Raw genomic sequence first — 72,089 nt, 5'->3', positions numbered from 1 at the left:
CGTAAGAATACAAAATCAATTCAGTAGAGTAATTTAGAAAATGTAAGCAGACAATAGTGGATATTAAAATAATGCCTTTCTATCTACATTCTATCGTTAACCTAGGTTTAACCTAGGCTCTGATACCGCCTATTAACGTCCCGGGTAGTCTAAAATCGGTGATTGGGAGAGCTCAACACATCTGCTCTGACTCTGCAATGCAAAGCGGAGGAACGATCAAGTGAGTTGCCCTAACTCTACTTATCCTTTAGCGAGATCACCCCAAAAGGGATTGCTTATCCGTTTTGGAATCGCAAATAACTAGAACCCTTGGTTCATAGACTGACGTTTTTTTCCTCATCAAGAGTGAGACACAACCGTCAGTTGATCCCCTAAGGTTAGGACTTAGTTATACATTATCTATCATCATTTAAGTCCAATTCGTGAAAAGCACCCGACTTAACGGGTCCACACATCCGTCGATTGGTTCGAGACCAATCCCCTCTTTCCATCCCACACACACCTGTATATTTGTTTCCTAAAAACTACCACACTATGAAATATTTACAAGCAATTCCTTAATTAAGGTTCTAGAAATTGCTGATATTCCCAACTTTAATCATTAAAAGTTAGGAAAAATAGCAAAAATCGATTCTGGAAGCTGGGGGGGGGTTGTGTGGAACTTTCCCAGACTAGATTTAGCAGCAGGGGACGCTTGTGGAGCTACAGGGCTGCCTTGGGATGCAAGTTACTGCCATTTCATCCTGTGAGTGCCCAGAAACCTATAAATAAGACCCCTTGCTTCACATTTTGAGCAGACTCGGAGCCTTGGAAAAATTTCTCTCATCTAGAGGGACCTCTACGCAGAAATCACTAGAGAGAAAAGCTCTAGTTGATTAATCAACGATAATTAGCACTAACCTTTTTTAATTGGTAGAACTATGTTAACCTATTTACATTTTCTTAATTAATTGAAAATTAAACCTATTTATACTCTAAAATTCTCTCCTAATTCTAAATTTTTTGCTGATTATTAAGATTAAGCTTAGGAATACTAATCTAATTAATTATTATATTATATTAGGGTTGAAATTACTTATTTTAATCATAAATTAATGATAATTATATTAATTAAATTTAGATTAAGATGAGATAATTATTAGAGTTATTGTAAACAGTCATTAGGCTAGGAAAAATATCTTTTAATTTTTTGAGTAATTTTTGTAATTATTTAAGTAAAATTACATTGTTTTAAGGAAAAATGAAAGAGAGAAAGGATCAAATTAATCCAAAAAGCTTTGAGATAATTATCAGAGGTAAAATACATCTTAAAAAATCCGCGATAATTATCTTGATCTCAGATAATTAGTTTAACTAATTATCTCAGCAACAAAACACTGTTTTTAAAGGAAAATGAAAGAGAAAAAATAGCAAACTAATCCAAAAATCTTCAAGATAATTATCAGAAGTAAAAATCATCTTAAGAAACCTGTGATAATTATCTTAATCTTAGATAATTAGTTTAACTAATTATCTCAGTAGAAATATACTATTTTTAAGGAAAAATAAAAAGGGGGAAAATAGCAAACTAATCCAAAAAGCTTTGAGATAATTATCACATGTAAAAATCATCTTTAAAAGCCAGTGAAAATTATCTTAACTACAGATATTTAGTTTGACTAATTATCTCAGGAAAAAAACACTATTTTTAAGGAAAAATAAAAGGGAGAAAATATCAAATTAATCCAAAAAGCTTTGAGATAATTATCAGAGGTAAAAGACATCTTAATAAACCCATGATAATTACCTTAACCTCAGATAATTATTTTACCTAATTATTTCAATAGAAAAACACTATTTTTAAGAGAAAATTAAACTAAAAAGCTCTGAGATAATTATCGGAGGTAAAACACATCTTAGAGAACCCGTGATAATTATTTTGATTATAGATAATTATCTTAGTAGAAAAATACTGTTTTAAAAGAAAACTTAAAGGGGGAAATTAGTAAATCATGTTATATAATTATATGCTATTTATGAGTGTTAGAATACATGATAAAAAGGCCGTGATAATTATACCAAGGTTAAAAATTTAGTGTAGATATTTAATTGAGTCAAATTATACTAATTTTAGATAAAAAGTAAAGGGAAAAATTAGTAAATCATGTTATATGATTACATGTTATTTATCAGAGTTAGAATATATGATAGAAAGGCAGTGAAAATTATTTCAAGGTTAGAAATTTAGTATAGATATTTATCTAAGTCAAAATATACTAATTTTAGCTAAAAAGTAAAGGGGAAAATTAGTAAATAATGTTAGATGATTACATGCTATTTTTAAGAGGTATATTACATCCTAAAGGAGTGGTGATAATTATAACAAGGTTAGAAACTTAGTGTAGATATTTAGTTTAGTCAAATTGTATTGATTATAGTTGAAAATTAAAGATGGAAATTAGATAATTGAGTTGAAAAATTAAAATAATTACCAGAAATCACAAACATCCTTATCTCCTTGTGATAATTATACCATAGCTATTTAATGAGTTCAAAAAATTATAATTGACCAAAAGTCTTATTTTTAGCAAAAGATTAATTAAAATAAATAGACTTTACGGTCAAAAGTTTTTAGAAAAATTATAGTAAGTGTAAACTTGTGATATAAAGTTGAGAAAATCAAATCTTTAAGAGAAAATAAATAAAAATATTATTAAGCTAAAAATAAGCAGATTCCAAGCTTAAAAATTCGATGGGGAAATTAGGAAAAAGATAAAGAAAATTAGAAGAGCTTAGAAAATGCTTAGGCAAGCTGAAAAAATTTATAATGCTTATATAGGCAAAATAAGAAATTACTATGTTAAGAATTTACCAATTAAGACTATAAATTTAACCTAGATTTGTGTAAAATTGGATACAAGGGTTAAGTTTAGCTTTTAGATAATTTACCTAATGATTAGACGTCCTTTTCATAAGGATAAGAAGTTATAGCACCTAAAAGGACCCGAGCCAATCCTACATCTGATGATGAGGACAGAGCTCTAAAAAGAACTAGAGCGTCGCACGACGATGAAGCTGGGTCTAGTAGTAGGCCTACAGAGGAGAGTCTTCAGGTGCCAGCGCAGTAGCAGATGGTTGATAAGTCCCAAGTGGGTTTCCCATTATTCAATTAAGTCTTTAACACGTTTAAGTTATTTTATAAGTTAGCATTGTATACGCAAGGAGTGAGTAAGAATCAAAAAAGGAATAATTGATCAAAACCGGAAGGTAACTTCCAACATGCATTTGTTTATAATGTAGAAAAGAATTGTTTGGGTTAAAACTGGTTGAATTAGGAAAGATATGATTGATCATCCTTAACACTAGGTTGGTAATGGGACACTTTTATGTCCTGGGACACTTTTATGTCCTGTTAAATGACCATTTTCCTTGAATTATGTCAAGAGTTTCAAAATGGATTTTGAGGTGCTATCTATCTAGAAAGTTGTCTCATGAGCTGAAAAAAACTCGACAATTTTTTGGAATATCAATTCCATCTTTAACATTGTCCTTGCACAACATTTCACAACCTAAACTGTGTGAAAAAAACGAGTCCTGTTTTTGGCTTTTTTCAACTTTTTGCAACTATATCACTCTAGAATTCATGTTTGTGAGGTCTATAATGCTAGAGAACTATCTTTAGTAGTCCTGAACATGTCGTGATGCTTCTAGGGAGAAATAAATATTGATGTTGTAAGTTATGACCAAATTACAAAAATTGTCAAATCTTGTTTTTTAGCCAATTTTAGCTCTTCTATGATTTTTTTGGTGGATTTCATGATATCCAAATGCATTTTTCATTTTCTATGTTGCATATTGTAACATAAAGCTAACATTCATTGAGTTTTGGGGCACCTAATACCCTATTTTGCATAGTACACAACGATGGTTGATTTTTTCAATTATAGAAGAAAACGAAACATTCTATTATATCAAGTATAGCTTTTTCAATATTGTTAGTTTCTTGTGACAACTACATGCATTTTGTAGGTAGTAACCATATCTAGTCATAAGGATCAAATTGGGTTAGATATTGAATAGTTTCTATGGGATTCTACAACTCATAATATTGAACCCAATTTTTTCATGTTTGCTGTATTTAACACTTCATCTTTGTCCCCAAGATTCCCCTTGGTAAGAGATGTATTATTCTTTTGACATGCTCATGGATCCTTATGAACATAAAGGGCAATAGGGAACTAAGAAAACATGCATATATTATTTGTATTGAGCGTGGCTATAGAAACTTTGATGATAGGTTTGCAGAGTGGTAAACATTTAACTATTTATTTTGGCAAAACAAAAAATAGTGAGTGAGAAGCAATCATATGTTCTGATCACCAACCCATTGAAGTTAACTAGGGAATTTATCTCAAGTCCTACAAAAATCCCTAATCTTATTTTTATGCAACAAAACGTAAGAAATGACTGTTTTGATGAAAATTCACTGGTCCATCAACTTTGGAGGCTTGGTGTGACCAAAAGATGAGAAATTTTACAAGTTTCTTAATTTTTTCCATGTTTAGTAGGCATTGAACTATAACCTCATGAAAGGATTTTACAAAATGAGTGGATCTACTATGGTTTTGGAGGTTTTTTTCAAAAACCTGAAAGGACACTTTTATGTCCTGTTAGGTTACCAACCTAGTGTTAAGACAGCTTGTCTCAAGACACCTCCGACTCCTTGGTATAAATTGATGATAATGATGGCTTTCCAGCCACGGATAAGTCGGTTACCCCCATGAACGATGAGTTTCTACTCCGTGTCATGTCTTGATGTTTCTACATAAGCTAAGATACCGTTTTTATCCTAGGGGAGCCGCCTGGTTGTATGGGCAACTAGTTTGGTGTATGGGCACCCGAAACCTTGGGTGGGGGTTTATCCACTCCGGATTTAGAATAAGGAATGGGTGCCGTTTTTTTTCACCCTTAGATGGTCTTGAGACAAGAAGAGTACTGGTCATGGTTATTATGGACAATGTTTTGATTGACAGTACCCTATCTTAAGTTTAAAGATGTGTGTTTTCTAAAACAATGCTTTCAATGTTGTTTTTCATAATTGATTGAAGGAATTACTGTGACGGAAAGTTAAAAGAAATTATTATTTTAAGTGTTAAAACAATGTGATAGTAATTAGAAAACAAAAGAATCATGTGTAAGTGCGGGGTGGTAAGTGGGGTTTGACTAAGGTTGTCAATCATGGATGGGTGGACCTGATTAGTCAGGTAACTATCCATCCCCGTGTACTAAAAACGTTTGGAAAACATCTTCACTTGGAAAAGGATTCCACCAGCGGCTATGCCCTCAGATATGTTAGGGGGAAGAAAGCGTTTGTTGAGGATATCTTAGCCCAATTTGTGGAAGTTATAGGGCCGAAATAGTTTTTTGGACTTTTAATACGTTGTCCCGTTTTCGTTGCGAGACAGAACTAGGTCTTCTTCTAAGGGTATAGACCCAAGCCATTGTCAATGGTAAAGGTCTATTCTCTGGATTTTTCTTGTTTAGAGACTCTGATTTTTATCAGACCTAGAGACCTGTCAAGGATCCCATCCCAATCTTGGTATTGGCAGGTTGGGGATCTCACAAAGATAGTCTTTCATCAGACAACTCTATTTGAAATTAACCTACTTATTCAACTTAACCATTGATCACGACAAACCTGCAACAATAGGATTTTTCTATGCACCAACAGAGTCTTTGTACAAATGTTTTCTTATTCATAATCAAGTATTTAAATCATGAAAACAACCCTTTTTGGGCACCAATCCGGCATCGCACACCAACGCGTCATGGACACCAACCCGCATTGCCCACCAACGTGGCATCAAGCTACCATCCAATAGATTTAGTCTCTATTTCAGAAATGCAATCGAATTCTCTTTCACCCAAACTTGACGCAAACAGTACTTTTAAAAGAAGATCTAGTAATTCTTATTTAAGTTTCTATGAACAAAGCATGTGTTTCGGTTTATACAGCCAATGTCTTTTTTATGGTTTCCAAGGCTCATCTAAGTCATGCTTATCTACTATGCATAAACTTTAAAACAATTGATACTTGGTTTAGATTTACGACAATGTTCTGTTGCAGTGGCTAGTTTGCTTCGTCTATTGAAGCATGGCTTGGGTCAGCTTCATCATTGTTCTTCTTTGCGACTTTCGGGGCGCAACTCAAAGATTAAAATTAGTAGGACAATTCCTCGTGCTAAGCGCAAGTCCGAGGGCTTGTTCAATCAACATCCAAATAATTTAATAATCTTAAACTCTAGGGTCTAGTGGACCTAATTTCCCCAAAATTTACGTGAAAAGTGATTTCTGTATGTAATTTGATGGGAATTTATTTATATATAAAAATCATTCGTGCACATAAAAATCACAAAAAAAAATTACAAAGATGAAACAAGTCTCAAGAAGTTCTGTAAATTTTTTTCAATAATTCTTGAATATATTTACTAATTTTTCATAAATTTTCTAGGCTAAAATTACCTATTTTTAGTGTAAATCATATTTATTTTTGCCTAAAAATATTTTTTTAAGCTAGAAAATTTTTGTTAAAATTTTGAAAAAAAAACTGATTAATTTTTCTCATGCCAGAAGTAATTTTAAAAACTATAATCTCAGTGATACAAAAAATTTGATCGGAAACACACTTAACCCTTAATTAGCTAATAGTTAGCGATTGATCAATAAAATTTATGGTCTTAGCTGGTTTTATAGTGTGTAATTACTAATTAAGTGAATGTAATGACTCATGAATGATTATGTTCAATTCGCTTGATGATACATGCATTTCTAGGTCCATGCGTGCACCGATAGAGCAAGTATAAGTGCGTATTGAGCATGCATGCAAGATTTCTGTAATTTTTAGAGATTCTTATCATTCCTAGAGGCTTTATGCATGTGAGAATCATGCATGCAAGAGTTGCATGCTACATAGCATGAATGGTTACGTAAAATTCTAGAGAGAGAAAAATCACTAATTCTGATAAGAGAGAGAGAGAGAGAGTCTTTTGAGCATAAGAGAGTGCGTATGCGTACTGAAATTTAATTTTTTTTACCTTTGGATTCTCAATTCGCAAGCCTCAAGCCATTGATCGCAAATTGCTTCCTCGTCGCCTCGTTCGTCGTCTCACGTGAACCACCTCTACCTTCACGTGTGTGTGTGTGTGTGTGTGTGTGTGTGTGTGTGTGTGTGTGTGTGTGTGTGTGTGTGTGTGTGTGTGTGTGTGTGTGTGTGTGTGTGTGAAAATTCAGCAGAATTTCCTTCTCGTGAAGAGCTCTCAAAGCATGCAATGTGCTTTGTGAGGGACCTAGGGGTCATTATATAGGGTAGGGGAGCTCCCATGCAGACTGGAGTGAACTCCAGGTGGTGGGAGGCAGGTGTGCAACAAGAGGGGGCTCTCTCAGTTAACTAAATTCAAATTTAGTTAACCGGAGTCATTTATGTATGTCTTGACACTTGTCAGGTGAGTGCATGGCCCTTTAACCCTTCAATTTTACCATAATTAACAAAAAATTGACAACTTAAATGTGAGCTAAAGTGTACATTTGGGCTCTGTTTCGTCGTGAGGTGCATTAGAAAGCTCTCTTTAGTGACTTCAAGATGCGCACATTGATACACATGTTTTATTACATGCAACTAGACTCAAAAATTTACGAAAATAGATACGTAAAGTTTAGGGTGCTGCTCCTGAATTAATGAATGGGGGTAATAAACGTTGTTGAGGCAGGCACATTGTAGTCTTTATGTATCATGGTTTACCTCATCGCATAATTATGGATCGTGATGCAAAGTTCGCTTCAAATTTTTAGAAATCCTTATTCTTAGTCACACGAACATGATTGGTCTTTGGTACAGCTTATCATCCTCAAACCGATGGTCAAATGGAGAGAACCAATCAAATTATTGAAAATATGTTACAAGTTTATTGTATGCATGAATAAAACAAATGATCTAGGTATTTATATATTGTAGGATTTGCATATAATTCTTTATTTCGTACAATTGAGATGTCTCCTTTTCAAGTGTTATAATGACAAGAGTGCCTTACTCCATTGAAATGGACATACCCATTCATAAGAGTTTATCCAAAGATATGTTGGATGAGATGCAATTGCAGAGTGGCCTCATACGCCAAGACAAAAAGATTTCGCGAGATAGATATAAGAGTTGTGCTGACCTTATGCAATCTATTCGACTTTTTGAAGATGAAGATATGGTGATTTTTGAGAGTAAAGCCTAAACGGAACTCTTTATCAATGGGTCAGTGTAAGAATCATAGTGCAAGATATTGTGGATCTTTTGTCATCACATGAAGAATCAATGACGAAGCTTATCGATTATTGTTACAACGTCATATCAAGGTACTCTTCTTCTCTATTGACACTCCTCTTCTATGCATGCACTACAAGATGTTTTCCATGTCAACTTACTCAAGAAGTATGTACCCGGTCCAAATTGCATTCTTGATGATTTTCTCTTGTCTACTTGAACCGATTTTACTTTTAAAGTACATTGTGACACCATTCTTCAAAATAGAACCAAACCTCTTTGTAATCGGACCATTACTGAATACCTCGTCAAATGGTCAACTTATCATGAGGAAGATGCTACTTGGAAATGTCATGATGTTTTGAGACATAATTATCCAAACTTCATGTCGAAGTAAGGACGCCTTGAATTTTTCAAGTGTGGGAGAATGTAAGATCTCCGATTTTTTAGTCTCTTTTAAAAATAGTCAAAATACCTTTCTAGTGTATATTACTTTAATTTTCAGTGTAGAATGCTTGCTCTGCAATGTTGAGAGGTTTTTAAAAGAAAAGCAAGGTCCTTTTCATGTTTTGGTAGGTCAAACAAACGCTTGATTCAAGTTGGAAAAATATTTTTTTTCTTGGTTTTTGTGCTTTTCAATACCTTTTTTGTGAAAAGCAGAGTCAGATCCTTAATCTACAAGTTCCAAGGAAGCTAGGGTTTAATTTTGTAAAAATATGCTTTTGAGTGCTTTTCGTGCTCATACTTCTTGGTTCAGATAGGCTAGAAGCCATGGTTCAATTTTAGATTTTTTTTGCTTTTCATGTTTTTTTTTGCTTTTAGTGCTTTTCGACGTTCACGAAAAGCAATATGCTTTTTTAATATCGTCTTACCCCAAAAATATTATTTTGGATCATCGTAAGAGTGAAAATATTATTTTTTGGTCACCGTATGAGTGAAAACCGGACATACGAATGGAGAAATGGGATTAAGCTAAATTTTTACCAAAATTACTTTTAGAAAAAGCAACACCGTATAGATGCTGGGACAATACAATAATTGTCGTGATTATACAAGGGTACCACAATGCCATCTAGTTCATGTACGATCTCATCGATCTACGTGGCTCTCATCATAGCTCTCTCTTATAGAAAAGCAAGAAACCTTTCAATCACCATTAATCACTCTTTGTTCTTGGTAAGAAGCTCTAAACTCCATAGCCAGAATCTCTCTCTCTCTCTCTCTCTCTCTCTCTCTCTCTCTACTTTTGCCTATGGGAAACTACGCTCTTGATGGTTGCTTGACTATGCACATGGACATGTATGGGCTTACCAAAAGTGTACAAGGGTGCTCCATGCTTGTTCCATTCTGTTTAGCATGCTAACATAGGTATATGGTGTGTCATGGTTGTTAGCATGAGTCTCATATGGGTGAAGTGATGTGACAAAGTGTTAGTCTATGTTATAGGGTGGCTGAGCTTGATGCATTTGTATGAGTTCAGACACTCTCTTTTACGTTGGTATGAGGTCAAACACTTCCTTTTGCTTATTGTGATTATTTTGTAAGATGCATGAAATCTTAAGGATAGATGTGGATGTCTCATGTGCATGTGTGTATTGTTTTGCACCCCTTCTAGGTCGAGACTAGCTCTATGTGCAAGGGGGTGAGGTGCAATCATCGTACATCAATTACATATGATTGAATGCTTCCAAAAATGGTGATTTGAGATTATGTTTATAGTTGTTGGTACGACTTCTTTGTATGCATAAAAAATCCTTCTTTAATTAGCTCAGTTTAATTGCAGCATCGTGTATAATCAAAACTCCAAGTGTGGAAGTTGATTCAGTGAGGAATATGATTTATGATCAAGGACTGAGTGTCCCTTATGGTTTTTGGTTGTGGAAGCCAATGTGACTCTTGGACCTTTTTGGTTATAGTTGTGCTGTTAAAATTTGCAGCCATGTTATACACTAAAGTGATTTTGCACGATGGATGTGCATCACCTAGAGAGAGAAGAAAAAATACCAGTGGCCATGGAACCAATATGGCAAGGCTAGGAAAAATATTTCCAGCATGCAAGAGCCTAATGGCCATGGAACCAAGCCAAAAATCCAAGCTAAACACGGCTAAACACAACTCAACAAGAGAAAACAACCTCACACATGCTAGGCACAACCACAAAATAGCCCTCACTCTCTAACACCTAGCCCTAAGAGAAACTAGGATCAACTAGAAAAATGCAAAGAGATGCATGAACTCTAACACCCCCTCTCAGCTCTTGGAAAGAAAGAGGGACTAGGAAATTGGAGTGAGAAATCTGTAGCTGTAAAGACAGGGTTTTGTGGACAACAATATCTACTATAGAACTCTTAGGTTGAATAATACAAGGTGCCATAGTATCATCCAACCACTACCCCCGAAAGATATCTGGGAAGTAAAAGTTGTACATTCGAAGTAAATCCAGCTCTAGCAAGTATTTCCTCAACTCAATTGACTCACAACATGCACAACCAGCATTTGCAAAAGATATTGATGTTGACCGCTCCAAGAGAATGTATCAAAACTGAGGGTAAAGGGATAAACTACTAGTATCCGAATCATTCCCCAGCTCTCAAGTGTTCCACCCTCAAGGAAAGAGTTAAAAACCTACACCTCTAGTCATATACCACATGCCAGGATCTCCAAGATGCTACAGGACGTCCAAAGAATGGGACAACCAAAGCTACCAAGAAATCAACTATCTGATGACGAGGAACCAAAGAATTAAACCCACCATCATATAGAATGATGACCTACAAATATTATCTGAAGGAATTTAATTCGAGATGAGAATGAAAACTACTATTGATCTTCATCTATATGGAGCGCATCTTGAGAGAATATCACCACATTCTCAGTATGAATTGAGAACAAATATCCAATAAAAAGGAATACACGTCAATACTAAGATTGCAGCTAATACTGCAAGATCAAGAGACCCTACACACAAGCTCTATAAGAGAAGAACAATATTCTATGGAAAGCCTCCAAACAAATTTTCAATACTATATGTTGTACATGGAACCACTAGAACTGAAAGAAAGCAGTCCGTAGAAATTGACTCCCAAGCTGGATCTACGTCCCCCTCTAAAGGGAGAACACCCAGACCATAGACAATTTTCATAACTCTCCAAAAATCTCTTCTTGTACAACTATCACCTAATGCAGGTGAATCCAAAAGAAAATTTACCTGTGAAACCTCGAACCGTCTAGAAGAATCGAGAAGACCGTCTCCCCATTCTCCAGGTAATTGTAACTCGTTTCTAGTTTGAGAAGGATCACTATCGTTTGGGTTCAGCCCAACTAGAGCAGCCACATATCATATGAACAAGATCAAGGGCCTTTATAAGGCCAAAAAATCTAATGATCAACTCATTCTTTCATATTGTGCCTTAGCCCGTCTGCCTTATCTTATCCTCTTCTCTCTCCTTATCTTCTCTGCACTCCACTAGCCATTGCCATGTCTATCAGAGAAGCAGTTGCTCATCAATTGGTATCAGAGCTTCCGTTTCAAGCTTGGAAAGTTGTGCACCGGGAGGTCAAGAAGAGGTTGTGAGAAGCAGCTTGAGCTAGATTTTTTTGCAGAAATTTTCTCCAATCTATAGCCACCACATTGCTAGAGCAAGAAACATAGCCTATGCACTTCTTGTCCCCTCAAACTTGTAGGCGTGTTCGGCCCACCAACCATCAAACAGTTACCCTTGCAAGCTCGCAGCAATGCTCATCGCTTGCCTCGCACACCCATACTACCTAGGGCTCCACCTGAGCTATTGCTGCAGCACTCTCTTGTGTCGCTTAATCTGATTACTCTCAGCAACACACAGAGTTTTCTTTTCATTTGCATATAATGAATCTTCAAAGGTTCAAGGAGAAGTTACAAAGGCCCTTTCACATTGAGGCCAACCCAAATACTTTTGGCTTTAAAAGCCATTCCCACCGTCATGCCTCAACTATCCAAGCACTTCAAGAAAGACTTGTAGCTACTAAGGATTGAGCACAGTGGTATTCCTTTAAAAATGGAGGATGGCTATTGGCGAGTTCATCTCACAAGAGAGGCAACGACCAGGCTGCAACAATGGCATGCACAGAGCCCGAAGACGTAAGCACTAATTTAAGCACCTTTGATTGGCCAAACACATAGTGGCTATTGCCATGTTCGTCTGCAACTCAAACTTTTGTTTTCTTGAATTTTTCTATCATCAAAGTTTTTAAATGGCCTTAATTATTTTAAGAGTTTGTTCACACAAACTTTTATATCGGCGATTAATATATGTAACACCCCGAGAAAATGGTTGTATGAAATGATGTAATGATGAAAATGTATGACAATGATTGAAAGCCCCTCTTAAGTCACACATGTTTTTTTAATTACGACGATTTGTAATGGGACTAGACACTGCCCTGGGGAAGATGAATGGCGTCAGAGGTAAGACCTTCCCAAAGACCTAGTTTATATGACTGCCTTGTGAGTCTAGGACGAGTGTCCTTGTGAACCTTGGTGATGCATCATCCGCAATGAGACCCGCCATGATGTATTAGACACTACGCCTGGATGTATTAGTAGTCACTAGGAATAATTTGTGCGCCAAGTTTGGCGGAAGGGGATGATTGTTGGGGTCAGCCCAACTTGGGCGGCCACATGTCATATGAACAAGATATAAGGACCTTTATAAGGCCAAAAAATCTAATTTTGAAGTCCCTCTTTCATTTTGTACCTCAGCCCGCATGCCTTATCTTATCCTCTTCTCTCTCCCTCTCTTCTCTACACTCCGTTCGCCAATGCCATGTCTATCAGAGAAGCAATTCACTTCCTATGCGTTGCTCAACACTATCCACCTATATGAAGCAAAATACCAGTCTAAGGATAAGGGAAGTAGGTATGTCACGGATGGTATAGTCTCCAAAGATCAATCTAGAGGACAATGCATAGGATACACTGTTCGGATGCACTAAGAAGAGCAACCGTCACACCACAAACGCAAAATACAAAGCAACCACCACAATGGCTCAAGAAAGCATCCACCAAGATACTAACTCCATTGTTGGATAATGCACACCATCCAAAGCCGTAAGAAATGGCCAAGGACTAGAAGACATCATGCATGGTACTCCATTGAATGCACCATTGGCAGTTGATTGAAGATAATAACTTGGAAGTCCCCTCCGAAAGAGAAGTATCCTCAAAAGTACACTATGAAGTAACAACTAACTCAACCCCATGTTGTAACAAAGAAAACACTATCATTGAAAGCTCTAGAGCTACAACCGAGAACTTCCTCCAAGATAGGAAGCTCTCTTCCCACTCAATCCAAGGAAAAGAGAATAGGTACCACCAGCAAGAAACCTGAGACAACCCAGAGTAAAAGTGCTTCCTCTATAATTGAATAGCAAACTAGAATCTCATAGAACTCGATACTTAAAGAGAATAAGAGTAGGAAGACTTGAAAGGTCGTCACCTGAGGATCATGCTTTCGAAAGAATCCGTCAGAGTCCAATAGAACCTAGCTACTCAAGAAAAATATGTGAGATCAAACAAATGTGCACCAATCCTTTGCATCTGCCAAGATAAAACCAATAGGTGCAATCCAATACAACATGCCAATTTACATATAGACTAGGAAGAGCATTTATATTCCCACTGTTGTAACTTGATTCCTTAAAATCTCCACCAAAACTATCCTTTGTAGTTGTGTTGACAATAACCATAACTGAACTGTACAATCTATATCCAATACACAATATGACACCAATACTCAAGGGAAGAGTAAAGGAGCTAGCTCGGAGAACTACAACAAGCCCATGAAGAATGATGGGATTGATCTTTAGCATACTAGAAAGCTAGGTAGCAAATTGCAAGGAAAGACCCTGCTATGCTTGCCAGCTATGGCCACATCTGCAATGGAAGGATTGCCTTCAAGGTTGGATCTCTCTAAAGGAATGTATGGAAGAAGCATCCTAGTGTTGCTGACTGCATGAGTGCGAGCTAGATGTCTCTACTAATTGTTGACACTACATGCAAACCTATTCCAAAGGATCTTGAAAATCTTTTGTTGAACATCAAGAAAAACCGCCCATAAAAGGCTGAAAACCTATCCCATAAGTGGTGCTAACAAGCTCACAAGAGATCGTAAACATGTCCCACAACTCATATTGACAAGCTCACAAAAGGGCAAAGGAATGACCAAATCTGTAGGGCCACACTACCACTAGGGAAGGAGAGAACATGGAGATAGGAGAAGTCCACATCTTCAACAAAACCTCCTTCAACCGCTGACATGGTCTCCACCTAGGCTACCCTAGCCTCCTAAGAAAGTGAGGCTCTGGCGGTATCTCCTCCTAGCAAGCGAACTATTCTTGACAAAGAGGGAGACATGTCTTCTGTAGAGATCATGGAGCACCTTCTCTTCGATGTCTATGCCTTTGCTATGGTGCTCTGCATCTAGGTGATCACATCGTTTTCGTGTAGATGCTTTGAGAAAAAAAAACACAAGGGAGAATGTCCCTCTTGCCCATCAACTATCTCAATGTTGCCCTACTATTGGGAGGAAAAAAAAATTCGGCTGGAGAAAACGGTAGGATTGATCTATAGAAAAAACACAACCTGGATGCCCATCTCCCTACCCATCATGCCCCCTAGGGGCTCCATGCACCCAAGGGCTATGTGCACACTTCTCTCCCCTAATGCCTTGCCCTCTCCTATATACACCCAAGATTGTGGCTAAGGCAGTTGTCCACCAGCGATGACCTCGCAAAAGGGTGAGAGAGAGAGAGAGAGAGCGGGGGGGGGGGGGGACACAAGGTGGCCCAATAGGGCCATGTGAAAAAAATTGGCAAGATTGAGAAAAATATTCCCAGTCTGCAAGAGCCTAATGGCCATGGAACCAAACCCAAAAACCAAGCTAAACATGTCTAAACACAACCCAACATGAGAGAACAACCTCACACTAGCCAAGCACAACTGCAAAACAGCCCTCACTCACTACACCTCTCCCTGGGAGAAATTGGGAGTGACCGGACGAGTTGCGAGAGATGCGTGAACTCCCAATTCCAATGGGAAAACTAACTCAAAAAACAAATTCTTGAAAAATACCACGAAGAAGATTGTAGAGAATAACATAATGGATTAGAAGCAAAAGTTGCACTCGACATTATGGACTTTTAGAACCACCTATACAGCTAGCACTAGCTCTACCCCGTTCGCAATAGTGTGCGAAACAAAAACAAATGTGTCAATGGAATTTTTAGTGCCCAGTATATGCATTGTCGTGCAACAACTACAATGGAGCAACCTAACAGGTTGAGAAGCTCCTCCCTCATGCATGCATTTTTTGTATTAGTTAAACTCGAAAAGTGAACTCAAAAGGAAGGCTACATACCTTTTTTGATACATAGTAACTACTTTGATGAAAATAAAGTTTGCATGGTTTAAGAGATATTTCCTATGACCTAAGAGAGTTAAATTGACTTATGATCTTGCTTAAGAAGTAGATGTCGTCCAAAGTGAATGAGTCCTCATACTTTGCATCTACTTATCTATCAACATACATCAATCACGCATTAGATCATAAGTTCGTATTTTTATGACATTACCCCAAGTTTAAAAGAAACGTCAATTGCACTACCTCGATCAAAAATCTAAACAAGTTTCCTTTGTTGCATCAATCAACAACCCAATTTAAGTAATGATTATGATGTCGCAATTGAGGATTTAGACAAGCATGGGTGTTGCCTCAATCACTTCTATACACTATATACTAACAACATTGAGGAACTATAGCTTATGAACATTTTTTTGTCTCAATTGTTGATATATAGGGAACTATTGCCTCAGACATGGCACTTAACACAATTCTGCTACCTCTATAGGCAATCTACACAAGAATGAACCACACATCCTCATTCGGTAATACGCATGCTATCTAATGTGTATGATGGGTAAAGGCAAACATGAGCGATGGATATTGATGTGAAGCATGTGATGCTTGAACCATTGAGCCTCCCAAAGTGATTGGTTTTTATGCTTCACCAAATATCTATGTTATGGTTGTGTTGGATGGGCAAGAGTCACTTTTTGATCCAAAATTCTTTTAGGGATCCAGGATTCTACATCTTCTTCTATGAGAGGAGAATTATTAGCCGTTTATGCAATGGGAAGATTGCTTTTAAATGTGTGTAGCAGACTGAAGTAAAAAGAATTATTTATATGCTAGTCAAGAAGGATTTGGCTAGGCTATGATATTCTATTAGCCTCAAGGACTTTACAAATGATACTTACAATAGGTGTGGGTAGATTTTGGCCATAGAAATTTCAAAAACAAGCTTTTCCTATTGTCAAGTGAACACTATTTCTCTATGAAAACTACAATAAAGTGCTCATCCCAAAATTTTCACTAATAAATTGTGTAACACGTCTAAAATTATGTCATTAATTGCTTCAATTTGACATTACTTTCAAACGAGAATTAAAACTAAAATCCATTTTACATCCTCCATTGGAAACAAAGCTATCCGAAAGTTTTTACAAAAACGTAAATTCTTGCTAAAAATAACCATTTCATGAAAACCATGAAAATAAAAATGTTTCTAATCAAAAGCTTTACAACTTGTCATGCAGTCAATGTTTCTTGCTCAAAGCTACATAGGACACAAGCCTCAAAATATATCTTGTCACGTTGGCCTTTAATGCCTACATCATTGAAGGGCTTAATTCATTCATTAGATATGAGGACAGTGCTTAATTCATTCATTAGATATGAGGACAGTGCAAAGTGCAAAGTTTTGATGAGGTGGATGAAGAAGCTCTAGTTTGAAACAAAATTCTTAAAAGTGAAGCTTAAGCAAGGTCATTGGCCCAATTTCAGATTAATGGTGTTCATTTTAAGGCTAAGCCCCAGTAGTCATTAGGCTTGAGCTTAATTAAGCATTGGAGGCTACCATGATACTTCCTATTGAACAATAATCAAAACTTTAATTGAGCCATAAGCTTCAACGCCATAAGTTTGGTCATGAAAAGGCTCAATGCTAAGTAGATACTTATTGAATCATCATGAAGGATACAAAAAGGTTAAATTTTTACCATCATCTGGTTTTCATGCACCATACAATGAAGAATCAAGCTTAACTTTGGACTTCTTGAAAGTGAAGCTTAGACAAAGGCCCTTGTTGAACCTCAAGATTCATTCTCGTGATGATTAATGGACCTCAAAGCTCAAACTTGAGATTGACCCTTGTAAATAATAAAAATAAAGCTTACATGAGCCAAAAATCTTATTTAAACATTAGGAAAGGGGTCCCTTCAGGTGAGAGGTTCTTATGTGAACTAGAGCTTACCTTCCTAAGGTGCTCAACTTCAACAAGTACCTTACTCATTGTTCAATGTAAGCGTAACTGTAGCAGGCTACAGTGTCACTTTCACAGGACACACAGTTAGTACAGTTGGTCTAGGCTGGTTCACACTAGACGGACTCTCTGGGCTGGGCAGTGACACATGGCAGCAGAGATATGGACTGGTCTAGTGGACATCGTGGCCAGGTCACCACATGGCTGACATTACATGGCTGACATTTATGAGCCGTTGGTGGCTCTTTATGGTGGTATATGTGAGTAGTAGTTGTTGGGTCAGGATCATCTTCTTTTACATCTAGTCAAGCATCGTGGTCTAGGGCATAGAGTCTGTACACAGAGCACGTCTTCACCATCCCTGCACATCTCAGCCTCGACACCCCATTGTACCTGAGAATCCTGGGCTGGAGCTGAGTGTGTTGCCACGCGAGAGTCTATATCAGTTCTTTGAGATAGTCGAGTCATTTGTTGTGGTCTGCTGCTGTTGTGTCACTGTGAGCTAAGTTGTTGTCTGTTGTTTCTTGTTTCAGTCTATTTGAGTGAGATTGTCACGCACATTGCATTGAGGAGCACCCACTGTAGAGAGCACGACACACTATCTACGCTACAGGTGCTCTCATTTTGGCGATCACAGTGGGACCTCAACTGAAGTCTCACTCTCTGTGAGGTACAAATCCTGAAGCTAGTTGGGTTTATCTAGCTTCGCCTAATTTGCCTTGCACTGTGTAGCCTGTTGGTCTGGTTCTCTCTCACCCTGGTCCAATTGGTTTGGTCCTCTCTTGCCCTGGTCCAATTGGTATGGTCTCTCTAGCCTGGTCCAATCAATCCTCGTCCCTGGTCTAGTCTAGTCCCTCCTCGTCCCCGGTCCAGCCTGGGTCTAGTAGAGTCTAGACCTGTCTTCAACCAGTTATAAGTTTTCTTGCCCAAATCTTGGTTGGATTGGTGGTCACTGCATGACACATACAAGGCGGTCAGTCGAGCGTCAAAGCGCACTACTCAGCCCTCTGAAGGACTACAACAGAAGACGAACCTTGGTACCTAGTAGAAGTCCATCAAACTCATCACCCATACCTCCACATACGAGATCACCCATTCCTCCATCCGGTTCCACATCTTCCATATCACTTTCTCCAATAAAGCTCTCTCCTATTCTGCTACAGCAGGCTATTGAGCAACAGGCTCAGCAAGGGGCCATGGAGGCGTTGGCTAGTGTTTTGGCCAAGGTAAACATCAAGTTCCCTACCTTCAAAGGACTCTCTTCAGAAGATGTTGATGACCATGCAAGGAGGTTTGTATCTCTCTGTAGGGGTCGTGGTCTTAACAGGGAAGATACTTATTTGATACTCTTTCAATCCACCTTGGATGGCTTAGCAGACAAATGGTACAGCCAGTTTGTAGAGAACCATTTTGCAACTTGGGCAGCCTTAAGACAACAGTTCTGTGCAGCTTTCAGGCCAAGTGACTACTAGGAGAAGGTGTTGGATGAGTTGGCCAACATGGTGCTCCAGCCAGAGGAGACTTTTGCAGAGCTTATGACTAAAACCAAGTCTCTTGTTGCCAAGCTTCCCCAGCAACCCGGTGAATTCATGGTTAAGAAGTGGGTGGAGAAGGCGCTTCCCAAAACTTCTCAACAAAACTCCGAGAGAGTCTCCGACCCGACGCCACTCTGGAGGAATTCATCGCAGCTGCGACTAGGATAGAGGGGGCTAGGAAGCTGTTCAACAACTCCCCTCACATAGAGACCCCCTCTGTGTTTTCGGAAAGTCCTACTAATCCATTGACTTCTTTACGTAGAGAACTTGAAGCCCTAAAACTACAACGCCCTCTTCAAGAGGAGAAATCAATCTCCCTTCGCCAGGAGAAACCCCGCATCTTGAGGCTTTGGATCAAATCAAGAGAGAGCTAGAAGAGCTTCGGTCTCAACAGGAGACTAAGGCTATGGTATGGTGCAGCTCATGTCGCTCTCCAAGACATCCTCCACAGGATTGTCCTTTTCGGGCTTATTGCCACTTCTGCGAGAAGTCTGAGCATGAAGACAAGGATTGCTACTATATCAAGGGATTACGGCAAATACAACAAAGGCTTGGTCCTTCTCTTCAACAAGGGCCAGCGCCTGCATCCAACATGGTTTCTCCCTGTGGCCATCCACACCATATGCCACCTTTGCTGACAGCCCTTCCTATGCAAGGTATGCAGAGCACTTTTCCCTCTCAGAGCTTTTATCATAGACATGCTCCCTCATCACCTCAAAGCTTCTATGCCTCCACCTCCAACTCAATGCACCAGGAGCACGGACCACCTCGCCCTTCGACTTACCCTTTGAATCGGCCCATTTTGTGCTACAGATGCGGGGAATATGGGCATTACCAAAGCAAATGCCCCCTGCCAGAAGGGTCCCCTCCTTGCGGTCATTGCCCTGAAACAAAGGATCACTACAGTAAGGATCACTATAGTAAGGATTTCCCTAAACTTCGTGCATCCACGGCTTCGAACCCAAGTCAAAGCCAGAATGAGTTTACCTTTCCCAAGCTCAATCTGATAGCAGTTAGCACCGTCCCTCAGCCTCTCCCTTCTACCCACGTGGTTACCTCTCAAAATAATCTATAGTTGGTAGAGGAGCCATCGGGTGTCCTCACTCGGGCCCAAAGAGCTGCCCTCGGTCTTAGTATTCCAACACGTTCAACTCCCCCACACATTCTCTCAACAGTGGATACCCAACCTTCAGCCGCCGCCGCTGACAAGCCATCACCCAGTGGCAAGCAAGAATCCAAATCTTTGCTCTCCGATCTTGATGAAGCTTTCTTGGGAGCAGTTTCCAATCTACACAAGATCAAGGTACCAGAGGAACAACAGGTAGAAAAAGAGAAGCTTACAGCAGAAATAATCTTGAAGAACACCTTCCAACAAGTGTCCCTCTATGACATGCTACAACTAGAAGCGAGTTTTAGAAGTGACACCCTTGTTGTTATTCAGTCACTTTACCCTGGAGCGGGTCCTAGTGGCGGGCACCTTAGTAGACAATGTGCCTCTGCAGGTACAAGACTTTACTTTTGACTTGGATTTTGTTGTGGTTCGTTTCCCAGGTTGAGGGCGGATTTCCCTTGCTCATTGGAAGACCATGGCTTCGACACACTAAAGCACTTCATGATTGGGGAAATGATGCCATGTGGATACATACTTCTAGCTCCCTGATGCAACCTATTCTCTTAGAAGGAGGTATGGATCCCGTGGTGCAGCAAGTTTCTTGTCAATGGAAACCAACCCTGAACAAGAACAACCTACTACACCTAAAGGGTCAGACGAAGATCTGCTAGAGTGGTTGGAAGCTACAAAGTCTATGCCTTGTTATGGAGTCTCTATTCAACCTTTGCCATTGCCCGAGAATACAATTTCCTCCACATTTTCATTTTCAGATAAGGAAGAGCCCAACGAGCCGCCGAAGCCAGCAGCCAATGTAGAAGATCTACAGGCGCCCTCAAACATCAGCCCCATTAGTGTCTGCTTCTCCAAACATAACAAAGTTCTCCTCTGTGTCTAGCGATCTCCCTGCACAGAGCCCGTCCTGCTTGATGGATTCCTTGCTCATGATTGTTTTCTTGCTCATGGTACCTCCTAATGCTCTCCATCAACTGTTGCGCTCTGTAGCATCTCCTCTTTCGGCCAGTGGACCATGGAATTCATATACAATGCCACCCCCTCACACCCTCTCACCCCCATCTACCCTCTCTCCCAACTCGCCCCCTCTCCCCTTCCCGAACTCGCCCCTCTCTCCCCAACTTGCCCCCCCCCCCCCCCCCCCCCCCCCCCTCTTCCAATTCGTCCCCCTCCCTCCCCAACTCGCCCACCTACCCTCTTCCCAACTCGCCCCATACCCTCTCTCCCCAATTCTCCCCCTTTCCCCCTCCCAAATTCTCCCCTTCCCCTCTCTCCCAACTCGCCCCCTCTCCCCTTCCCAAACTCGCCCCTCTCTCCCCAACTCGGTTCCCCCCCCCCCCCCCCCCCCCCCCCCCCATCCCCCTCCCTCCCCAACTCGCCCACCTACCCTCTCTCCCAACTTGCCCCCCCTCTCCCAATTCGTCCCCCTCCCCCTCACCAATTCAGCCCACCCCACCATCCCAATTCGTCCCTTTTTTTTCAAAATTCATCCCCCCTCCCAATAACAACAACAACTCGCCCCTCTCTCCCAATCCCCCCCCCCCCAATTCGTCCCTACCCTTTTCCCCCTCGCCCCTAGTCCCCCTACTTTCCCCCTCGCCCCCCTACCCACCTGGACTCGCCCCCTCCCAGCCTCGGCTTAAGCCAGTTCTTTCCCCACCCCGCACTTCAGTAGCCTAGCACTTCAGGAGCCTTTTGGATTTGGTTGCTGATAAGCCTTTTGGTTGTTTCCTTGTGGTTTTCAAGCATTCATCTGGTTGCCATCCCATTGCTCTAAATGCTTTTTCGTTCTGCCATCACGATGGAACTTTACTCTATTTGCGGTATTACTCGAACTTCTGGTCATCCCTCTTTTCGAGCAACTTCATCTGCAAGCATGGACTAGGTCATTTTCCTCTCACTATGGTTATGGCGGATAAAGATGCGTTGCATCAAACCGAGCATATCTCTTTACTGTGGAGCCTCATTCTGTTTTGCCAATTGGGATTCTTGGACTATGCAATCATATTGGGTTCCTGCCTATTCAAAGGCTTAAGGCGTTTGCAAGCAGTGCAGTGTTTTTAAATCCACTTTTGAGGTATGTAAGTTCATGGTTGGGCCTAGCACCTGCTTCAAGAAAGACGTACAGATGTAGTACCTAGTGGTTTTCTTTCACGTTTTTTCAATATTTCCTCACTGAGACGGTGAGAGGTCTTGTGGCGGGCAACCTGTATAGCAGGCTACAGTGTCACTTTCACAGGACACACAGTTAGTACAGTTGGTCTAGGCTGGTTCACACTAGACGGACTCTCTGGCCTGGGCAGTGACACGTGGCTGCAGAGATACGGAATGGTCTAGTGGACATCGTGGCCAGGTCACCACATGGCTAACATTTATGAGTCGTTGGTGGCTCTTTATGGTGGCACATGTGAGTAGTAGCTGTTGGGTCAGGATCATCTTCTTTTACATCTGGTCCAGCGTCGTGGTCTAGGGCATAGAGTCTGTACACAAAGCACGTCTTCACCATCCCTGCACATCTGAGCCTCGACACCCCATTGTACCTAAGAAGCCTGGGCTGGAGCTGACTGTGTTGCCACGCGAGAGTCTGTATCAGTTCTTTGAGATATTCGAGTCATTTGTTGTGGTCTGTTGTTGTTGTGTCGATGTGAGCTCGGTTGTTGTCTGTTGTTTCTTGTTTAAGTCTGTTTGAGTGAGATTGTCACGCACATTGCACTGAGGAGCACCCACTGTAGAGAGCACGACACACTATCTGCGCTACACTAACGTTTAAAATTTGCATCATAGTTCTTATAGAGGTCAATCTAGAAGAAGAACCAATATTGTGGACCGTCTGACACAACCAAATTTTTGGCGCCATTTGTCTAGTCATATGGAACTCTCGTACTCTCCACATGTGGAGTATGCTCCTATTAAGTTAGTTCAAGTCTAAAAAAGTGGAATTGTGTATAGAGTGACATATTGTACTCGGCCTCAGTAGAAAGAGAAACTAATGGTTGCTTCTTTTTGACCCATGAGATAATTCCGAATGCACGTGAAAAGCTTAATCTATCATTGGTCTCCTGTTACCTATGTCTCCTACCTAATTTGAGTCACAACAACCAATTAATGTTACTTCAATGACTATCTTATAAGCGATCCCATAGTCAGAAGTACCATCTCAAACTCTGTACATAATGCTACTTTTTTATCATGATCTCCGGTGAGAGTAAGATCATTCGCATAAAAAACCCCACTTTGTCTACATATGTATTCTCATACCTCAAGAATAGGTGAGGTGGGCAACCCTGCTTTACCTCAGCAGTACTCTTGACTTCATTTTTACTCTTTACAAGGCACTTTTCATTGATCATAGAGCATATATATGCCCTAATGCATCTCCTCATGTACATTTACATCTTGCAACCTAGAGCATCTTGATGAATGATTGGATGTTCCTCTCATCTTGACATTGGAAGATGGTGATGGGAGTTGTTAAGAATACACATTATTCAAGGCCAAATTTGGAGGACGTAGCAGATACATAATTGTGCAAGATGAAAGTTATGGAGGTCAACTTCAACATTCTATGATCACGCTAGAATCCCACGGAAATCAATCTTTGGAGGGTACTAGACCAGATGAAGGTTTTGGTGTTAATATCCTTCTCATAATTCTCGTACATGGCTCAATGTCAAATGCTTGTAGAAATAAAACAATATATTCTCCTCCTTTGTCCATAGCTCTCTTCAGTCAAGACTCTCAAAGTGCTTATATGATCTAAGGTGATGTAGCCCTTCCTGAGAACACTTGCCATATCTCTTAGCCCACCCACTCACTCCGTGCCATGAATAGTTTGCAAGACTACTAAGCTACATACAATGAAAGAAACCCTAGACGTAAACAACTTGCCTTCTATCATGTCCACACCCATCAAATGTACCATCACAATGGGGGAATTGTTGAGAATTTAACCACATTTATGGAAACATTTGCAAGACAGTTTGGAGAAAATGGGAGTAAAAGGACTGACCAAGGAACATATTCAAAAATTAAAACAAGAGAACGAACCTGGAACTATAGTCAAACCTATATCTGTAAATAAAGTGGGGGATTATTGTGAAGGAGAAGAAGGTAATACCATGCTACCTGAATGAATATGCTAGAGTTAAATCTCTTGCTATCTTGGACAGTGGAAATGGATTGCTATGGGTCGGTCATGATGGGTTGATTGGTCTGAGAGGAAATGTGAATGCATCTCTCTCTCAAATTCACAAGGGTGGTGGATCCTCTAGCTTTTCCGTGTGGACGATAAATCAAAAGTGTACCCACTTAAGATCGATATCATCCCAAGAATGCAATGAGATGGACTTTCCCTTGTGGACATGTATAACAACCCATGGTGCCTTAAACAGATGGCACAAAGCATCCTAGAGAAGCTTCCTTCTTTTGAATATTGTATCCTAGGGTGATTTGAATGTAGGATATGGTTAGAAGGCTTATTGCCAATAGGCTCTAGATTGGTTTGAGCAAAAGTGTTGTGGACAAGCCAAGACTTTTGCCATGAGCAAAGTATCCTAGAGGCTCTCTCTTACCATTCTGGCATTGTCAAGTGTGCTCTAGTTGCTTAAACTAGGCAAGACCAGCAATCTATGGACTTGTTTGAAGAAATGCAGCATGAGGGCATCCTATCATTCGAAGTGATGTATTTGTACATACTTAAAGCCTCTACTCCAATTGGAGCCATTGATGAGGAGAATAAAGTCCATGATGAGATTCGGAGGCAGAGAATGTTGGGCATTGTGCTTGGTCTTGTTCTCTCATGCCAAGGATGGTACTCTTCATCACACATGACGTATACGAGAATCTCCCTTCTCATGACATCATGCCTTGGAACACACTTCTTGCAAAATTTGATCACATCAAGCAAGGCCAGCAAGTTGTGGCCCATTTCTAACAAATGGAGCACTAAGGCATCCTTCATATTATATGATGGGGAAATTACCAAAATGCCGCTGAAATATGGGGAAATTCCCAAAATAACCCTCAAATTTCAAAATTTCCCCAAATACCCTTGTATCAAATTTGACTGGTCTGCTCCAAATTCTGCAAAGTTCAGTCTTTTTGACAATAGAGGTCTATCATCTTGCATACACAAATTTTCACCAGAGTTTCAAGTTGAGGGATTTGTGCCTACTAGTAATAAACCATTTTAGCTTGAGAGCCCACAATTGCCATTCAAAATCCTAGTTCTATCATCTTCGCTTGAGGGAGAACAAATCTTTCTATGAAGAGTTGCAAGAGGGAAAGTGTTTGGAGATGTTTGCAAGAATAACGAGGGGTATTTGGGGAATTTCAATAAAAATTAAGGGAATTTTGGGAACGTTTGGCACTACAAGAGATGGAGATGAACCTTTCCCATGTGTAAGCATCCATGCAGCAGCTCAGCTTTTAGTTGGGTTACACACCACCTCCCCAACATCAAGCACGCAGACATGAAGCAAGCAGGCATCAATTCATTGGCTGCATGAAAAGATCTGCAGACAACAGCATGGGCAGTCACGACCCCCTGCCCAAGCTTGAGCGGGGTTTGAGCTGACAACAACAAGGATTAGAAGTTCGCTGACAAAAAAGCCGAGCTTTAAGGACTGAGTTTTTGGTGTGAATACCATGCCCGTCTTGGGGACGGGCACGCACAAATCTGGTGTATATCCGGCCTGATGAGACTCCTCGTCTCAAATACAAGTGCCCATGAGAAAAGCTTGATCATTGCTATGCTGATACCAATCATGGTGGAATGAAGCCAAAATTAACCAATATTTTTTCACCAACAATTTGTGCATCGAAAATTACTGCCATCAACATATTAAACAAAATTTAGTAAAGTATTGGATTTCGAATTTGTTAAGTTTGGTCTTAATGGATTGTTCACTTTCATGTGCTCTAGGCAACTTCTTGCCAGGAGCTCAAGAAGCAAGAACTCGTTTCCAGAGTCCATGGACGCAAACCAAAACGCCAGAGACAAGACCATGGTCCCAAGGGCAGAGTTGACATGATAGTGGACTTCTAGTAAGCAAATGGGTTCTGTCAGAACTAGGGTCCTAGGGTGGCCCCGTGGGTAGGGACCCTAGGGCAAGGCCCTGCCAGATGTCTGGCACGATGCACGGGGGGGGGGGTCACTATAAGAGTGAATGGCTGGGAGGTTAGTGGCATGTCAGTCCCCACTGGATCTTACACGTTCCTATGCTATACTCTGCAGCACCCCTGACCTTGGGTTGCGCCAGATCAATTTGCAGTTCCCAAGGTGGGCATCGACGCCCTCTCTCCTTGGCAGCCCCGTTGTAAATGCTGCTCGTACGACCAAAACCTGATTAATATTGCACACCTTCAAAAAAGTGGCGATCATCTTTCTGGCTGATTTCAAGTTCAGTGACTATTAAACAGGATTCATTGATCACAACAGACTTGCATTATCAAATGCTGTGTCCAGTAGGTGAACATACCTCTATTTGGAAATAACCAAAAAGTGACAAAGTAAATAAGCCAAACATGTGAATGGACCAAAAAGATATTAAAAGTTCTTGAAGAAATCGTCCATTGTAAAGGGCCAAAAAAAAAAATCGATTTTTACATGGTCTTAAGAGAGTACAGTGAGCATCGTTGTACTTGTTTGAGGACACCAAGACTGCAGCAGTGATAACGTCGATAGGTGTCACAGAAGTTGAGTCTGATTGCTCTTGGCAGCATCCGTGCCCTGCTTACCAACACTAACTAATGAGTTTCTCTGATAGACCAGCTCTGAGCGCACCTTTAATTTTTCATGCCGGTCTTTGGCAAAGGAAGATCATCATGCTGTGGCCCACTCCCCTTGCATCATGTACCGTTTGGCCTTAGGTTTTAAAAGGCAGAAATGGATAGCCACCCTTATCAACCAAAAGAATCTCCACACCAATACAGAGTTGGGCCACTCCACTGTCCTAAATTTACTTTGGTGTGCTCCGCGACCATCCCCATCGAGACGTTTCTTCTGCAGCTACGGTCGAAGCAACCCCACTGTTGAGAACCTGACGTTGAAAAGTTGCATCAAGCAACTTCTCAGCTCTTGAAGCACGACTCTCAAGCTCTTTGATTGAAGCCATGACGCTCTCATACTGCACCTGCAGATGCAATTCCTTGAAACGAGTCAATAGCTTCCACATAAGACCACTAAGATTAAGGTTTTTGAACCGTTAAAGTGACATTCCATAATTCTTGATTTTGCCTAGTACAATCAAATTCCTTAAGGTTTTGACACCTACAACAGATCTAAGAGAACGCTCTGTTTTGCTGTACACTTATGCTTTTGTTTACCTCCATGTCCAAGCATGCTAGATGCGCAAAGAAAGGCAAGTTCACATCAAGTTCCCCAGTGGTTGCGATCCTCTCCTCACTCTTCTGCATTCTTCCTTTTTCAACGATTTAGCCTTTTGCACACATGAACAAACATGCCATTTTTGTTGCCTTCAGCATTAGACCAAGCCTCGACACAATCTCCCTACTCACTAAAGAAATCTCTCCCACTTGTTGTTACTATGTCAGGGAAAACATAGACTTAGAACCTACATAGGACAGCTGTAGGACTAAGACATTTGCTATATACGAAGTTCTAAACATGGAGCCATCAAAGTAGATAACTCACTTTAATTGAAGAAAACTAAATCTGTCCATGAAACTTTGTGAGTGTAGGAGCACCTAACATGGGAGTCTTCAAGACTTTGAACCAGAGAAAGAAAGCAATACAAAACACTCACAAATTAGACAAAAAAGAAGTTAAAAAGCTTTAGCTATCAGTAATGATCACCTGGTCTCAAATTAATCATGTGCAAAAGAGAGAGTCATAAGTTTTTCAAACATCAATCAAACGTGAAATGCAAACGAGTTCAAAGTACAAAACGAGTTTGATTCGGTCTCCTGGGCTGAATCAAACGCAACTACATTCTTTTAGCATTTGGTAGCATTCACAATCTGGAATGGACATTGAGTATCTTAATAGAGCATTTGCAAGCAAGGAGCATTTTCCTAACATTATACATAGCATTAAGATTAATCATGAACCAATGACCAGTGAGAAAGAAAAGTCCGTTAAGAATGAAGTTAAATGCCATCAAATACCTAACTCCATGAGCCAAAAACAACAAAGTGAAAAAAGAGCACCTCAATGTTTCTAACCCAACTTGGGTCAAGTCTGGAAACCGGTTTTAACTCCATTTTTATCAAACATTTTTAAACATGAGTAACGCTTTTCAATCGAGTTTGACTCAAACTACAGATACAGTAAAGAGGTACTCCAACACCCCCTCTCTGCAGTGGAAATAGATGAAACCAAAACTGAGATATCACGTGCACATCTAACCCTATGTGCATGTGGGCAAGCTTCCTCCTCCTCCTAGGGTTTAGGACAGCCTAGGAAGTATTCTGGCACCCTTGTGAACCTGTACGCAAGACTTGCATGTCCAGGCAATTTAGCATAGTTGCTGTAATCACTTCCGGGAGTGATCGAACAGAAAGACAAAGATGATTGCAAACTTCACACTTCAAAAACTGATTATCTGAGAGAGACAACACGACTCGGCGGAGTTCCGAGACTAGACGCATTGGCCCCAAAGACTTGCGCCCCTTTCGGTATTTCTTTATTATTGATTCAATTAATTACAACTCCCGAGGGTCGGACTCGCTTTGAGACTCTGCGTCCAGATGCTCTCAAGGAGGGGCCCATGGGCACTAGAAGGGTGCCAAAAGCAAAGCCCCAAAAGCATAAGACATAAAAGCATTTAATCCTAAAAGCTTCTGCACCCAAAAGCTAGCATAATTTGCGGAAAAATCCGTACAGCATGCCACACGTCATTGGCAACGCAAAAAGCAGGATTCCGTACAGTAGTGCCACGTGTCAGCAGGTCAGCGCGTTTTGTGGAAAATCCATACTGCAGCCACGTCAACAGGTCAACACAAATAACGAGGGTTCCCTACGGTTTGCCACATCATCATTCCCACGTCATCAGCTTGTCACATATCCCTCTCTTCAAGAACAGTAATCGTCCTCGATTACATGTGCAAAACAGCTTATCTTTTCTCTTATCTGCAAAACAAAGTCAAGTTAGGTCACGACCTGAAGGTCACTCAAACGTCTTAGTGCCACGCAGATGATCATGGATGCAAATAACACATAGAGAGAACTATTCACAACACAGAAGACTCTAGCTTTGACCAAGAGATTAGCATGGACCACCTTCCTAGGGAGAGAATCTGTGACTGGCCAAATGAACGCATGGATCAGATGTGTCTATAACCTCGACGCAAAAATCCTAGCCCTAGAACCCGTCACATACCGCCTTCAAAAATCAAAGCGGTCGTCCTTGATTGCAGGTTACGAATGCTCATACCTCTAACATTTATGCACCTTAAAATCTCACAATTGATCATCCATTCATGCATTCTTGTGTCATGATGGCCGTGCACGAAGAAAAGATAGCTGCAGACACCTCGGATGCGTCTGAAAATTTGTCTTGGACCGGTATCTTAGCCACCGCCTATGAAAGGTCATTGCTTGGATGTTGATTAGACACCCAAGATCTTAGCCAATGTCTATGGAATGCTGGTCACTCTTAGTCAGCTATTCCAAGTTGGTAGTTAGAGTTAGTTCAGATCAGTTAGTAGACTTCAGACCAAATCAGACATAGACATGACTGGAACTGGAAACAAGACTAGAATTGGAAGACAGTGAAACTGGACTTGGAAACTGAACTTACAGACTGGATCTATATTAAGACCAACAAACCAGTACGATGAGGGTAAACTCGGTGAGAGTTGGATTATGAAAGTACAACAGCTCTACGTATAATAGTTTGAGCTCCTAAATGATACAATGTAATGGAATCCGACTGACGTCCAAAATAAAGCAATGGGTCCTATTCATAGTCTTCCCGATTGGGTTCTGACTGGCCGCGCACTGTATCAGTTACCGTGGTGACTATCCATAGTTACTGCTTCTAGAAGACTACAGTTCAGCCATCCGCCATCCTCTTGCTAAGGGCCGTTCCCGCCATCTACATTCCTCCTCCCCTTGCTTGGATTTTGGTATGAACCAAAATTTCCAGAAGTTAGCTGATTTCATCCCATCTGACCTTCTTGCTATCTGGTGCCTTCTTAGGGCGTGTGCAGTACCTTGAAAGGCTCTGGAGCGTTGGAGCTGTCACAAACCGATGATGTAGCAGCCTCGCTGACGTGCCAGAACCGTACGGACAGCTCCACAAATTGCGTTGAATTGCTAATGTGGCAACAGTATGGAAAATCCCGCCTTTTGCGTTGGCGAGCAAAGAGGACCCTCGGATTTGTAACTTTGCTCAAGCATTACTATAAAAAGAAATATCGAAAGGGGCGCCAGATTTTGGGGCCAATACCTCTGGGCACGAAACTACGCCAAGCAGTGTCAACTCTATTTTTAAGTTGTGATAAAGTTTGTGAAGTGCTTTTAAGTGATTCTCTCGTGTGTCGTGTCACATTTCCGACTTGGGGTGCCCAAGTCTGTTACAAGAACCAACATTATCCTTCTGAATTCACATATATATGGTTTCTTGCTCTAGTTGGTCTTTCCTGGCCGTCTTCATCTCAACTTCGTATGTTGTCAATGTTTTGGTATCGGGTTCATACAATGTGCGATTGACTTATGGCAATAGGATGCAGTATGCATCCACCCTTAAGGTAGTGGCTGATTGCATTTAATTCGAGCTTTGAACAATATTTGAGCCATCTCTCTGAACTCGGGTTCAGAGGATGCTTTGTTAGCCAAATCTTTCTCAGGCATCTTCGAGGCCTCCACTGTTAGCTAAAGAGGCTGATTTGTGATTTTGATCAGCCGTCTTAATTGTACTTTCCATTGTCCCATCAAGAGCTGAAAATTCTGCAACTCTGCAATTAGCTCACTGACTTGATTCTTCTTCAGAGCTTCTTGCAAAACTTAGTTCCAAGCCACCCATTCAATAGTGCTTCCTCATACCATTCTTTGAGCCCATCGACTATCTGGATGTATCGTCGCTAGTTTGTTGGCTCAGTGTGTGGAGTATAGAGTGTTGGAAAGAATCAAGGAAGCTCCGCTTCCTTTGCTGGAATGGCGTAGAGCAGCACTAAGGAATCTGGGACAAACTCCAAAAAATTCATCACCATTTGATTTTCTTGTTGCATCATCTTCCTGGTGATCCGAACTGTATGAAACAAATTCTTGAGATGGAGTTCCTACTCTCTAATGTCATCAGCGTTTTAGGTCCTCTGCTGCTAGTGGCATTATTCTCAAGTAAAGCCTTTATTCTCTGGTCCAATATTCCCCTGGCACTATACATCTGAATGAGCATCTCTTTGATTTGGACCCTAATGTCTTTCATGCACTGGTATATGGGTTTAGTGCCAAGTAGCATTTCCAGTTGTAAGCCTAATAACTTTAAATTGTCAATGGCTAAGTTCTTCAGAAGTGGATTTACTGCCACATCATCAACAGTAACACACCACTCAAGCACTCTGTCTAATACTTGCACACAGCTTGGCTGTAGGGGTAGTTTGCATACTGCTTGATTATGATAGCTCATAGTTTTTCAAGCGTGTGTCATCCGCTTGCCCCCCACATAGAGCATCTGAAATCTCTCCAGATCCGAGTAAACTGTTTCATCATCTAGATACCTCTGAATCCAGAGATGCTTTTGCTTCCTCGGGGATTTAATGAGTGTGAGCAATTTAGTGGGACGGGTATGGTGAGGCTCAGAGTCGGATTCTATAAAGACGTTCTTGCCTTTAGCCTCCATGTGCTAACTTTGAACTACCTATTGTCCAATCAGTTGCTGGTTGGGAGGTGGGTCTTGCTGTTGGGAGTCTTGTGCACGTGGCTCTTGATCTTTATTTCGCCAATCTTTGGTCTGGTTTGAAGTTGTGATGTAGCTATCCAGTCTGGCTGGAATCAATGTGACATGAAACGTTTCGGGGTTTCGTGCGTTTTGGGGTTTCGAGGTTTCTGAAACGTTTCGTTTCGGGACTCAAAGAAAGCGAAACACATATTTCATTTGACATGTATGTACCTATAATTATACATTGAATATACATATAAATTTACCTGTCAAAACATGTGAAATACAAAATCTGGATGTGAGACTTGAGTCACGAGTAAACAAGATATCGATTTTGTGAAGCAGCTTGGCTTTAAAAATCCCCAAATGGGTTAAGGTCAACTGGTCAAAAGGGGGCCAAAAAAAAAAAGTCGACTCGTTTCGCCGAAACGTTTCGGCCATTTCAGCGTCTCGAGGTTTCAGAGGGCCGAAACGCGTTTTTTTGTCACACTGGTTTGAACTTTGTCCTCCTGTTGGTGTTGAACCACCTGCTGTTGACCCTGAGGCATCATCCTGGACGTCACCATCATCATCATCATTTTTCGAAGGCTGGTCTCACGTTGTATCTTCCTGGTCATCATCCTTATCATATTCATCATCTCTGTTCTTCTGATTATCCAAATACTCTGAAAGAGCCTCATTGACCAATGTTGTAGTGTACTCGCTAATATCGATTCGATTACATTTTCCAAATCACTTAGATTTAGTGTCAAATTGCCATCCTTGTCCAATATCTACACTAAGGAATGATAAATGTATTTCTCTAGGATGGCTTCTTTCATTACATGATGCTTTTGGTGGAGCTTCTTATAATCTGTTCCTTTCGCATTCAACATTGATTTGAATCGTTCAACTATTTGCTGAGCAATTCCTTTCTTCTCCTCCATGCATCAGCTCCTTGCTGAGCAAACCTTTTCTCTTCCTCCATACCAGTGTCTGCATTGGTTAGTTTTTATGTCTTCTTCTGATGAATGTCCACTTCTTTGTTGTGTTGTTGATGTTGAAGTTGTAAGTGTAAAACTTGTTGTGTCCACTCAACTTGTCCTTTCCTGATCCTTTCCAGCTCATCTTTAGTCGCATGGAGCTCTTCTTTCAAGCTGTCCACTTCTGAGCTGGAAATGGATATATGCGCTTCCATCATCTGGCCTATTGAATTTACAATTGTATTCCAGCCAGACTAGATAGCTACATCACACCCTTGTCTAATGACTTACGGATCCGTCTCATATGCCGTCATGGGAAAAGCATAAGGCAGTGCAGCTCTATTGGCTTTTTCATGACCACTCTCCCTTTCAAGGGTTGTTTTTGAAGGCGTTGGAGCCTGTCCAATTTTACTATTGGTGTCTGATTAGTGTTGGGGACGGATTCTAAACCACTATTCGATGATTGATTCCTTTCTTCCTCAAGCCTGGCACTGGTCTGAGCCTGTTCTGTGTTGGTATCTTTAGCAGTAGTCTTCTTCAATTCTTGTTGTCCATTGGTCTGTCCTTGCATCGTGTCTATTGGTGGCTCAGCAGCGCTTACCGACTTTTGTGTTCTAGCCTGGAATTTCTTCAATAGATCTGCTATTTTCCGCTTTTTACTCGTCGAACCGGTTTCTGTCTGAGTTGATGGTCTCTTTACCCCAGTTTGTACTGCCCCTTTTTCTTTATCTTCTACTAGTGGCTTTGTGGCAGCATCTTTGGTCTTCTCACTTTTACCCTTACCAATATCCTCCGTTTCCGTGTTCTCAGAAGATAACAATGTAATTTTAGGTGCTCTGTCCTTTGCCACCTTATCCCAGGCAATTTGGACATTGGAGCGTACTGGAGCAAGATTCGCCCATTATACAAACTGCCAGACATACCAAGCTTTGAAGCGACGTCTGGACTTAGCCTTCAATACTACAGGAACTAGCTAATGTTGATGCTGGCATCTGGATTCTGAATCCTAGCCAATAGCATTGCAAAGAGTTTTTCAAGCTGATGGTCTCTCCTATGAAACGATACATTGAGGTGCATTCCAGTGCAGCTACTGGAATGCCTTGTGCTCCATCCTTTCGCTTTTTCTTTGCGTGATGATCTTCTTTCAAGAATTTGCTGACATCCTCAGTGAAAGGTGCGAAGCTATGGCGGGTGCCAGCGACGAGGAGCCATGGAAGAGATGGCGTGCAAAAAAGAAGAACGAGAGAGAGAGAGAGAGAGAGAGAGAGAGAGAGAGAGAGAGAGAGAGAGAGAGAGAGAGAGAGAGAGAGAGAGAGAGAGAGAGAGAAATGAAATGAAATGAAATGTTAACGTCTTCAAAAGGCCAGAATGACCTATGAGACCAAACTGATACAAAAGTGATGAATCTGTTACGATGTCTAGGTACCTTAGTACTAAAGTACTAAGTGTGAAAAGTGTGAAAGTGTGAAAATAAATGTGAAAAACTAAATACAAAGTATTAAATCAACTTCTTAGGAGCATTCTAGGTGTCTGGCTAGAATGCTTCTAATCCTTTGTTTGTAGTCTCCTCCGGTGAAGTGTGCTTCTGCATCTCGGTCGTGGTCGTCTCGATTTCCTAAGCTCAATCGCCTTGTCAATGAGGGTGCCTTTGGTATGAATGTGGGTACTCCTTTGTGCTGGCTGCTGGCCTCTTGCTTCTCCTTCCACTCCTGCTTCTCTCGATCCGAAGAAATCTGTGATCTGCCTCTGAGGATGTAGTGCTCTTCGTCTTCTCATTAGATTATCCCTGTGCCGATGTAGTTCCAGTAGAGCATCTTTGATCTAGAGAGAGAGAGAGAGAGAGAGAGAGAGAGAGAGCTAGTCGACATGGCACAGTAAAAAGCACGCTTGTGTATGATTGTGAAAGCCTTTTACAATATATAAAAGGTGAAACTTGCCATGCAAAGTCTACCTTCACTGGAGTTATACCTGCATACTATTAGGGTATGTTCCCACGGGCACCAAAAGGGCTTGAAAAAAAACCCAACAATCCCCCCCTCAAGCCCGAACTAGACAGATCACTCTCATGATACCTCGAGTTTTTGGTGTACTCGTCAACCGTGAATTTTAGGTTCTCTCACAACCAAGGATTTTGGTGTATCCATAACCTGGTGCTATGATAGTGAACCCCCCCTTGGACAGATAGGGTGTAGGGCAAATATTTAGCTACCAAAAATGATTAAAGTTTTTGGTTCACTGCCAAATCTTGGGTTTAAGGTGTACCTAGTAACCTCACGAGAAGTGGGACAAAAAAGGGCTGAGAACAAATATGTTTTGGGAGGTCTTACCATTTATGGATGGCAGTGTCTAGATCCCGTACAAATTTTAACATGACAATAATTGACAACAAACAAGACTATAACAGACCTATGGCAAGATAAAGAAAGGAGAAAACATGAGTTTTGGCCATAACAATTAGACTGAAAAACAGCTGAAGGATACTGCCAGAAAACCAAGTTGAAAGAGAGCAATCCGTACTTGCTTCCCTTCAACTGTATCAGCAGTTGTGAGGCAGTCACGAATGTTCCCACCTCACAAGTAAATCTTACTAGCAAAGTGAGCAGCTCTTTACTCTATCACTATTAAAGATAGCACACTTGCTAGTTACACTTGCTGCAGCCAGCCAAACAGAAAGACGACTCTACAATATATGTCTGTGTTCTAGATGGACATGCACTCTAAACAATGACACATTAGATCTAAGTTATAGTAGCCGGGATGCGTGCAACCCTAAGGGTCCGGGAATGAGAACAATTTTTTCATACAGCTGTCAGCAACCAGTCAAGAAACTATGGTTTAGAGCCCATCACATGCCACACGCTAAAGTTTCAAGTTAACTTACTTTTGAGAAAACATAAAAGTTAAACCTGTGCTTCAGAAGACAGTTATCTTTGGCACCAGGACAAGCTTTGTGCTGTTCGAGCTTTACAGCTTAAGGATCTACTTGAGTCCATGCTCCACCTTATACTGGACATATCGGCATTCAGCCAACTATCCAGGCAATAGAAGCTTTCAAGAGAATAATTTTTCTTCTATTGGCCTACAGAATGAATCAGTCCTCCAAGCTGGCATCCCTGCTCATCCCCTCATCCAAGGGACCCATATCGATGGCTGGCTTACATATAAACCTCTTTTGTCAATGCCAAATGAGTCCTTGACATATTGAATACATGTAGCAGATCACACATACACGAGAATAAAGGCAAGCAAGTAAGATACATCAATAAAAAGCTCCCTGTTGCCACCATGACAAGGCATACAATCGAGAAATGCTTGCAGGGCTCATACCCAAGAAACATAGCTTAGAGCATGAGTTTGATAACATAACTCTCCTCTCAACCTCTAGATTTATGATTACCAGACCACCTCCTAACGGACATGCTAGAATGTTCCTTACTAATTGCCACAAGTGAGAGAATGAATACGTGTTAATACTATCCCCGGTGTTCTCCAGCAATGTGATTTTGTATTTCCATACTTGCCTTAAAAGTTAGGAATGTCCTTCCCAAATAGAAACGTTTCATGCAACCTAGGCTTTTGTGTTAAATGGTGAGCCCAATGTAGCAAAATGTCTAAAAGAAATTAACCCACTCACATGAAACCCTTTCTTCCTACTCATCAATAGGAAGATTGCAAAGTCATTTAACACAATGAAAGGCCAAAGCTTCATTGTGCGATGAAAAGTTCGAGGTGACTGAGGCATAATAGTAACGAATACCTTCAATGTGCTTGATAAATCACCAAGAATCTGCACTGTAATAAGCTTACAGTCCAACAATTCGACGAGAATAATGAATCAGCATATGTAAAATTTTCAGTAAAAACCATAATTTGCTAATGTAAACCCTAACTTTTCAAGATGGTCGGATTTGAAGTATTTTGTAACGAAATGTTGAGCTCGTTGCCAACGATTTCCTAACCTAGTGGTTAAGGTGGATGTCTAGGTGTGTAAAGACCCAGGTTCGATACCCAGCGGCACCTTTCAAATTTCAATTGTACCTCAAAAAAATGTTGAGCTCGATGACTACATCATCTTTGCCTTCTGCAGCATTGTCAAATTCTCAACCATGGGGACATCTTCCGAGTGAGTCTGTCTACATACTATGCAGATTGACAGGTTGCACCCCTTCAAGTAAACTTTTGATTGCCCCCACACTGAGGCATAGCCAATCAGAGCTGAATCAAGTAATAAGAGCAAACATTTTGAAATGGGCTTCAGAGAGGACTCTCTGCCATGGCATGAGGATGGCACATTACTGTGGTCACTTTCTTTAGCTCTCCACAAATGGCTTCATAGACTGACCTAGTTATATGCACACACAACCATCACATGAGGATGGCACGTTAGCAGTCACTTTCTTCAGCTCTCCATAGAAGGCTTCATCATCCAACCTAGTTATATGGACACACAACTATCACATGGATTGCAAATGGGCAATTCCGTACCTTTTCACCTCAGCTGAGGATAGAGAGAAGCAGGTGAGGGGGTATAGAGGCAAAGGATCACATATGCCAGGTCTGTGAGCATTTCATTTGCAAATATATGGCATGCTACAATATTCGAGGGAGATGTCATTGTTTGTTTTTGTAGGTTTTGGGCCATTGCAACAAGTCATGCAATTCCAGGACCAGAGATGTTCTCTTGAAACTCCACAGATGCCACATACCCATTTTGGGGGAAAGAAGAGCTCATCAGCTCAGCCAATCCAGGTATAACACAATCAATGACCTCTTCATTGTTCCATGCACGAGATGTCAAGCTGGATAGAGCACTCACACTCAGCCGCACAAGACGGCCACATAATCCCAAAAGAAGACCCAGACATCCTCACCACAGTTAGATCATAGCTACAGGAGGACGCTACCTGGGCATCTCCATCACGCAGAGATAAATCTGATACTTCATTGAGAAAAAGTGGCACCGTGTATATCTGGGCGTATGGATGTACTTTTTGGCTAGGCAATTATTAGCCTGTAGCCTTATATTTGCTTTATTGCTCGGCAGATGGGAGAAACATTCATTGTACACACTCTTTTGATGTAGACCACATTGGCCTCTTAGAGTCAGTAATTAATTGTTCTTTCTTTCTAAAGGCATGAAGCTCCACTGACCGAGACAAGGAACTTCTGCACAACAGCTCATCAATACAACAGTTTGAGAAAAAGCTCAGTTTTGCTTGCAAAGTTCAAGCGAAACTTGCCAAATCACAGTGCTGAACACAATAAAAGCCAAAACATCAACAGCGACTGAATTTCGTCCAGAAGTAAGCAGCTAAATAGACCACTTGGTAAGTAGAACAATAAAACCTAGTCTTAGCAGTTTCTCTGCATAACTGTGCCGACATAAAACCACTATTTATTTATTGAACTCTACAGCTTCCTACCTTAGCTAAGAAAGGAGTTAATACCAATTAGATCAGACTGGCTGTACCAAAAATATCACTTGAACATTCAACATCTTGATACTAGCGCCTTGCCTGTATGGCCTTCAAAGAATTTCGCTGTGTTTCTGCATCCTCTTCCGCCAGTCTTCGAGCCTCCTGTGTTGCTTTTAATTCATGTTCCATGCGCACCATCACCTGAAGTATAAAGACCACCTGACTAGATATTAGAATCCTCTCGATCTCTGCATGCAACCATAGAAATAAAAGGACAAAGACTCTCATTTGAAGATTGCGATGCACATGAAACACCATGTTGTTTATTTCCCTGAAATTTTCTGCAGTTTGGCTGAGAGTATCATAATGTGCATGAAAGCCAGAAGCTGTAACCAATCCAGCCGGGATGCCTAGAGCTTAGTTTGAAGTCTTTCTCAAAAGATAAGAGTCGTCCCCAAAGGGTTGGTCTAACGGTAAGGCTTTGGCCTCTCAACCTACAGGTTGTGGATTCAAATCCCCCGTTGGTTCACACTCTAAAGGGACACCTTGTGCTCACCTGGTGTTCACGTTGCTAGGGCTCTTGCCCTTGGACACTCGAGTGCATCCTCCTCCTGGGGTGGTTCACCTGAGGAGGAGGTTCCTAGATGGTTGCTACGAGTTCTCTCCGTCATTTCCAGCACGTTGTGCATCAATTAGGTGGCCATGGTGATGCCTACGGGTGGCTCTTGCCCGATGGTACGCTGCCCTTGCCCGACCATGTAACATGGCTAATATTTGGAAGGGATAAGCACCTCCCCCTGTGGGCCCTCTGGCGTGTCAAAAAAAAAAAAAGATAAAGGGTCTAATGCATACAGTCAACAAGTAAAAGATCAAGCTTAAACAAACTCAATGAGGATATCAATCAAACTCCTATGGCAGAACAGGCATATGTTCTAGCATCAGGTTGCCATTGGGAAAGACCATCTCAAAATGATGGAAAAAAAATTTGATGCATAAACCAAAAGGACAGTGCTCTAACCTGAATCATAGCTTGATCTTGCTCTGACTTGTCTGCGAGAGCACGTCTCAAATACGCTGCTTCAGATTCCAAAGTTTCCACCTGGACACAAGGACATTGCAACTCATAAGCTTTGGGAAAACTTTCATCCAATAAACAAGATCACAATGTTTTCTTGGACCTATGATGCAGATGTATCTAAACTCACAAACAACTCATAAACTTTGGGAAAACTGTCATCCAAAAAACAAGATCACAATGCTTTTACGTATCTAAACTCACAAACAAATAGACCTGCATAAAGGACGGCAGTTTAACAACAACAACACAAAAGCAGCAGCACAAAATCTTTTTAATAGAAGAGTATTTAAGGAAAGGAAAAGAGAGAGAAAATGAAATGAAATGAAATGATATATTAACGTCTATAAAAGGCCAAAATGACCCATGAGGCCAACAAGTTACAAACTGGTGAATCTAGTACAAAGTCTGTGCGTTGAAAGAAAGACTAACATCCTAAACAAAACGTTGTAGTGAAAGTGACAGTGAGGGAAAGACTAGAGACTCTCTAGTCAATACAAAGGTACAAAATGATTAGGGGTGCAAGAAACTTAAGCTACTAAGAAGGGGATACTCCTCCAGCCCAGAGTAAATCTAGCATTGGTCGGTGTCGGATCTCCTCGATGTCCTCTGATGCCGGTGATTTTGCCGATGTCACTCTTTACCAAACTGCTATTGGCTGCCTTATTTATGTATGCAACACGAGGCCGGATATTTAGTTTACAGTCTCACAGGTCAACAAACTCATGCATAGCCTAGGGTCTAAGCATTGGCAAGCTGTCAAGAGGATTTTTCGCTACTTGAGTGACACTTTACATCTTGGCTTGTTTTATCCCAAGGGGGGATCATTGCCGCTAGACTTACATGCTTTTTCGGACTCAGATTGGGCTGGTTGTTTTGACACGCAAGTGTTCACAAGTGGCTTTTGTTTCATGCTCGACAGTTCATGGTTGAGCAAGAAGAAACCTACGGTGGCCACTTCTAGTTGTGAGGCTGAGTACAGGGCAGTCTTCACAGCTATGGTTGAGTGTGTATGGCTCAGACGCCTTATGACTGATTTGGGTGTTGGACACGACACTGCCAACACTATCTACACTGACAGTCAGAGCGCATTGGCAGTTGCAAGGAACCCAGTTTTTCATGCTCACACAAAGCACATTGAGGTGCATTACCACTATGTCAGGGAGAGGCTCTCAGCAGGAGAGATCACCTAGACTTATATGCCAACACAAGACAACCTTGCAGATCTTTTTACAAAGGCCGCACTGTCTCGTGAGGAGTTCAAAGCTTTCCGCAAAGCTTTGGGCTTACTCCCCTTTGTGGATTGATCATGTCCTCAAGGCATGGCACTTCCCTATACTCAATGTGCTAGCTCTCGTTCACCGCATCAGTCTCGAGGGGGTTTTTTACCATATACATGTGGTAGTGATGTGTGTGAACACACTTAGGACCGCCGGGGCATTTTTTCCCTCACTAAGAGGTTTTTTTCCCCATGCATTGTATATACGCCCGTCACTCTAGGGCTATTGATCTTCCATTGCACACTAAGTAATACATTGTTTGTTGTGTACCTTGAGCTTCCTTCATCTTCTCCAAGCTGTGTGTTTTCCTGCAACTAATTCCAACAGTATACTTTCAGAAGAGCACACGCATGAAGCTCTGATACCATTGCCACAGGGACGGGCACCACGTGCCAACGGAAAAGAACGGATTGAACAACTTTAAGCACTTCAAATAACAACCGAACCGAAAGAGATGCACGACACACGAGACGAGGAGTGGCGAAGTGTCACAAAGCGATGACATGGCTACTAGAAACCCTAATTCTGCTGAAACCCTAACCCTAAAACCAAAAACCCTAATTCTGCCGAAACCCTAACCCTAAAATCAGAGACCCTAATTCTGCCCTAACCCTAACCCTAACCCTGATTTGTTGGACATCAGTGTGATTTACGAAAAGCTGGGCAACTTTTTGGCATTGCTTTTTTCTACGCAAATTGCTGAGAAAGACAGAGAGAACCCTCTTTGCTTTATTTTAGCAAGAGAGAGAAAGAGAAAGCCTCTCTGCTGTATTTATTAAAAGAAAGAGAGAGGAAGGACTTTTGCTTTATTTGCCAAGCTTTTGAGCTTTTGATTTTCAGCTTTTGCGGCTTTGCTTTTGGCAACCCTTGTAACCATTAAATATGTGAGCAGGCCTCATAACTCAGAGTATCTGGACGCAGAGTCTGAGTGTGAGCGCCTGCCTGCACTCTTGTACTTTAAACTCGGATTAATATAAAAAGAAATAACGAAAGGGACGCCAGTCTTTGGGGCTAATATCTCTAGGCACAACTCCGCCGGGCTAGTGTCGAATTAAATTGTGTACTATAAACTGTTTTGAAGTGGTTATTTGGTGTTGTCGTGGTAGATTCTTGACTTGGAGTGTCCAAGTCTGTTACAGTGGTATCAGAGCACGGCCAATTTCTCTTCTATAGGAAATCCGATCCCTTTTTTTTTTTGCGCGGCACCTATGGCTTGAGGCAAAGATCAGTCGACTCCCTCTGCATCCGGAGATACGAGAAGGGATCACAACGAAGATTCCAGCAAGGAGTATGGCCCGCATCAGCCTACTCAGGCGGAGCATCAAGAGATGGAGCGTCAACAATTGATTGGCGACGCAACAAAGATAATGCTCAATTTTGTGAGGGACCCAAAATTTGCAAATATATGAGCGAGACTTCCTTCCAGGAGGTGCACACGCAGTGGCAGAAAATCACAACACCACCCCCAAAACCCGCTCTCAAGAAACCTTATGCTCACAAGAAATATTCAGAGAAGAATTTCCAATAGGTAGTTGATGCACGGATTGCTCAGCTTTTTGACGCGCAAAACAAAGCGGAAAAGCACGGCAAAAAGCAGAAGAAAGGCACTGACTTCCCGGGCTATTTGGGTCGTCAGTCGACATTTGAAAAGGCAAAGAAACAAAAGAAGCGTATTCGATTTGAAGGAGTATGAAACCGGCCCGTGGGACGGTAGACATTGGCTTTCACCCGAAATTCTTTACTTTAGACACACACAGAGTACTTTGCAAAGATAACCTATAACGGGGATTAAAACTTAAGTACACACACGGCTCGGAAGCTAGAATGCTCCGAGCAGTAGCCGACAACCTATAGGCCCCAAAATTGGTGCCCCTTTCGGTATTTCTTTATTCTTTAACAGAGGGAATAAAACTTGTGATCTCCTACGAGCTGCCCCGCACAATCTAGGCTAAGAAACACCTGTTCTGGCCCGATTTCGGCAACATAACTGTACTAGGACGCTTCACATTTAGTATCCCCACTCAAAAGATGACTTTCCCGACGCATAGGGACACTTTGCAAAACCTGGCGAGAATCTGCAGCACGCTGAATTCTCTGTTTTTTGCCCCGAAAATGCGCCAGATCACCTGTACAGCGGTCCCCTCGCGTCCCCAAACCTCCTAGGGGTATTAGGGTTCGTTTAGGGCCGAAACTCAAAACATGCAAAAATACACAGCAGGCTGTAATTCCCTGTTTTGGGCTCCGTTTCGCGTGTTGGTCGCATCTGTAGCAAGACCTCGAGCTCCCGCACCTGTAGGGCTACTTGCCCTTTGAATCGGACGAGATTTCTCACGTGAAACCTCTCCGAATTCACCTATACCTGCGGGGATTTAGCCGCTAGCTAATCCAATACCTGTGCAAGAGGCTCTTGCCTCGGCAATCGCGCATAAATCCACATAACTGTACATTGGTCAAATGAAAAGCCCACTAGAGGGGCATAACATACTACTCATAGGGGAGAGAGAGCAATGCGTAGCGTGCAGGGCATCACTCCTAGCACCATACTGTACATAAGGGGGAGAGGAAGCACTCCATAGCTCTTAACTTGTGACAAAATGCAAAAGGAGGCCTCTCCCAACATAAAATTCAGCACCCATTTTTCTGCATGAGGCAAATTCATGAAAAACTACCACTTGGCGCATTTACAAGCATTTTCCCGTTTCGGGTCTGCCGCTTAAAAATCTCCCGACTGATCGCTCAGTTGACTTCGCAGCAGAGTTGTCAAATGTTCCCCTAGTCATACCGGAGGTAATGACGCGAACACATTTCGCGCCCAAAATAGCAGTTCCCTAAATTTTAGGAAATGATTCCGTTGGGCTCCACTGGTCATCTGACCATCTATCCTCATCGGGACCGCATCCAAAAGTGCAATGTGGCCCAACTGTAGGATACTTTCTCTTGGTAGTCACACCTTGACTTCAGGCCTTTATTGAGTTTACTCCCTTGTATCCACCAACTTGTAAGTGCGACGGGGGGACCTATATGATCTTGCTCTGAACCAAGACATCCTCTTACTATACGAATTCCAGTGCCGACCACTTCCCGTCTACGGGTGAAACTACCGTTCACATTGGCCATACAATGTCCGACCGTTTGCTACTTCAAGAAGAGGGTCTCAAAGATAAAACAAAACCCATTGGAAAGAAACCAACAACTAAGGTTAGCAGTGGCCACGTCCTCGTGACATACCCCCCTCTTGAAATCGCAAACGTCCTCAATTGCATACCATAAATACATGCCATAGATGATCTTGTGTGGTAAGCACCCTTTTATCATCGCATGTATCCGCAAGAAAGACTGTCAAAACATATGTACAAATGACTTAATGAGACCTTCATACTTTTGTCAAACTATACACTGCTATTACACTAAATCCATGAGTACATTTGGTGTGCTTGCTCTATCATTACCCCTCCTTTGCAGACATTGGGTTGGGGCATACGTAGGATGTAACCCAAAGGCCTCAAGGTAAAGCTGCGATACATTTGGTGACTCTGACAGTTCATGCTCTTCCATCCACTTTGCATCCATAGGTGGATAGTTCTTGAACTTCACCACATAGCATCTTGCAACCTGTCTCTTAACTTTTACGTGTGCAAAAGGCTCTTGCCTCTACAAACGAGCATAATTCTAGAACCTGTGATGTACCACCCACAACCAAGTAAGCTCAAACTTCAAGATGATTTACCGATGCGTCATAGAATCCAAGCAATCGCCTCAGAGAATCGGCAAGCAGCTTGTCACCTGGGAGACCCACATCACTCCCACAGGAGATCTAGTGGTCAATCTACCACCGAGACCTCTCCCTATCTCATCTTGGTTCATACTTGCAAACCCTAAAATCGCAGCAAAAAATCAGCCCTAATTTGATCACTTTTTGTTAGGGCGAACATGCGGAATTTCCTGTCTGTCCTGTGAAGAGAAACCCTCTTCCATGATGCCCTTCCCTTTGTCGGCCATTGTGTAATCCCGCTTTCCTGTACTATGTGTCTTTACCCAAAACAACCGAGGCTCACTTCTTGAGGAAAAAGTGATTGAACGGAACCTTGAAACCGGCAGGTGGGGCGGTAGGCGTTGGCTTTCACCCAAAATTCTTTACTTTAGACACACACAGAGTACTTTGCAAAGATAACCTGTAACGGGGATTAACACCTAAGTACACACAAGACTCTGAAGCTAGAATGCTCCGAGCAGAAGCCGACAACCTGTAGGCCCCAAAATTGGCGCCCCTTTCGGTATTTCTTTATTCTTTAACAAAGGGAATAAAACCTGTGATCTCCTACAAGCTGCCCCGCACAATCTAGGCTAAGAAACACCTGTTCTGGCCCGATTTCGGCAACATAACCGTACTAGGATGCTTCACAGTCAGTATCCCCACGCAAAAGATGACTTTCCCGATGCATACGGACACTTTACAAAACCTGGTGAGAATCTGCAGCACGCTGAATTCTCTGTTTTTTGCCCTGAAAATACGCCAGATCACCTGTACAGCGGTCCCCTTGCGTCCCCAAACCTCCTGGGGGTAATAGGGTCCGTTTAGGGCCGAAACCCTAAACCTGCAAAAATACACAGCAGGCTGTAATTCCCTGTTTTGGGCTCCGTTTCGCATGCCGGTCGCATCTGTAGCAAGACCTTGAGCTCCTGCACCTGTAGGGCTACTTGCCCTTTGAATCGGACGAGATTTCTCACGTGAAACCTCTTCAAATTCACTTGTACCTGCGGGGGATTAGCCGCTAGCTAATCCAGTACCTGTGCAAGAGGCTCTTGCCTCGACAATCGCGCATAAACCCACATAACTGTACATTGGTCAAATGAAAAGCCCACTAGAGGGGCATAACATACTGCTCATAGGGGGGAGAGAGAGCGGTGCGTAGCGTGTAGGGCATCACTCTTGGCACCGCACTGTACATAAGGGGGAAAGGAAGCACTCCATAGCTCTTAGCCTGTGACAAAATGCAAAAGGAGGCCTCCCCCAACATAAAATTCAGTGCCCATTTTTCTGCATGAGGCGAGTTCATGAAAAACTACCACTTGGCGTATTTACAAGCATTTTCCCGTTTCGGGTTTGCCGCTTAAAAATCTCCCGACTAGTCGCTCAGTTGACTTCGCGGCAAAGTTGTTAAATGTTCCCCTAGTCATACCGGAGGTAATGACGCGAACACATTTCACGGCCCAAAATAGCAGTTCCCTAAATTTTAGGAAATGATCCCGTTGAGCTCCCACTGGTCATCTGACCATCTATCCTCATCAAGATCGCATCCAAAAGTGCAATGTGGCCCAACTATAGGATACTTTCTGTTGGTAGTCACACCTTGACTTTAGGCCTTTATTGAGTTCACTCCCTAGTATCCACCAACTTGCTAAGTGCGACGGGGAGACCTATATGATCTTGCTCTAAGCCTAGACATCCTCTACTATACGAATTCCAGTGCCAACCACTTCCCGTCTGCGGGTGAAACTACCGTTCACATTGGCCATACAATGTCCGACCGTTTGCTACTTCAAGAAGAGGGTCTCAAAAATAAACAAAACCCATTGGAAAGAAACCAACAACTAAGGTTAGCAGTTGACATGTCCTCGTGACAGAGTACTCAGTTCTTCTTCTTCTGACAGTTCTTCTAGCTCATCTGACTCGAGCAAAGAAGACCGCGAAGGCAAAAAGCGAAGCAAGAAACAACGCTTCGGAAAGGGCAAGAAAAAGGCAAAGAAGTCTAAATCTGGCCCAGCGAGAGACAGTTCTACAGAGGACTCGTCTACAGACAGTTCAGACTCTGACGACAACAACTTTTATGCAAAGAAGAAGAATTTTTATAAAGCCAACCAATATGACTTTTTGGAAGATAAAAGCAAGAAAGTCCGAGAGTTTAAGGAAGGTGGATAGTCAATTAAATTTGAAACGTTTTCAGGATATAGAGATGCTTCGAAGGCTTTGTCTTTTGTACAGCAGTTTGACATCGCTTTCACGGGAGGACGTTACTCCGAGCACTCTAAGATTCGGAGAGCTGCCTCTTACTTTAAGGGGAATGCTCAAACTTGGTGGTCCACGCTTCTATTAAGCAAGACTGCGCTAGTTAAATGGCTGAAATTCAAGAGGCTTTTTATTTCTTCTTGGTTGACTCGAGCGTATGAACGTGATATACGAACTGCTTGGAACCATCTTCGGATGGCCAAGAAGGATACAATGGACGCTTATTGCGAGAGATTCTGGAGCTCTTTTCTACCCGCCTCTTCATTTAAGATCTCATTCAGAGAACAGATTGAGCGGTTTACCTTGGGTCTTCCTACAGAGATCCGAGATCACTGCTTGGAACAAAAGTCAGCTTCTATTCAGGAGTTGATGAGTCATGCGAAACGGGGTTTTGCCATTCACTTTGGCAGTTTGACCTACCCCACCGGTGAGATCATGACACAAAGAGCCGAACAGACTTCAACGAATGAAAGTAGAAAGAGGAAGAGCGACCCAGAAAAGAAAGATACACGACCCAAGCTTACTCCTCAGGAGAGAGCTCGCTTCATCAGGGAGGGGAAGTGTTTTGGATGCGGGGAAACTAGACATATCTCCGCGAAGTGCCCTAAAAAGGCACAGAAAGAACAAAACGACAAGGACGACAAAAGGCCTGAGAGTTCGAGAGCAGCTGAGGAACGTGGAAGAGAAGGCAGATAAAAAGGAGAACTGATACCACATTGCGTGGGGCCTTAACCGAATAAAATGAATGTACAAACTTTGCCATTTTCAGGGCAAAGCGAAAGATCAGGAAGCTCTTTTGAAGGAGCCAAGGCCAACTTCTTTTGAATTGGCGGCTCGAATTGGAATTATGCCCAACAGGTTGAGGCCACAGGCGGAGGTAGTTCGAGTGGCACCCGGACAGGATGTTGCCATTACACCGAGCATCGCAAACTTCGTTTGCAAGGACGGGGGTGTTTAGGGCACAAGGAATTTTACGTATTTGCCTTGGAAGGTTGTGACGTTCTACTCGAAATCCCTTGGTACCACAACAACGCCGTCGTTGACTACCGGGCCGAGAAAGCGACTTTGACAAATGAAGGGCTCAGAGATTGTACTTGATGAACTTCAGTTTCTTTACTCACTTTTTTGGGAGAGAATTGAACGATGGATAAAGATCGAATTTGTTTTGACCTGAAGAAAAGAACGCCAAGATTTTCTCCACTCTCATGCCGATTGCTTCTCAGAGGGCCTGCCAGGCGAGTTACCACCTGCTCGTCCTGAAGATCATGCTATTGATCTGATTCTTGGAAGCACACCACCGAACCGGCCACCTTACCGTGTGAGCCGAGCACAGAATGAAGAGATTATGAACCAAGTGAAAGACCTCTTGGAAAAGGGTCTTGTCCAGCCTAGTACTTCACCGTATTGCTCTCCAGTGTAATTGATTTTGAAGAAAGACAGGAGAATGTGCATCGATTATAGGGCTCTCAACAAAATCACCATCAAGAACAGAGTTCCGATTCCTAGGATCGATGATATACACGACAGATTACAGGGATTCTCGAGCTTTAGCAGGATTGATTTGAAGAGCGGATATCATCAGATCTGAATCGCGCAGGGAGACGTCTACAAGACAGTCTTTCGAACGACTTTTGGGTTATTTGAGTTTTTGGTGATGCCTTTTGGCTTAACCAATGCTCCTGTGACATTTAGCCGGATGATGGAAAGGATTTTTCAAGAGTACAGGCTATTTGTTGGCAATTTCTTTGATGATATCATTGTTTTCTCCAAGAATGAGGCAGAACATAGAGATCATCTGCTTCAGGTCTTTCAAGCATTACGAGATCACAAGTTAGCGATTAATACGAAGAAAAGTGAATTTTGACTCCCTGAGATGCACTTTTTGGGACAAATTGTGTCAACAACAGGAGTGCAGATGGATCCGGCCAAGATAGAGACTATCCGTGATTGGCCCGATTTGCAGAATTTCCATGAAGTTAGAAGCTTCTTGGGATTGTGTTAGTACTACAGACGGTTAATTTGAAAGTTTGTAGAGGGTGCTTCCCCTTTGCATACCTTGACACAGAAAGGAGTCCCTTTCTCGTGGGGACCCACAGAAGTGACTGCCTTTCACGAATTGAAAAAGAATTTGACTACAGGACCAGTTTTTGACTTTGCCGGATTTACAGAAGTCGTTTGAAGTATATTGTGATACTTGTGGTCGTAGTCTGGATGCGGTCTTAATGCAAGAAGGCCAATGTCATTGCCTATGAGACCCGATTGTTTTCAAGGCCGGAATTGACAGTATAGATATGTGAGAAAGAGCTTTTGGCGGCTATCCATGCTCTTATTCAGTGGTGACATTACCTACTCGGAGTCGATTTTACGGTTTTCACATATGATCGGAGTTTACGCTACTTCTTGTCACGGAAGCAGTTATCGGAAAAAGCAGATGCGGTGGGCAAACATCTTGTCACGGTTTACTTCCGGATTGTCCATGTGCATGGACAGAAGAAATTGGTGGCAAATACTTTGTCCCGAAAGCCGTTGGTTCTGGCTATTTCCGCGATACATCATAGAAACTTCAAGGTATTGGTCGGTCCATACGCCACAAATACAGATTTTGCAGATGTATTCCATTGAATACAGAAAGGGGAGATGGTAGCGGACTATTCGATTCGGGATAGCTACTTGATGAAGAAAACCATGTGCGTTTCACAACCGTTGAGGGAAAAGGTTATGACTGAATGCCACTGTCCGCCTTTTACGGGTCACCGCGGCATTGCTACCACCTTGAAAGGGGTAGAGAGTGTAACAAACTGCTGACGTGTCAAAGCCTAAAGAATGGAGCCAACTTACAAATGCTGGCCGAAGGACCTAAACCTAAGAAGAACAAGTAACAGAAGAAGTCCTACCAACTTATGGGGACCCCGTCCGATTGGGCCCCAAGTGACACGAAGGATTAAAATAAAGCAGGATCCGAACACGCAAAAACTGATGACGTGGCAGATTTTCGAAAATTGCGTTGACATGATGACGTGGCAAGCTGTACGGATTTCCGTGATTTACGTTGACAGCTTTTTGGCATTGCTTTTGGACCAAATTCTTTTGAGTTTGAAGGCTTTTCACTGTAATTGCTTTTTAGGCCAAGGGCCTTTAAATATGAGGTTAGGGCTCATTCTCTAGCATGCTTCCTAGAGAAGGTGCAGAGTCTCGAGTACCGGCTTTTACTGTGTTGATGCAATATAAAGAAATACCGAAAGGGGCGCCAAGGTTTGGGGCCAATACTCTCTCGGGTGGAATTCCGCCACTCCGTGTCGCGTGTCGTCTCTCTCTTTCAGTTCAGTTGTTATTAAAGTGCTAAAAGTCTGTTCAGTCTATTCTTTTCTATTGGCACGTGGTGCCCGTCTTGTGACAGAGAGATACTTCTTCTGGCCGAGACTCAAGAAGAATGTGGAAGAGTTTGTGCGCAGTTGCTTGGTATGCCAGAAGGTCAAGTTTTGACAAGCATAAAGCATAGGGATTGTTACAGCCTTTTACCCATACTCACCCGCTCCTGGGAAAGTATTGCAATGGATTTCATCTTCCGAGAACACAGTGTGGGCATGATTGTTTATTGCCCAGGTCTTCAGATTACATGGCATGCCTGAGACGATCATCTCTGATAGGGACCCTAGGTTCACGAGTTTGTTTCGGACGGCTATTTGGGAGAACATAGGCACGCGGTTGCAATTCTCGTTCCACCCGCAGATTGACGGGCAATCATAAATTGCTGATTCAATGAAACACGATTAACTCTTTGATGGAGAAGGTGCCATTTAAGATTCTTGAATTTGCTACGAAGGTTTCACCCTTCCTTAGCACGAAAGATAAGATTTTTTCTTTGAAGCCGACTAGTTCACGAGGGACTTGGTTCGGAAGGCTTTGCAGAAATTTCAGGAAAGACAGAAAAAGGCAGTAGATCGCCATTGTCACGATTTGAAATTGAAGGAGATTGATCGGGTGCTCTTGCATTATGGGAAGGCACTCTCGAGAAAGAAAAAAAAAAAAAGGAAAAGGAGCGGCTTCTTTGAAATCTTAGCATGAGATAGTGTGGACCTTTCGAGATTTTCCGAAAAGATAAACGATATTTCCTTAGGACTGAAGCTGCCAGAATACTTGGAGGATTCACAATGTTTTTCATGTGAGTCTCTTAAAGCCTTTTGAAGGCGATGTGCCCGATGATGGGAAGCTAGATGTGCAACCCGAATTGGACGAAAACGAGCAGATACTCGTTCCAGGACAAAAATTGGCGCAGAAAAAAAGAAAGAAGGTAAAGCGAACTGACGGTTCTTGGTTAAATTCAAGACCTACTTCGCAATGGATGCAAAGCGAATGGAGGAAGACCTAGCACATATTCCTCGGAATGTGAATCTTTACCTTGAAGCTTTTGGTTTAGCATAGTCTATTCCAAATGGAACCCAAAATTCAGCTTGGCCGAAGATATGGTGCAGTGGGAAGCACAAGAGGGGAGTTACTCCGCTTCTTTGTCAACAGATGCCTCGATTTTTGAAGACTAGAGTCACTGATGTCTCTTTGAGCTTCAGGGATACTGAAAGCTCACAGTATTCTGCTGGATGACTTTATGAAATGGAATTCCGAAAAATATGAAACTGACTTGTTCTTGACTTGTTTAGGTGCAGAAACTGATAGACGAAATGACTGCAGCATTTCGGTCTAATTGATCTCAAGTAGACATGGTTGCAATAGGAGTTAGTCAATCGGGCATCGATGAGGTCCCGACTGGATCTAGATGCGATTGGATCTAGATGCGATTGCTAGCTACATTGCCAATAAATCATGGTCTAAGATCCGAATGAATGTTGAATGTCATGTGATGTCCTGTGATATCTAGTGATGTCCTGTGATGTCGTGTGATGTGACTGTCGATTGGTACATGTGCTAGATGTGTGTTCCTAGTACGTAGGTACTAATAGTCAGTGTCTACTAAGACGGTTTATGGCCTCTGTCTACTTTGCAGGCGTAATCGAGCGCGATTACAATGCTTTCAAGAGGGGGGTATGTCACAAAGATTCCTTGAACTCAATACAACGCCAATACTCCATCATCAGCACCTCTACGCAGGAGGGTGACAGAGAATGAGCCCTTCGCTCATGATTAAAGGCCCTTGGCCATGAAAAGCTTTCGAACTCAAAAGCAATTGGTCCAAAAGCTGCCAACGCGTTTTGCGAAAATCCATACAATTGCCACGTCATTAACGTAAAATGCGAAAATCCGTACAAGTGCCACGTCAGCTTGTCAACGTCATTTTTGCGTTCGTACAACTACCACATCATCAACAATTTACATAAATGAGCCTGTGTATGTGTGTGTGTGTGTGTGTGTGTGTGTGTGTGTGTGTGTGTGTGTGTGTGTGTCTGTGTTGGTCCTACTTTATTTTTAATATCTTTAGGTCACTTGGACCCATCGGTGGGGGTCCCCTAAGTTAGTGGGAACTTCTTCTACTGCTGCTTCTTCTGTTACTGCAGCTTCTTAGGGTTTAGGCCCCTCAGCCGAGATGTGGTTCGCTTCGTTCTTCAGTGGCTTGACGCGTCAACAGTTTGTGACAAATTCCTCCAAACCTGCCCTTATTGGATATGAAAGCTGCTGTGCAGCTTACAAGTATCTCACAATCCTGTGCAAAATATTCCGCTTCCAAGCCGTCATGTTCTTGAGCTCTCTTATTCTTGAATGTTTCACCTTCTTCGCCGTGAAAAATTTTGTTCACCTAGAGACCGGTGGAGCGGGACATGAATGTCTATGTGTACTAGTATCGATCTTTCTCTGGTTGTATAACAGTATATATGTGTGCATCATTCTCTACATACACACACACACACACTCGGGGGTGATATCACCAACTTCCATGGCACAACGTAAAGATTGCCTAAGGGAAAGCTTGGAAAACGGAAAAAGTTCTGCATCAGAGAGTTGGAACATACAGCCATACGTTGGCGTCACAAGGTCCAATAAGCGCAATATCTGACCAACATAAAGAAGACCGCAAATCGCTATAAGGAAGGCGAGAGATGTCAAAAGCCCAGAACCATTTGTGGAAGACCGTAGAGGGGAAACACAGCCGCATTCAAGCTGATATGCGACGAAGAAAAATTCTAGTAATGCAGCAATCCAAAAGAAGGTGACTATCAGTCTCTTTTGAAGTCGAACAGCGGACACAACAAGAAGAGCGGATATGACGTGCACTGAGAAAAGTGTCCATCGGGAGAACTCCAAGCAAGCGTCACCAGAGAAACAATCACTCCTTCAAAGGCAAGTGGCTCTTCCAAAGGGCAAAGAGAGACTCCCTCCACCAAATATCAGACTTGTGCATGGACCTTAGGGCATTACAATGGTCAGTAAGCCAAGGCCGTGGTAGAAGAAGAGACTAAACCTAATTGGCAAAAATGGCCTCAAAAGACATGTCCCAAAAATCCAATCAGACATGAGACTACCATCAACCAAAGGCGAATGGGTAAAAAGTCAACCAGCATGTGTTGAAGCTTTCTCCAGAGCTAACGGTAATGCATACCCAATCCAAAACGGCGAGCAGCAAGGGGAAACTGGAAAGTGTAGCCCACTTCATCAACCACAACTACACGAAGGCCACGACAAGAGAAAGTATGCCTGTCGAGGCAAACAGCCAACCAAAGTAAGAGACAATGCCTAACTCCAATGAAGACTCTTCAAACGAAGCGGATTCTCTTCTCCTTGTTGTCGGCCATGCCATAATAAATGAATTGTAACATCTTTCCAAGCAGAAATCAAACTGGAAGTTAAAGGACATCCCGAAATGTGCTCTTTCATCTTGCCAAACATGATCTCCCAGAGTGATGATTGCGAATGACCAAAGGAGGAAGTAACAACATGCTGACACAAGTAGGCAAGCATAAGAGTCCAAGGCCGAGCTCCGCAAGCAATATGTGTCAATTGCCTGTGGTGCTATCATGCATATCGGGAGTATTGTTGAAATCACCACAAAGGAATGCATTAGAGATCCATGGATAAGACGAGATGTCTCGCCATAAAGCGGCCCTTTGCCTAGAGGTTATATATGCATAGATGCCTCCAATTTCATAGATCTGACCATTCAACAAGCATTGCACAATCATACAGCGGCCGGGTGGTTCGTTACTCACAAGAACTGACTGAAGCTCATGAAGAACCATCGTCAATAATCTCGAATTACCACGCAAGCCAACATACGTAATCCAATAACCCGCAAAATAGGAACACTGACCAGTAAACTCGTGTTGATTGTGTTCTTGCAAAACATCTATATCTGTCCCACGTGTATTTACATAGTGTCAGGTTAGTCGCCATTTATCAAGGTTGCATAACCCACACACATTGTATGAGATGCATTTAATGCGATTATGCATCGGAGATCATATGCACAATTGGCAAAAGAATGTAAGGAATCAAGTAGAAGTGCCATGGGCACATCTTCATTCACCACAGAACCGATCCACTGATTCAATTCAGGGAATGTTTCCACAAAATTTGCATGAGGTAGAAGCCTCATCAATGAGTACATCCTTGTAGGAATGCATCGCTTTTTCCCATGTATCAATCAACGTGCTATTATATTACGTGGAAGTTGCTTAAACGATGCATTCTTATTAGCATTGGCAAGTGGAACATAATTATGAGAGGAGGGTGGAGCACAAATCTTCACTGTCCTTTTAGACACCGCTAATCACTAGTATCATTGGACCCAACATTTTTGCCTTTTACAGCATTCCGATTACCGGGAACATCAAACTAAGGAGGCTTGGTTCTACCTTTTTCCACATTGGGAGCCACATTAGCAATGGAGACTCCATTCTGCTTAGCCTCACCAATAGATTTACCCGTAGGGACAGGAGAGATGATGGAACTGTTGAAGGAGGGGGTAGCAAGACGAGTTCAGGACATTCAAATTGCATGTGTCAAAATTTGCCACATCGGAAACAAGAATTTGCAAACTTGCCCCATTTGAGTTTGAATGGGCGCTTACCCACCAATGGGTCTCGCAAATCAACCATAATGCCCTCGGGAATTGGTTTGTCGTGCTTGCATCCAATTTCGGAGAGCAGATCTCCTTCCCAAGTTGTGCAACCAACAACGGCAGAAAGTGTCTCCACATGTGAGGGAAATCAACAATTTCCACCCACATCGGGCATTTATGAAAGAAGCAACTTTGATAATCCTTCGCAAATGCTCATGGCAGAACGTGGGTCATCTACGTGCTAAAAAAGAGTGGAGACATCTCTAGCAAAAGATTCCGGGCTTCAGTATCCACTAACAAGACTTCATAAAATCCACGAGCACCAAAATAAACGCCACGGACAGCCTAACGTTTGAGAAAAAAATCTACCCCTTGTCCAACATCCTGCACAATATGCATTTTTCCCGGGAAAAACAAGGTGACTGCATTCATAGCATACTAGCGCACCGTTCTACCCACTAAATAGATTGTTTGCGATAGGCACAGCCACTAAACAATTATTCTCGTTCAAACTGCAAACTTCTAAAGACTTCAGTGTTTGTTTCTTTGTATTAAAAATCAATGCTTCCTTTAACATAAGTTCTTTCACTTAATGAGGCCACAAGAAAACTAGCACTCTTGTGTCAAAGACTGTATCTTTTGCAAGGACCTGGTTAGTTTTAGGACAGCATAATTGTTGTAGAATAGAAATGACTAGTTTCTTCTAAAAGAATGGTCACCTCACTCAAGGCGACTTTCATCATATTATCCTAAACAATTTCTTAATTTTTAGTTTTCCATAAGCTTCCCTAAAATCCTTTTCAAATTGTTCCCAATTTATCCAATGCTGAGTTTTGTGTGACACAGAGCTAGAGAAAAAGAAAAAGCTTCTTACTTAGATGCAAACAGGAAAAGGCCAACCTTTGCAGACAGTAGTCTTCGGTTATCTTCTTTTACCAACTCCATAAAGGCAGTGTCCAGATCCTCTGCTCTAGTTTTAATAAAAAAAATAAGGACCCTTTGATTAGAAATAGGCACTTCACTGCAGAATCTCTAAGAATCGTTATGAGCGTTTCAAAGATTCAACAGAACTCCAAACCTTAAACTTGCAACCCGTCTATCTTCTAGTGCTCTAGAAAGCTCAAGTTTCATGTAGCTGATCTGCACACATATGGCACAGTATTGTCTTCAGCACTTTCAATTCCTGCTCCTCGTGTACACTCAAAAAATGGTGTAACTACTCCATCAAAATTTAATACACAGCAACCGTGAAGGCTTGCAGAAGGGTGGGATTCTGGCTGGCTTCAAAGGTGAAGTGTCTGACTTTTTGTAAACAAGCAGCTAAGATCAAAATACTATTATGTGAAGAGTCATGGGAACAATGCATATAAAGTAGTATGTAAGAAAAATTGATACCCTTGAAACACAAAAAGAACAATAGCTACATGCAGTGGTTACTGGCCCTGGATTTTTCTGAACCATGAATTGCTCTCATCAGTACCACAGCATTTTATTCTTATGAGCAAGCCCAGTTAACAAGGATATGGCTGACAAATTGTTGAGAAAATGAGGCGCCATCAGATTGCTATGATGTTGATGTATTCTAGCTCAAGCAGCTTCTATGTTTAATGATCGATCGAAAAAAGTCAAACGAAAACATTGCATAAGCCATTGAGCCTTTGATACACCATTTACCCTCCTATCAGTCAGAAAGGTTTGAACTTGTTAACTATATGGAGGGCTACCTCATTTGCACAAAACACGCAATCAAACAGCTCACACATGCCTATAACAAAACGAAGAATTTCAATTTACAAAAGGACTTAATAAAAGTTTACTTGATTACTTGTTTACAAAGCAAATTACAAGAGTAGTGGGCAAAATTAATGAGAAAAGCTTAATTGAATGGAAGTCATCTACCTCGTATAAAAACTAACAATTTCTCTCATTTCTTGTCTACGTGAAGGTTTGAACGGGATGTTCTCTGTAACTTTTTTTGAATTTAAAGCTATATATATTTTCTAAAAGCATAAAATAACACAAAACTTCCCTTCTCTCGGCTTGTGCAGTTTGATCTTTCGAAACACACAAATCCCACCAAAATATGGTGCACTCTTTTTGTTATCTTTCATATTGGGAAAAAACTGCAAGAACACCTGGCTTATTAGATTCGCAAGCATGGTCCTCTTGTCCACAAATCCATCCTGAGCAATGTCAGTTGACCAACAGGCTCTTTCAATTTCTACAGAGCTGGCATAACTTCCACAATTTTCCAAGAGTGCATCAGCACCACCATTAACACCTGCAGCTTGCATGGATAGACTTTGCCCTGAACTTTTCTTCGAAATTGGCTCAGCATCAGCATCACTTGTCTTGTCACACTCCAGAAATCTAGATGAGAATGATATTGGCCCAAAAGACTTGCGCCTCATTGACTGCTCAGAAAACATGGCTTCCACTTTAGGACGATACTTCTCACGGAGCTGCTGTATGTGTGACTCTCTCACCATTTGGTAGCCTACAGAAGCAGTTAGAACCAACTGACTGCTATCAAAGGTTGCACTAACTAAGGATTGCAGCATTGTGAGAGCGTCCCCTGTATCCTTCGCTGTCAGGACTTCTGATCCTGTTTTTTGTTTCATTTGAAAGAGAGAAGCAGCAAAAATTAGCGATACATTAATTTCTGTAACAGTAAAGATGCTAGACTCGCTGTTGAAAATTACATATACCATGAAGCTCAAACAAAGCAAGGGTTGTCCTGAAAAGCATGCATCGATTCCCCTCATAAAAGAGGACATCCCAAACTCGTAAAACTGCATATAATTTCACATGTGAGTAAGAACGGGCAACATAGAAAACCTATGCCTAAGTGTGTATGTATGAGATATTTCCAATAGCTGAAGGAAGGAGTAAGATAAGGCCGACTTTCAAGTTGCAGACCTACTATTTACCATGCTGGCGCCCAAGCGAATATATTTCAGGCCAATGCTTGGCATCGCTCATGGCAATAGAGTATAACATTGTAATTGCTTCTTGAAAAACTCAAGCATTCTATACACCAAACAAATTTCAAGAGTCTTCAATGCTTCCAATGCTTACAATGTGACCAGCAAACGTTCATAACCAAACCCAGTTGCAACTATTTCCAGCCCCAAAGAAAAAAAAGAATACATGTGTCCATCCAAACAGCTAGTAGTTTGATTTTGAGCATCTGTTTATACCCCTCTCTGTACTAGAAAATGGGAATAGCCAACATTAGTACATGCCCCCTTGAGAGCATCTGCGAAGCAATCTGCCAATTCCACTGAATGTTACGAACACCCATAGAGGCTTGATCAACATCCAAACTTACTCTTCTTACGCACATCTAAGGCGTGATATAGCAAACAGGCAACATAACACACAACAAGAATACAAGAAGAAAAGTCTATCAGAAGTGGATGAAGGCAAGAAACTCTTTACCACTTTCCCATGGTAAAATATTAACAAAGATAGACAAGAACCAAGGGCCACTGATCCATGCCACCTGGAGTCCAAGAGTATCAAGATGAGTCACTGACAGAACACAGTAAGGCAGATGTATCAGCTTGCATAAAGACAAGCAAGATTTTCTAGCCAAACAATAGTTTAAAGAGCCACACTTCTCAAAACTCACTTAGCCTTGGAAAGTGAAGGCGGACGAGTTCTTCTAACACCATCTGGTCAACCTAGCAAATAGAGTAAAATTGGTGAGGATAGTTTGAAGAAGAATAAGCAATAAACAGGAAATGGAACGTGCAATTACAAACCTGGAATTCTATCATTTTCTCTGCGTAATACCCTTCAAAACAGTTATCCAAAATACTTGTCAATGTCCTGAAAGTAGGAGCTTGGATAAGTTCTTTACACAATGCGAGCAAGAAGACTCGATTACTGCTATTGACCACACACACCAAAAGGCATTTTCCTCTGGCATCATTAATAAAAGCAGCCCTGCAAAAAAATTCATTGCCTGCAAAGTACAATTAGTAATAACATTGATTCAGCTAGCAAATTTGTTATGAACTAATTATATACCTCTAGCATACCTGGCAGTAACCAACATTAGGATTATGACGAGCATAAGCAGTTAATAGACGACGTAATGCATTCCTGCCATTTGCATCCAGTGCTGGATGACCAGGAAAAGTTCTGGGTAGATCCTATGCAGTACAGGCAAATAAGTTCTACCCCAATATGCTGGTGGCTGTTGCTTGATAGCTACAATAATAATACCTTCTCTATCTGCTTCATCCACTTTTCAGGAATAACACCATTATAAAGCTTCGAATCAGCAGGATTCTTCTGGCTTGGAAGATCTTCTAAGCCATTACCGTCATGCTCATGATCAGCCAACAATGTCAAAAGAGCTTGATACTGACCAGCCACTCTACAAGCACTTGACCCCACAAATACCTGCCAGACCTATTTCCAAGGCCAGTCCAAAGCCACGTGTATGCATAAATCCCTCTATTCATCCCTCAAAATATTAAAATGCAAAATTAGAAAAGAGCCCACCTCGCCCCTCAAAGCCATGGGAACTCCACCTCGAACCAATGCATCAAGCTCCTCTCTCCAAGGACAGGATTCTTGCCCTTCATTGTCAGCCTCAAAATCGTCAATTTCAGGTAAAACATGTGACCCATCCTGTAATGTATCCACTCTCTCTGCATCAAAGAACTCTTCGTCAGAGTCATCTTCGGAAACCTCCGAAATGTGAGTATTGGCTACTGCTGTAGCTATGCTAGAAGCTGTAGTCTCTTTTTTGGAGCCCTTCTTAAGATGATATTGCATAGCTTTTTCTACAGGTTGAAGACTAGCACGTACATCACACCAGGCCTGGAACTTTCTCGGTCCTGTCTTATCTTTCTTCTCATCAGTTTGTGTACTTGACCCTTCACATACAGAATGAATATTTGTGCTTTCCTCAGAACTAGTAATCTCGACTGGTTTGCCATAAGCAGATAAAAAGTCTTCCCATCTAGCTGACCTTTCTGCCTCCTCTTCCTATCAAACACCGATGTTTTCATCAAGCTTGCATTCAGCTTTACACCACAACGGAAAATCTATGAAGAGTTACCTTGTAAATTTCAGCAAACTGTTTGTATAGCTTTACATGATGAGGGCGGACAGTAAATCCATAGATGTCTCTGCAAAGGCTGAGAATTAACCAACGCCAGGAAAATGCCAAATTTTTCGAGTACTAAAATGGCAAGCGTGCGGCTGATATCAGAGCTAGAAAAATGGAGAAATTAAACTTGACAGCTTAGGTACCTGCTCAGCTCATGTGGGGGAGTCGCTGCAGCAACCCTCATCCTTTGATTACCACAGCTTGACATCGTCTAAGGCCGACAAATTCCCGACCAAAGCAAACTCTGTGCGTGCATGTGTGTGTGTGTGTGTGTGTGTGTGTGTGAGTGAGAGAGAGAGAGAGAGAGAGAGATCAGCTGTCACGCACACGCAAAATGGGGCTCTTCTTTTAGAGAGCTCTCTCGGCTTCGAAGTGTGGATCATTCCGAGGTTTTGCGAAAGAGCATGGTTACGTACCGGTACCAGGAGGCGGGAGCAGGCTAGTCGCTGGACCATTTCTATCGCATGGGGAAAGTGGGCTTTTTGCAGAATGACTTTTTTTTGTCTCGTATTCGATGGACCATTCGAGTTGACGAGTTTCATCCAAAATGCCAAGTTTACCCGAGAAGCGTAAGCTCAGTTGGTGAGACCTTTGTGATATAACCCTAAGTTTGAGGGTTAGAAGCTCATGGGTGGTGTATTCTCTTCTCCTATTGAGAGGGTGGTTCCCACGGTTGTCCCTCGAGGGTGTAATGTACAGCAATGTACAGTATGATATGTGTAAAGTTTTTTCCTACTACCTTCCTTACGTTGATGGTCAAAAAAAAAAAAAGATTTGTAGTTTAATTTAAACCTTTGAATGACACAAAATTTTGGGACACCCTTAGATGGGTCGACCTCATTTGATTTCAATAATTAAACATCATCTAACATTATATTATACTAGTATGGTCAGTCGCCTTCAACGGCCTCTCTCTCTTTCTCTCTCTCTCTTTATCGCGTGCACAAGGGCTTCTTTCAGTTTTGGAGTTTAGCGTTCATGTCACAGATTTCGGCACGTGTAAAAGGCTCCCCCTTCCGCCATATTATGTTAGTTTAGATGATTATTATCTTTATCTTCTTATATATTTATATTATAAAGACACAAGAGAAGCTACAAGTGGTTGCATTTCCAACATTCTTGGCCTCTCTTCTATGTTTCTTCATGGTGCCACGACCTTCATGATCTGAGCTGGCTTGCCACCTTGGCCAAGTGCGGACTAGGCTACCCCTTGAGATGTGAACTCTACCCCTCAAATCCTTGCATGGGCCACGGCTAAGGAGTTGGAGCCAGTGCTTCGGTACTTTTATAAACTCTATACTAGAGGGTCGATGCTTGCCATCCCATCCCATCACGTTAATATTGAACAGCCAGTTGTTGAGCCCGCTCCTCCATGACATTGATAACAGTCCTACATGATGCGTTGGGATCTCTCTCTCTCTCTCTCTCTCTCTCTCTCTCTCTCTCTCTCTCTCTTCATGTGTTCAAAGATTTGGTAATGATAGATGGACTCACAAAGGTTATTCGGGTCTTGGTAAGGCCTACTAGAAAGATGGTAAAACGGTTATTCCAATGTCCTCTTCGTCTTCAGCTATGCATGAGAGAGAGAGAGAGTCACATTTATGAGAGGCGATAGGGAATTGGGCAAACAGTCTACTACACTTGTGTGTGATATGAAGATCATTTTCTTATTCACACACACATATGACATATTATTATATATTATATATATCTTTATACCGGTGTGAGTGAAGGTGTGTCACATGGTACACCCTCCACCCCATCACATCCCCACTTATTGCATCCACTCTGGCTATTCCGTGGTATACGCTATTCATTACCCTTAATGTGCGTGCAACGGGCTCGCTATGACTGCCTCACCTACCTATGGGCTCATGGATAGCGAGTTGCCTTGACCAGCGAATTTAGATTACCTGGAGGAGTTGATTGAAGTATTCCACTGACTACGAAGAGTGTGAGCTAACTCGGTCCAAATACCACTAAATGTATTCGTAGAAGAGTAAGACTGGCTGCCAATAATATGCAAGCATCTAGCCTTTCAAATCATCCATAACATGACTGCAATTACAATAATGAAAATTAGCCCATGGAGGTGAGACTCAAAAGCATGTATATACTATCTGGTGACATATCCAATGTGCCATGTCAGTATAGCTAAGATTGGTTAACAAAAAAATGAAATCCTCTTCCCCCTCAAAAGTATATTGAGAGCGTAGAAATTGCAATAGCTAGCAAACCGTACCCCAAGACTGAAAACCTATGCAAACACCCACTTTAGTAATCCCACCATGCCTTTGCAGATGGCTATGTTAATCGCTACGTCACGGCTGTGAATGAGTCATGTAGTAGCCGGTTGATAAAGAGTGAGCGAGACCCGCCCTAGGCGAGTCGCACAATCTCGTACATTTTAAGGCACATTGATAATCCATGTGCCATGTGGCAGCTCCTAATGTCTAAGGTATTTTTTGTGAAACAAAAGCGAGAAGAGAAGAAATAGTGCTTCCGAAGGGGAGAGCTATGATGGTTGTGAAGAAAGAGGGAACTTAATGCTTTCTTGTCTCCTCTCTCTCTCTCTCTCTCTCTCTCTCTCTCTCTCTCTCTCTCTCTCTCTCTCTCTCTCTCTCTCTCTCTCTCCTCGAGTTGTCTCTATGTCTCACCTGTGCCACCTCTATTTGTCACCCTGAGCTATCCACCTATCTCTTAGCACCCAATTGTCACCTCATCTCCTAGCTCTCCACCTCACTTATTTGTCACGTGTTCGCCACCTCACTCTACCTTACCTAAGGAGGGTTGTTGGCAGAGGCGACCAAGGGTTGTTGATGAGGTGTGACCCAACAGTTGTCCATTGTTGCGACCACAGTGTCCATTGTTGATGCTGACCAAGGCATGCTCTTTGTGAAAGTAAACCCCCCCCCCCCCCCCCCCCCCCCCCCCCCTTCCTTCTGCCCTCTCTTAGACTATGATCATTTTATTCATATGAATAAAAGTATTTAGCAAAACGCATTGTTGCTTACCCTCTAGCTCAACGAAAGAAAGGGCACGACAAGCTGAATATCTATGTGTCCCTAAGGGCCTTAGACCTCTGGCTCACTCTAGAATTTACTTGTGTGCTTAAGACGATCTGGGTAACTGGAAAATATCAAACTAAGAGAGTGTGGTCCTAGGGTCTTTGTAGCATGAAAAATGGCTAAATTTTCACTCTCCCTAGTGCTGATGTAAACACTTGATTACCTATGTTGGAAGGTGAAATGCACAAAAAAGTGGAAAAATTAGGGTTTCACAATCTTTTCAAGGATGAGTAACTCACTAAAGCAAAAAAGTGGGAATGACATTTGCTACACACATTCCTAAGGTCCTAACTAACTCATAATCTTATCCTATTGTTAATTGTTTCGTAATCCTACATGATTTTACTCCAAATCGATGGAAGAATGTCTCAAGTGCAACGTGTTTGAGAGTTTTGGAGCCCCTTCTAACTCGCAATAAAGATTCTAATGTCGATGTGTAGCCCAAGAAACATGCAAATGCAAAAAATGGTGCCCTCCTAGGCCTTATTCTTCTCCCATTCCCTAGCAACAAGCAATGCCAAAAGAAGGTTGTACCCCGTAGTATATTGTTCATTACCAGCATTTAAAATGCCAATCCAACAAATGGGAAGTTGCCTTAATCTAAAGTGAAAAAACTCTTTACAACTCCACTACATTGGAGATCGCAAGAGAATAACCATGTGTGTGATGCAAGCTTAGCCAAATCCATTCTATATCCTATTCTTCAATGCAATGCAGTGCAACCCATCGATCCAAAATCCCAATGCAACTTGGAAACTCAATGCAACAAGGGATGTAGCTCCCCTTCGTGTGCAAGGGGAGACAATTTGTGAGCAAAAGTGAATTTTGCAATGCCGCTCTTCTATTCTACACTACCATTGACAGCCTTTTTAACAACACACACATTCAAAAGACATTGCACATTGGTTAAGCAAGCAAGATCAACAAGCACACTTGATTAGCTACATCAAAAACATATTGCACTATTGGAAAGAGAGAAAAATTCATTGGTTCTAATGCATAAACTCAACCACCATGCATAAGGGCATATGTGGGAGTCAAGAAGTACAAATAGAGTGAAGCACGTAAGAGGATATGGAAGCGATGAGCTCTTTGGTGTTCACAGAGCTCTCAAGCTCTTGATATGATTAGCTCTTCAACTTTGGAATCCTCAAACTGACTCAAAAAGAGCTATTTATGCTACAACGGAAGGCGCGGTTGCCCTGCAAAATACGTAAATAACATGTTGCAATCCATGAAAAGCACAAATTGGCATACCAGCCACAACCCATAGCGTGTATGCAACGCCGTACTCGAATAAAGAGAAATATAGAGCAGTAGAGAGAGAGAGAGAGAGAAACAAAGCCTGCAAGCGCACCTCCTAGAGCGGAGTGCTACGCCGGCACGGCAAGAGATAAGAGAAGAGAGGAGAGAAGAATACACAGACACTGGGTGCAATCTCCCCCCGTGCAAGAGTGAGCATTTCCCTCTTGCACGTATTTATTTATAGATTTCTTGAATGCCCAAAAATGAGTACAAACTGGCCGGCCGGACATAATTGGCCAAGGCTCATAAAGAGCACTTGAATAATAAAATGTAACATCCTTCTGCATTATCCATTATCTACTGATGCTTTTGCCATATGTCAGCTTGCAATAGATAATAAAATATCAATTCTATGACATACCTCTCCGTTGGAAAGCAACTGTCCTCAGTTGCGAAGATAAAAATCTGCAAACAATACTTGTCAAAAACAATGATTAGAAATCTGTAACAATTAGTAAAAAAATAAATCTATAAAGCTAGACAACATTGCTTATGCCTGCCGTCATCCACATACCACCTATTCTAGTGTCCCATACCACTAGAATAAGCAGTATATGTCATACCCTGATGAATCAGGATATCATTGGTCACACTCATCATCAATCTCATAATGTCAAGTCTCATCACATAAACACTGCTAAATAATCACCAGATACCAAATCCCAATCCAATTCCAATTCCACAATTTAAGTCCAAATCCAATCACTTTCATTATGTACCCGGGTAACAAAATCATACCAGTTACAGTGGTGGCCAGCCACTGCAGCATGATTTTGTGGGAGGTGTTGCCTAAATCGGCGAATCTACACCAATAAGACGTGCTGCCTAAATCAGCGAATCTGCACTAATGCTGCCTAAATCAACGGATCTGCATTGGATATTGTTTAAAAATTATGGATCTGAAGTTTATTATTGTGCTGCCTAAATCAGCGGATCTGCACAGAGATGAGTATCTACACACTGCCTAGATCGGGCGAATCTGTGTGTGTGTGACCAATGGACTAGGCAAGACATAAAGGAACAAAAATATTTACTATGTTGTTGACATCACAATGCAGTATATGAAAGCACTTACAAATTGTTGTGCACTATCCCAGAGTATTGTAGCTCACAAGTAGCTGCATAGCTTATAGACAAATCTTCTTTCAATACAATGAGAGGGCATGACCTTAGCAGTGTTTGAGTATTCTGCTTAGAACATAATGTAGAGAAATGAGATATGAAAAGAGGAGTGACGTATCCGATGTACATACCAAGAGGGTTTGGAATGGGTGTCCTTGAGTATGCGTGTCGAGAGAGCCATGTTGTCTCTTTGAATGGTATCAGGAAACACAGCTAGGAGTTTGGCACAATCTTGTATGACAGAGGCAGTTTAGTCAACCACTAAGGAATTAGGTTTAGATGAGTATAGATTTGGTCGATAACAAGGAGAAGGGTATCATAAAGGTGGATAAAATATGATTAGGAGATTAGTACGGAAGCTATAAAAATGAGCTTGCAAAATAAAGGAAAGAGATGACTTATCTGACGTCCTCGCATTATGGTCTGCATAGGTTTTTTTTTTGAATCCTTAAATGAGTTAGATAAATAAAAACAAATGAAGATCATGATAAAAATCAGTTGATTAAGGTCCAAACAGATACTTTAATTTCCTTAAAATTGTGGTAAACCAAATAAAGGTAATGGTGTTGAGCGGTGCTACTGTACATCAACTGTAAAATATCACAATGTGCCATTCGAAGAGGAGGAAACCTAGGAAATCTTCAAATTTTAAAAGTGCAACCAATTGTAAGTCACCAATTAAGAATGCATGCTATTTGATAACGTGATCGATATAAGGAATTGCAGAAAGAGCATGCAATATAGCCTAGACGGAATTAGATGAAGTTGCAAAAAGTGGTCACCAAGCAAGCTAGCAGTAGGAGTATGAGCATAGAACATTTTGTACTAGCTTGTGCCAATTAAAAACATTAACCAATAAAAAATAAAATGGTAACAACATTGTTAGGTAGTGCAAAGGATTTAAAATATTGTGCTACATACCGAAAAAAGATCATGCAAATCATGTCATAAAAATCCACATATTATAAGTAAAATAAAATCTCTGCAAATAGTGTGATGGAATTTAGTGAGTGAGACCACTCATTAGAGTTATGAGAGTCCTTAGGTTGCTAGAGTGAGGCAACACGAGGAGAGACATTCACAGGAGGAGATGTTTGACTGTGTGAGAGTAGAGACTAGACGTTTAGAATAATGAGATCAAACAAACAGAATCCGGGTGGATCTAATCCAATATATGGGTACAAAATTAAAATGAAGTAAAGCGAAAGATGTAAAAACTAAGAGTTTAAAAACATCATATTAAAAGGATCATCATCATGGTTAATGCCTGAAAATGCTTGACAATGGGCGCTGTTGCAGAAAGTAGTACATCAGTCACTGAAGAGCATCTTCAATGTGATCCATCTCTGCAGTAGTGGTATGGGGAGAGCAGGAAGAGGGAGAAAGGGAGAGCAAGGTGAGATGAAAGGGTACCTTACATGTCTTCAAAAGGTAAAATTAGTTGTGATGCGACTTGATACATTTCTTGTGGATCTAAACCAATCCTTGGGTACATATGTAAAATGAACGAAAGTGAAAAAAATTAAAACTAAAAATTGAAAATCGTCAGACTAAAATCGAATGAAATCATCTTCATCATTGTTAATGCCCCTGGATGTACGGCATCCGGAGAAAGTATTTCCTGTGGTCATTCACGAGCTTCCTCGATGTCCGTCGTTGTAAGGGGTCGTAGTGGGAGAGGGAAGAGAGAACGAGAAATGAGATGAAATGTTTGATTATCCAGCTTCAAAGTGCCAAAATGATCGATGAGACTAAACGGATACAATCTGTGTGAAGCGAGTACAATGTCTGGGTACATTAAATTAAAATGAAGTAAAGTAAAAATAATATTTTTTTAAAAAAGAAACTTCATCATTAGCAACGTCATGCCATGACGTAGTCTGAGAAAGTATCGCTGAGGAGCTTCGACCAGAAGGGGGAGCTCGCCAGCAGCTTAGCACGAGGGAATGTAAAGGGCTAAGGGTCCGCCAGCTATCAGAGAAAAGATCGTGGGATAGATCACCGCGAGAAGAGAGCTGCCACGAAGAAGGGGGATGCGTCTGGTATGCCACTTATGTTGCCTCTGCGAGTCCAGGGTAGTTCACTGGCTGGGGCTGGATCAACTACAGGTTGGCAAGATAGAGAGAGAATGAATCGGCGGACTAGAGTTGGTTGGTAGAAGAGAGCGAGAGAGGGAAACTTAGACAACCGGTTCTGTGTGCACCTCTACTTGGCGGCAGCAGGCTCATTGAGAGCGTGGGAAAAAGGGAGAAAAAATCTGCCAGTACTGCATGTGAAAAGGGACTGTGTGGGGGGTGGGTTGCGCATGCAAAAGAAAAGTGAGGAGTGGTGGTTGGTCTGCGGCCCGAGAGAGAGAGAGAGAGAGAGAGAGAGAGAGAGAGAGAGAGAGAGAGAGAGAGAGAGAGAGAGAGAGAGAGAGAGAGAGAGAGAGAGAGAGAGAGAGAGAGAGAGAGAGAGAGAGAGAGAGAGAGAGAGAGAGAGAGAGAGAGAGAGAGAGAGAGAGGGCTTTGAACTGAATTGAGAGAGTGGGGGGTTTGGTTACAGGTAGAGAACTGAACTTATACTGATGAGAACGCCAGGTGATGAGAGAGATAGAGAGTGGCAATGGGCGGCCTTGACAGAGAGAGCGGAGAAACGGATGGCAATTAGTCGGGAGGGGGAAGAGAGAGAGAGAGAGAGATAAACTGGGACTATTTTGCATTGTTCTGATGTTTGTCTAGTTATTGGTACAGCGGGTGCATGGTTGTAGGTGTGTGGGGGCTGTGCAACCTATTGTAGCTGGCCGGGAGAGAGTCAGAGAGTTGGTAGAAGTTGACCGAACTACAAGAGACAGAGAGATAGAGCTAAAAGCCCCAAAGATAGTCTGTGATAAGTGGTTGTGCTACGCATGCAAAGGTGAGTGGCTCGTGTAAGAGGAGTAGGGTCAGAGATTGCATGTGCAACTAGAAAGAGAAAGAAAGGTGGTTGAAGCGGACGATGATGAACGTTTTGGAGCCACGAGCCCTCAAAGGCTGAAAATGCATGCCGCTGGTAATTTGTGTGTGTGTCAGGTTGGTGGTCACTAGGTCACTTTATCGGGTAGATTGTCGTAGGTGTTCTTCGACAAATGTGCTACTGACGTCTCTTTTCTCATGGCTAGACAGTTTGCTCATATTTCTCGGGATTGATTTTCAAGACCATAAAAGCATGAGACAAGCCTCGTCTCCCCTCTTTTTCTCGTTACTGCTCCTTTCTCGTCATCGTCAAGCATTTTGAAGTATTTCAGAGAGAAGTCAAAACTGCTTGCTATACTAAATTCAATCACCTAAAATGGTTTACTATGTGAATTTCGACTCTCCTCGTCATTTTTTTTTTTATATTTTAAATCTTGCTATAACACCATAGCTCTCTAATTCATGCAATAATTAATTTCTTAATCTAAGCCTCGGTCCTTATTAGTATCTTTGACTATTATTTACAAAGAAGCGAAACAGAAAAAAGTGTTTCTCACAGGTACATCTTACGTAGCAATCTTTCTACGACAACTAACTAGTCATGCTAGAAAGGAACAAAAAGAGAAAAAATAAACGGGTAGAAGAAAAAAGACTTAGCTTTAATTATTGTAGATAAAAAATTTCCATAGCCATGTGATCGTAGCCTTTGCTCTGATACCACTGCTACAACGGAAGGCGCGGTTGCCCTGCAAAATACGTAAATAACATGTTGCAATCCATGAAAAGCACAAATTGGCATACCTAGCACAACCCATAGCGTGTATGCAACGTCGTACTTGAATAAAGAGAAATATAGAGTAGTTGAGAGAGAAACGAAGCCTGCAAGCGCACCTCCTAGAGCGGAGTGCTACGCCGGCACGACGAGAGATAAGAGAAGAGAGGAGAGAAGAATACACAGACACTGGGTGCAATCTCCCCCCATGCAAGAGTGAGCATTTCCCTCTTGCACGTATTTACTTATAGATTTCTTGAATGCCCAAAAATGAGTACAAACTGGCCGGTCGGACATAATTGGCCAAAGCTCATAAAGAGCACTTGAATAATAAAATGTAACATCCTTCTGCATAATCCATTATCTGCTGATGCTTTTGCCATCTGTCAGCTGCAATAGATAATAAAATATCAATTCTATAACAATTTATCATAATGGGCTTATGAAACTAGGTTCATACATGACTGGCCAAATACTGTTGAAAATGATTTCGGTTGTCTAATTTAGGCCTCGTGTACACAAAAATAAATAAAAAAACTTCAAGAATCTTGATCCTCTTCCAACTCTATTTGGTCCAAAAAATAGAGTTTACATATATCATTAAATAGGGTTGACAAAATTGGCGACTCTCCTTAGACATACTCATCCTCTTGAATCTGATTTGTTGCAACCCTTCTTCACTTCATCTCTTTCAAAAGCTTTGGTGGCTTTTTCATCGCTTTGACATACATTTCCGTCTTGCGTGCACTTTTGAGAGCATAGTGAGAGGGTGGTTGAAAAGATAAACTGATGTAGCCATAGCTTCTTCCCTATATATATATATATATATATATATATATATATATATATATATATTTATTTATTTATATGAGAGAGAGAGAGAGAGAGAGAGAGAGAGAGAGAGAGAGAGAGAGAGAGAGAGAGAGAGAGAGAGAGATAAAGCAAGAGAATGTGTGCCATCTCCTTAACTATTTTGTTCTTCCTCTCCACAACACCATTTTGTTGAGGGGTGTGAGATCACTATGAGAGCAGACTAATTAGAAGAGATGAAGAGAGAGAGAGAGAGAGAGAGAGAGAGAGAGAGAGAGAGAGAGAGAGAGAGAGAGAGAGAGAGAGAGGTAGGTAGGTAGAAGAGGGAGAAGCACAAACAATGTAAGCAGTCTTTATAGTATTTTGTTTTTAAGACTTTTCTTTGCCTTTGTTATCTTTGGATTCCTTGGTTTTGGCTCTATTTCCACCAATCAACTTCTTGGAAAGATTTCATTTAACATAAAAGGTAAAGGGAGTTTGGAGAGTGATGGTGTCACAAAAGTTCTTGACGGATGACATAAGCTTACCAAGGAGCTTGTGATCAGGATTTGGTCATTGCATAACCACATTCCTTCGATTGTCAATTGATCTACTTCCCAATCGTCTCAATGATGTTGTCGTGCTCTAGAATAGTTAGTTCATCCAATCCAAAACACGTATTCAAAAGACATTACGCATTGATTAAGCCAGCAAGATCAAAAAGCACACTTGGTTAGCTACATCAAAAACATTTTGCACTATTGTAAAGAGAGCAAAATTCATTGGTTCTTTGCATAAACTCAACCATCATGCATAAGGGTGTATGTGGGAGTCAAGAAGTACAAATAGAGTGAAGCACATGAGAGGATATGGAAGCGATGAGCTCTTTAGTGTTCGCAGAGCTCTCAAGCTCTTGATATGATTAGCTTTTCAACTTTGGAACCCTTAAACTAACTCAAGAAGAGCTATGCATCATAATGGCCTTATGAAACCAGGTTCATACATGACCGGCCAAATACGGTTGAAGATGGTCTCGATTCTCTAATTTAGGGCTTTGTGTACACAACGAAAATAAAAAACTTCAAACGTCTGAATCCTCTCCCAACTCTATAATGTGGTCCAAAAGATAGAGTTTACATACATAGAATTTCACTAAATAGGATTGGGATAGTTACAACCACTTAGGGGTAAATAGTAGCTTTCAAGCAAAATCTTTAACAAAATTGACGACTCTCCTTAGGCATACTCATCCTCTCGAATCTGATTTGCTACAACCCTTCCTCACTTCATCTCTTTCAAAAGCTTTTGTGGGTTTTTAGCCGCTTTCACATACATTCCAGCCTTGTGTGCACTTGTGGGCATAGCTTGAGAAGATTTGACATACATTTCCACCTTGTGTGAACTTTTGAGAGCATAGTGAGAGGGTGGGTGAAAAGATAAACCGATGTAGCCATAGCTTCTTCCCAATATATATGTATATATATACATACGTAGAGAGAGAGAGAGAGAGAGAGAGAGAGAGAGAGAGAGAGAGAGAGAGAGAGAGAGAGAGAGAGAGAGAGAGAGAGAGAGAGAGAGAGCTAGAAAAGGGAGAGACACAAACAACGTAAGCATTCTTTGTAGTACTTTATTTTTAAGACTTTTCTTTGCCTTTGTTATCTTTGGATTCCTTGGTTATGGCTCTATTTCCACCAATCAACTTCTTGGAAAGATCTTATTTAACAAAAAAATTATTTGCAAGATAGCATTCTTTCCACAAAATCTATAATGATGAGGTTCTTTGAAATATTTAGTGGGCGTGGGTGCTTTGTAGGTTTTATATTCCTTTACTAATTTATTATTTTTTAAATTCCCTTTGGTTTACTTATTCATATGATTTTCATTTAGAAGATCTTGTTCGAACATTTTTTCATTTATGACAGAGAGAAGTTGTTCATAAAAGGGAAAGGGAGTTTGAAGAGTGATGGTGTCACAAAAGTTCTTGATGGATGACATAAGCTTACCAAGTAGCTTGTGAGCAGGATTTGGTCATTGCACAACCACATTCCTCCAAATGTCAATTGATCTTAGAAAATTTCCCA

The 72,089-nt window shown here is 41.7% G+C and overlaps 1 protein-coding gene across 6 annotated transcripts; it reads right to left on the bottom strand.

Annotated features, from left to right (window-relative positions):
* Nucleotides 1–26,830: 26,830 nt before the first annotated feature.
* On the bottom strand, nucleotides 26,831–60,486 carry LOC147425334 (uncharacterized). Of its 6 annotated transcripts, XM_086500363.1 has the most exons (17): nucleotides 60,163–60,486; nucleotides 59,969–60,038; nucleotides 59,407–59,895; nucleotides 59,125–59,313; nucleotides 58,938–59,051; nucleotides 58,803–58,861; nucleotides 58,659–58,725; nucleotides 58,526–58,577; nucleotides 58,333–58,425; nucleotides 57,600–57,683; nucleotides 57,378–57,496; nucleotides 57,027–57,305; nucleotides 55,970–56,031; nucleotides 55,792–55,861; nucleotides 39,543–39,623; nucleotides 38,624–38,725; nucleotides 26,831–27,435 (listed from the first exon to the last, which is right to left on the bottom strand). In XM_086500363.1, the coding sequence occupies exons 1-17, from the start codon at nucleotides 60,225–60,227 to the stop codon at nucleotides 27,262–27,264; spliced, it is 2,169 nt and encodes a 722-aa protein (XP_086356489.1). In that variant the 5' UTR covers nucleotides 60,228–60,486; the 3' UTR covers nucleotides 26,831–27,261. The 6 variants fall into 6 exon arrangements, 4 of the variants coding, with proteins under 4 accessions (XP_086356489.1, XP_086356488.1, XP_086356490.1 ...); XM_086500362.1 differs by having other exon boundaries at nucleotides 57,027–57,496; nucleotides 60,163–60,485; XR_015186442.1 differs by having other exon boundaries at nucleotides 27,298–27,435; nucleotides 38,555–38,725; nucleotides 57,027–57,496.
* Between the last annotated feature and the right edge of the window lie 11,603 nt (nucleotides 60,487–72,089).

This window comes from Adiantum capillus-veneris, chromosome 25 (assembly GCF_014529385.1).
Source record: "Adiantum capillus-veneris isolate H3 chromosome 25, ASM1452938v2, whole genome shotgun sequence".
Classification (NCBI taxonomy): Eukaryota; Viridiplantae; Streptophyta; class Polypodiopsida; order Polypodiales; family Pteridaceae; genus Adiantum; species Adiantum capillus-veneris.
The sequence above is the reverse complement of the archived record's forward strand: the minus strand, read 5'-3'. Positions and strand labels throughout refer to the sequence as shown.

Coding starts and splice junctions, on each gene's coding strand:
- LOC147425334 (XM_086500362.1), bottom strand. CDS start 60,227: ATGTCAAGCTGTGGTAATCAAAGGATGAGGGTTGCTGCAGCGACTCCC. Junction 59,896..59,968: donor AGTTTGCTGAAATTTACAAG/GTAACTCTTCAT, acceptor GGTGTTTGATAG/GAAGAGGAGGCAGAAAGGTC. Junction 56,032..57,026: donor TTGCGAATCTAATAAGCCAG/GTGTTCTTGCAG, acceptor ATATGTGTGCAG/ATCAGCTACATGAAACTTGA.